This window comes from Dermacentor silvarum, chromosome 1, assembly GCF_013339745.2.
Source record: "Dermacentor silvarum isolate Dsil-2018 chromosome 1, BIME_Dsil_1.4, whole genome shotgun sequence".
Taxonomy (NCBI): Eukaryota; Metazoa; Arthropoda; class Arachnida; order Ixodida; family Ixodidae; genus Dermacentor; species Dermacentor silvarum.
In genome coordinates this window covers 170558692-170630780 of record NC_051154.1, presented here as the reverse complement: position 1 = coordinate 170630780, position 72089 = coordinate 170558692, and positions in this window count along the sequence as shown.

Here is a 72089-nt window from a genome sequence, read left to right as displayed (position 1 = left end):
AATAATTATATAATTATTCGTTGTTTTTTCCATGACTTCCATTTTTACAATGAGAAATATTATTACATAGCCTTTACGCCGCGCGTAAATTTCGCAAAAATTTGTTGTGCAGGCTAAAACCACGGCTGAAGAAAATTGGTGAGGTGAAGTGTTATCGGGAGATCCAAACTGACAAATGAAACCCCATCTTTGGTTTTGATGCAATGCACCTCATCAGAATATGGTACTGCTTTAATTACTTTTTTTTAATTTTTTTGCAGAAAAAAGTTGTTCGAGTGCTCCAGTGTTGCCAGATGATCGCACAACAAACCGCCAAACGGCTGCAGGGAATAACCCAAACGTAGCCAAAGCCACTGATATTCGATGTTATCTCGGAAAAAATATAATTACCTATAAAATTCCAGCTATATACGAAGCCCAAAATTTCCCTCAAACTAGCAAGATTTCCCTTATTCCCACATAGACCTGAAAATTACACTAATCTGGGAAATTCCCCTTAAGTTGGCAGCTTTGCGTGGAGCTCGCAAGCGGAGAGCAAAGTAACCTTTCTCCCAAACACTCTCTTTTCAACAGAAGCCTGCTCCTCACTCTTTTCTGGATGCTTTATTTCGTAATATAGCAGATTCCCATACGCGGCTGCTATTGGCCAATAGCTGACGTCAATCAAGAAGGGTGTTTGGATCAGTGCACTTCTTTCTATACTATTACTGTGTATATTTAATGACTCACACTTTAATAAACAGGCTGAAGCAAGCGAAAATCTGCTTTCGAATTTAGATAATTACGTACTTCCTGAAGAAGCGGGCTATCGTCTGCTCACCTGCTCACGCTCGGCCATGGCCGTCCACGTAGGAATTAAACTTTGGCCACCCTGCTTATCTGTGTCGATATATACGTCGGGTATCGCTAATTTCTACTAGTTTTGAACACTCGACCAGCCTCAAACCGCGCGAAACCTAAGGTAAGACCACACGCACGCTTGCTAGCGCGCTCACTCCTGGCCGCTCCTGGTTAGACGCCTTGGCAGACTTCGCTTCGTATATTTATAGCGCTTCTCAATGCGCAAGTTAGATGGGGCTACTACCCGTCGGTTAAGCTGGTGCAGGAGAAAGCCGGTCCGCGCCACGTAGCACGACCAGAGTGGAGCATAGTGGAGTGGAGCACGCACTGAAGCCCTGTCGTGCATAAAGCAAACGCTGCGCATACGCACTACAGTTACATGTAGCTGCGGTCTGCTACGTAGCGTATGTAGATACAGCGGCCGCCGTGGGGTGCCGCGACGACTCCGCTGGCTGAGCGCACTGCGGCTCGCTGAGGACAACCGGGTCTTACAGTTTCGCGCGTTGTAGGCGTCAAAATCGGAAGTAGTGGCGTCTACGTTAACATCCACAATCAAATTTGAACTGCGCGCCACGACGACGTTCAGTAGGCGGAGCGTTGTGGGCAGCCCCGCTCTGCCGTAGCCTTCGCAGTGCTCATCATTGAAGAAGGAGTGGAAGCACCGCGAAGGTGGTGTTTGATTGCCAATAACTCCGCTTCTGAAGAATGCATTGAAGTACTTTCGCAAAGTATTTCTCAAATAGCTTATTTTAGCTTCAAATGCATTTCTCCACTTCGATTAAACGTGGTTCAGGGCCTCTTTAGTCTATTCATAAAAGTACAATATGAACCAAGTCACCCAGCAAAGAGTAACCTTATGTTATGCGTTTATGTAAGTATAAATAGGAAATGCAGGCGAGCCTATGTCAAAACTTTGCGCGCGTCTGTGCGCGCGTCGGGCGCCGCGTGCACATGCCACGGGTGGCAAAAGACGAAGAAGCTGAGCAGCCAGGCTCGCACCCACGGGCTCACGCGTAGCTCGCGCATTCCATCGGCACCGGGCATCGGCTCAGAAGGCGGTTCGAGGTTTGACGTCGCTGCTCGGCGCCAGTCCTCACCGCAGCCAAGTACCAGCGGCCAGCCGCCGCCGCCACCCTGCCACCGCCGACGTAGCCAGAGGACATAGACGGTGCGCCTCTCCTGGCCACTGTCGAGGGAGCATGTCTCGCTGCAGCTCGTCCATCATGGTGGAGCGAGTTCCCGGCGCGTTCCCGGCGTTCCCGGCGCATTCCCCGTCGCCGAGCATGTGCATCGTGAGTAGTGCCGAGCCGCGGCCTTCCTCGCCGACCACGTGCATCGGGAGCGAGGGCGCCATCCCCCAGCATGTGCATCGTGAAAGAGCCTCGGGCACCAGGCTTCTGCGTCGGAAGCGGCAAGCGCTTCTCGTATCCCACCGCCGTCTATGTGGTGAGCGAGGGCTATCAGCATCGAGGGCCATCAGCACGTATGCATCGTGACGACGTCCCCGCCACCTAGCTTGGCCGCGGATGCCCGACGTGTGCATTGTGACGGGCCCCCCTCGCCCAGCGTGTGCCTCGTCACCGAGGCGCGCAGGTCGCCTTCCTCGACACGGGTGGAGGTCATCGAGACACCCAAGAGGTCGTCGTCGACCATCATCATCCGGGAGAAGACGCTGCGGCCTGCACACCGCCGGCCCCCCGCGCCAGTGGGCTGCCTCGGGATCGCGACTCGTCGCAGAGCGCACTTGCCGGCAAGTGAAACCTACGGGTGGTTGCGCAGTTCCAGACTTCATGCAACTGCATCCAGTCCAGCTATGGAAAGTGGGCACCTACCTTGATGGCAGAGTGCGACGTGGCGCGCGCATCTAGACGGGGCACACGAAGGAACCGAGGCGGCTGCCGCCAAAATTTCCTTATCCACTGTGAGGTGTGGCGTAAGGAGAAAAGCCACCCATGCGATTCTCCGCAAGACCGTTTAATGAGCGCTGTGTTGCGCGACCGGTCCTGTCATTGGGCCGACTACTGAAACATTTTAAAAACTGTTGTTGCTTCGAAGCTCAAGAGATTGAGAATGTGAAAAACAGTACATGCTTGTCTGTACTAACTTTGGAACGCCAGGAAGCCTACAGATGCCTTGCAACAGAGGCCAGTGACAGACTTAAGCTGAGTTGAGGTGGCTGCGAAACATTTAACGAAGACTCTGCGTGCTTATGCATGTACTACGTGCGGAGATAGAGAAATAAACATTTTCTAGAATGTGTGCGCGCCAGCCTTCATTCAGTCTACATTATATTGCATCATGCACGCCACCGCCCTGCAATATGTTCGTGTGAAATACGCCAGTAGCCCCCGCATCCTCACACCTTTCGCCTTGAACCGTAATTCAGAGGGAAGTGCCCTGCACACCATAACGTAGTCCGCTATCCCGTTTCATTTGCTGCCGTTGTAAAACAGCCCTCTCTCTGGTAATGATTTACATTCGTTTTGTGAAGGCGTCATCTTCGTTAAGGAAAGCCGTTCCAGAGTTGCCGTGCGTTGAACAGCGCGCAGCGATGCCGACCAGCTACGCGCCGATCAAACATCGAGTTGCAAAGCTGGGCGCGACTACGCTTGCGCACTGTCTGTCTCTCTCGCAGGCTGCGCCTTGGCGCCGCCAGGTAGTCATGGCTGCCCGCCGGGGGCGGAAGCAGGCAGGCGAGCGCGGAACGAGTGGCAGTGACAGCTCCTCCTGATTGACGCCAGGAGGCCGCGCTGACCTCCGACCTACGGCGCCGACAGCGCGCTGACGCCACGCCGGAAGAACACGCTCGAATTGGGCGGCTTCCTCCCGCACCGCCTATGGGTGACGTGCGCCGCAAGCCACCGGTCACGCGCACTGGGTATAGCACTTGCTTTGCCGGGAAGCAGCGACTCCGTAATAGTGAACCCGTCGAGCTGGCGGTTTTGTTTGTCGCTCCTATATGCTTGCGTATATTCAAAGCGCTTTCGCAGTGCGCGCTTCATCGTGAAAAGATGAGAGGTTCAAATGAACTTACATCTCCTTTTGTAGACTCGCTACTAGTCAAAAATGCTTTAACGCCATTTCTCACGTCCCTCAACACACACGCATACCGTTGCATCACTCAAAGAGTATGCAGTGTACGAATTATATGATGAAGTTCAAGTGTATGCACGTATAGATAGCCCTGAAGGAAGGGACAGAGACATAAGTTTGGAGCTCTATTACCTCAACATGGAATGGTAAATTACTGATACCTAATTACCTCCTAAAGTAAATTACATTGCGAAGCGGTAAAGACTATAGGTCTTGACCACTTCGCAGTGAGGACGCGCCAACCCGCACAATGTCGTCGTCGTCGTCATCATCATCATCATCATCATCATCATCATCATCATCATCTTTTGTCGCTGCAGGACGAAGGCCTGTCCCAGCGATCTCAAATTACGTACCTCTATCTTGCACTTGTTGACCCCATCTTGCCCGCCAATTTCCTAATTTCATCACACCGCCCAATTCTCTGCCGTCCTGTACTGCACTTCCCTTCTCTTGGTGCCCATGCTGTAACTCCAATAAACCGCCTGTTATCCGCCCTACGCCTTACATAGCCTGCCCAGCTCCATGTTTCCCTCTTAATGTGAGCTATAGAGTATTACCTACGCCCGTTTGCTCTCTAATCCACACCTCTTTAATCCGGTCTCTTAACGTAGCGCCTAACATCTTTCGTTCCATCTTTCGTTCCATGGTTCGTTGCGCTAACCTTAACTTTTTCTCAAGCTTCTTAGTTAATCTCCATGTTTCTGCTGATCCACCGTGGATGCTTAGCGGCTACGACGTTGCGCTGCTAAGCACGAGGACGCGGGATCAAATATCGGCCATGGCGGCTGGACTTCGATATGGGAGAAATGCAAAAACGCTCGTGTACTGTGCAGTATGGGTGCGCGGTAAAGAACACCAGGCTGTCAAAATTAATTCGGTGTTCCACCGCTACGGCGCGCCTCATAATTAGATCATGGTTTTGGTACTGAAAACCCCAGAATTCAATTCAATTCAAGCTTCAGCTTCATATGTTAGTACTGGTAGAATGCAATGATTGTACACTTTTCTCTTCAAGAATAGCGGTAAACTGCCGGTCATGGTTTGGAAATGCCAACCATATGCGCTCCAATCCACTTTTAGTCGTGTAAATTTCCTTCTCATGATCAAATTCCCAGAGCTGTAAGTAATTGGCTTAGATACATGCACGATCTTTCGCAGATTCAAGAGGCTGACTGCTAATTATGAATTATCTTTCTCTTGCCAGGCTATTCAACGCTACATTTGACTTCTACATAGTAATCTTCAACGCTACTCTTACACTATGTCGGCTACAAGGTCGTCAAGCACTTGCTGGAATGCGGCCCGGGCCTTCTCAGCATCTCACTGCTCACGCTGGCTAGGAGCTTTGGTGTAATGCAGCTCTCTTCAATATTGCAATGACGCCGGCATCCGCCTTCCCGCCTAATGCGCCATTCCTATATATACCACCTCGTAGTAGATATAATTCTGTTATATGACACTGCGACATATTATCCGAATCTGTCGTATCATAACTATGCGCGAACGCTATACTGAGTGAGTGATCTTGTGCTCACTTTATATACGCTTCACAAGTTTTCAACCTTAAACGTCTGAATATTACTGACCTGCCACAGTATGAATGAAACTTTATTTAACACTATTCGAGAATGTTGACATTGTCCCATCAAAAATTGTGTAGACCACTTTTAAAGCACTTCGGAGCTCGTTCATTGGCTCTCTTTGTTAGGCAAGCTATCTTTGTATAAACTATTTGCTCTTACAGCCCAGCGAACTTATCACCACATGCGCCAAGTCCTCCGCAGGAAACCCTTAAAAAAGCTGCTCCACCCATTCGTACGTAGCGAAATGGCTACTCACATTTATTGTCATTGATGATGTTAGCCGGGCTAATTTGTTGCTATAGGACTGCATAACATGTCACCAGCACGAATTGGAACTGGGCAGAATGAGTGACACGGACATCACAAACTCTGGTGACAGCAATTGTGGTTTCTATGTCTACTCGATCCTCGTGTCTATAGTTCACATTTCCGCTGGTGACATGTTTCGCAATCCCGTAGTTTGTGCGCTCTGAATCTTGAACACCCTTGCAGAATGTGTCCAGGCGGTCGACGTTAGGCGGTGTAGTGAAAAAGAAAAAAAAAAATAGCACCGAAAATCATGCACGTCCTTCGCTGATCGCTATAATACTTCTTCGTTATCTTTTTTCTTGTTTCTTTTATTTATTTTTTGTCACTGTCAAAATGTCAGAGCTGTGATTTCTGCTCCCAAAGAATACCGCACACCGCTGCTGGTGCGAGAGTGAGAAAAAAAATCGCAATAAACACATTCTGAGCACCGAGCTATTCTGTTAGTGTTCTTAAACGCTTTTGACTTTGTGCTCGTGCGCAGGGCAAGCGACGTTGCAAGTAATGTTACTGTGAGAACGAATGGCGCCAGCAGTGTTGGTTTATGGCGGAATAAGAAGCGCGGGCAAAATGCATGGCCGGTGCCGTGGTGAGAGCGACGAGTGGGGCCATAAAAGCGCAGCTGCACAGCCAGTTCCCGGAAGCGCCCGTTTCCATTCTGACGCCGGAGGCAATTAGGGAACGCAGCTGGGAAGACGGTCGACCTAGCTGGGAAAGACATGCTGAAGCGAAGGCGCGTCGTCAACGTCGCCGTGCGCCTGTGGAGGCCAACGGAGAATGAAGACGAACGCGTCTATCATACTTTGTTATGACAACTCGACGAGCATTTCGTTCTATTCACTGAGGATGTGTAGGTGACAGGGACGACAGTGTCAGCAGAGAAACGTAACCACATCGCCAAGTGCATGAGCACGAGCAGCAGAAAAAGTGTGCATGCCGCGAGGATTGACCTCAGTAATGGTTTTCAGCGCGATGTATATGCATGACATCTTGCGTCCCAAAGCTGCAAAGTGCATGGCCTATGTAAGGCGCTGTGGAAGTTTCCGGAACAATTTCCACCTTATAAGTTACCTTAACGTGCATTTAAATAGAAGTTCACTATCGCTACTGCATTCCGCTACAATGTAGAAATGCGGCTGCCATTGCCACGGCCGGGCATAAAAACTAGTTACTACGCTACCGGGGCAGGTGTATGCGCAATGTAGCCGCTTGCATCAAAGGAGCTTTCGCCAACGAGAGTTGCAACGAATTTACCAACACTTGTCTTCACAGCTTGGGTCCATGACTGCAACTCCGTCGTCCTTACTATACGTGCTGAAGAAACACTTCTGTGCCGCCTGTGGCTCGGCCTGCCCTTGACAGATACCTGGTCCCTTCACATTGGAAGGACTGACAGCCCTGCTTGCGCCAACTGCGGCTGTGAGAGGAAGATCAGGCCTCTTCTCTGTGACTGTCGCTGCCACAGTGTGGCCAGGAAGACCGTCTATAGACTACGCTCGACAAACTCGACGATCGCCCCTCGTCGGAAGAGAGAACACTCGGACACTGGTACAGACCGCGTTCAACAAAGAACACTTTAAAAGCGTAGCTCCGCCACTTGCAGATATTCGGACTGTGTGACAGACCCGATAAGAGTTGTTGCGCGCTGCATACACCGCGCGTAGATGCAAGTCTCTCTGCGGGGCCCCCTAACGCAACCACTCGTTTTTCACCTCGGCATTATTTATTATTGTCCGGAGCCCTGCACAATGTAAAAGCGACGTGGATTACATTTGAGAATGTCAGTGTAATGATTAGCTCAATATACCGCTTTATCACCGGCTGCCTTTGGTTCATTGAAAGAGTGTCCGATATGTACTCAGCCTATGTATAGCAAGTCTGCTCTAAACGGCCGATTTCTGTAGCGGTCGGCACAAGCTTCGTGAGCCGAGTGTAGCAGAGTGTGAGCACGAAGCGTGTTGCGCACGATGGCCCAGCGGCGGCGACGTCCATCGGCCGCGCTGTGCGGGAGACGCGGCCGGACGCGCGCGGAACAATGCGGCCGCCCCGTGCCCGGTGCGCAACCAGAGAACAAAGACGCCGGAGACGAAGAGCGGCAAGAGCGGCAGCAGGCGAGCCGCGGGCGCGTTATGGATGACAGGATATATACGCCGACATCGGCGGCAACTTTTTGTGACAGGGCACCGCCGAGATGTCAGAGAGATATTCGGACCCTGTGTTTTGAGTGACGTCGAGCATTAGTCGACGCCGCCCGGCAGGCAGCGGGAGAAGCCCGCGCGCGAGCGCTCCCGTCGAGACTCCGGAACGGCGAAAGAAAAAACGGCGCTTTTTTGAAAAATCATATTGCATCCGGCGTACACTAGACGGTGGCGGCGTCGCCGAGAAGAGTCCTTTACGGCGCCGCCATCGATCATGACTCGGCTGGCTTAACGCTATGAACGCGGCGGCGGAGCAATGAGAAGGAAAGAAGGAAAACGCGCCAACAAACTCGACGGCGAAAAGAATCGCGCGCGGCAGCCTCGTTCTGCGGGGCGCTGCATTATACGAACCCGCATTTATCTCCCGGCTCGACGGTAGGAATATCATTTTTCATCGGCTGCGATAAAAAGCAACAAACAGCCGCGCGGCAGGAGCGCCAGTTTGAAAAACGAGTTCTCCTCTTTTGAACCTCGGCGAGGCAGCATCTTTATAGATGACCGCGCGCCGCGCGGAGGTTATGGATGCCGCCGCGCACCGCCGGAGCCTCGCGCGCACGCACTAACGCACGAGGTGCCGTGCGCGCGAGTCGACAAAACTGCTAACAAGGTGCGACAATGGAGCGCACACGGTCGCCGAGATCGCGCCGTTGTGCAACAAGGCTTCGGTGTCCGGAGAGCGCGGTCGGCGAACGGGGCGCGGGCACCGTATATGTATATAGACCGTCCAGCGTGCGTAGTATATACACACGCACGTATAGAGACACTTTTGAGAACAGTTCTTCGCGTGAGCGGAGAGAAAGCAGAGAGCGTCTTATTGGTGCACTGATTGTGCGATCTATGAGCTTTGCAAGAGAACCGAACAGAGTGGGCTCTGCGCTCTCTTGCACTAGCTGCTACTACGGAACGCCTATCATGCTTTCCATACCTTTCCTAGCTGCAGTACCCACAGGAATATTTGGAGAGAGGGATGTACTCGAAAGAAATATCAAGGAAGGAACCATAGCTGTGAGAAAGGTCTGCCATTGTGTGGCTTCCGAGCCTTTTAAGATTTATTTGCTGCTAGCTAGTTTGCTGCTATACTAAAAGCAGTATGTGCATTACTGAAGTCCCTGAAGTCCACAAACCTCTATGAGCTGCTATAGAAGGAGAGATAGAGAAAGAAAAGAAAGGAGAAGACAGGGATGTTAATCAGAACAGAAAATCCGGTGTGCTACCCTGCACCGGAAAAAGGGGGAGAGGGATTTGAAAAATAAGAAGAAAGTAGAGAGAGAGAGTAGATGTGTCGATGTGCACCTGCAGATGAAGCAATGTGCTCAGTGTTTTCGTTCTTTGTTTTCATCCCTTAACCCCCTTCCCCGTGCATAGCGTATCGAACCGGACGGACGTCTGGTTGGCATCCCTGCATTACCTTTCCCCTTTTCTATCTCTGCTCTCTCTCTCTCTCTCTCTCTCTCTCTAGTTAGTTAGCCTGATTTTCACTATGCGATGACATGCTGCGGATATTTGTTTCACCGGTATAGACATGGTATAGTTACGGAACAAAAGCAGTTCTAACAGTTGTGCTGAGCATTGTCGCTTCTGTCGACACTGCCGTCACATGGCGTCACTCATGACCACGTATACACACGAGTCCGTTAAAGAAAAGCCCACCTGGCATCAGCATGAAAGTAGGTGAACGCAATGTTTGGTTAGCGTTTTTAGGGCTCATCGACATAAATCAAGTATGCAAGCTGTGCGACCAGACGGGGATCAAGACTGCGCTCATCTGTCCATTTTCTTTCTTTGTGTCCAGTCTTGTCGCGGAGTTTGTACCAATGCATTCGTACCAACTCGCCCAGCTATCAACCTCATTTATGTACAAAAATGCAAAGGTTGAATACTCGGGCTGTTGGCAAGGTGATTCAGATGCGCGTAATTAGCGTTGACTTCAGCTCCATTTCAGGCGCTTGACGGGCAGGTCTCTGGGAGACATAACCATGAAACACTTCTTTGTGAAAAAGAAGATCCATTTTGAAACTGCGCATTACGGCAACGAAGGCAAGAAAGTCAGCCAGTGGAACAATTAAGTGTCAGGTGCAAGAAAAGAGTGAGAAGCAAGCGGAGAACGTGTAGCAAAATTTTGTAGTATGTAACAGTGACGGCATTAAAACCAGCAGCCTGCTTGAACCTACAGAGCTCTAGCCGTTCTTTTTATGTTCTTGCCTCACAGGATCATATACGTGGAAGCGTTCTTGTAACGCTATAGATATAGAGGAAGTCGTTGTGATTTGTATGAAGCGCTCATGCATTTTTTTTTTTTTTTTGTCTTCGGCATAGTAATCTTCAACGCTACTCTTACACTATGTCGGCTATAAGGTCGTCAATCACTTGCTGCAATGCGGCCCTTTTCAGCATTTCACTGCTCACACTGGCTAGGAGCTTTAGTGTAATGCTGTTCTCGTCAATATTGCAACGACGCCCGCTAATGCGCCATTCCTATATACCACCTCGTAGTAGATATAATTCTGTTATGACACTGCGACATATTATCCGAATCTCCCGTATCATAACTATAAAAAAGAAAAAAAAAAGAAAGGAACAAGTAGTCCAATATTATGGAAAAAATTTATTATTTGTGTGTCATCACTATATATATATATATATATATATATATATATATATCGCGCATGATCCGCTTATTATCATTTACCGAAGGAAATTGCAGGTTGACAGGGCGATGCGCGACTGCGATGGTCCCATCACAATGGGCTTTTTTCATAGTTATTGCTGTGCTCCCCGGACAGTTAATTCGGAAAGTGATAAGCTATGCAACCGAAGCTGGCAGCGAAATGTAAATTATGCAATGAAGGATGCTTATCCAGATTCTGATGTTAAGAAAATCAAGTTTTGCCGCGACCGTCCTTTGTCCCTCTCTTACTGTGAAGTGCTCAGGGGCGACTTTCAAAGAACCCGCGCCGGCAGGCAAATTGAGTTAGTGAATTGAAAGTTTGCAAATGATGAGCATGTGTAAGTGCTGGTGAGTTCCATTGGTATATGACAGCGCGACAGACGAAACACAGAGAACAGAAAACAACAGGAGGAGCGCTGTGGTTTTCTTTTCTCTGCGTTCGCGCTGTCATCGGTATCATACCAAGTAGCCCAACTTCCCACCTTGCTGCTGGTGAGTCTCTGAAGCTGCGTCTGGTAAAATCCTGGAGCATGTAGTTGGCCGGACAAAATTTCGAGGATCCTTCTAAACAATGAGAGCCTGAAGAACGCAAACACATGCTTATGCAATATACAGCGAAGAAAAATAAAAGACTGTAGATTGCATCTGTTTGCGCCCTACAGGCTCTCATTATAAGATGTATCAACTCGCCCAGCAACAAGTTTTGCTCGACTTCTAAACAAGGGTGGATGCACTGAACTGAATGTAATCTTCTGCGTTAGTGTATATATGCACCCCTTCTTCCTGTCCTCGTCATCATCGTCCATCAATATTTTTTGTCGCCTTTCCTTTTTCTCTTGTGCAGAGTAGCAGGCCAGAGCATGCTCGATCAGGCCGACCTCTCTGCCTTTCCAATAAATTATCTCTCTCTCTCTCGGTAGAGTGAAAGCCATGTGCAGCGTTTCATAACAAAACTCGGCTTTCTGATTTTCATTTTTCACCATTGCGGTTCGACAAATAGCAGCCATACCGTGCGCATCGGCAAAGCCAATCAAACATGGGATCAACTCACATCTCGTTGCACTCGGGCGCGTGGGCCTTCATTTAACAATTAGCACACTCAACAGAGCACTTCACAACCTCTTGCTTCGGAGCAGCCAGAATTCGATTAGGAGTGGGTTAGAGGAGAAATTGTAGCGCAGAAAGAGAAATCGCGAGTTTTCTCCCTCGGTAGAGGATAGACGCCCCTGATGCAACTGGCTCCGTCCAAACTGCCAATTAAAGTCTGCTAAGAGACACTGTTATGTTATTCGTCCGCATGTACGAAGGAGTGCCTGGGCGCGGACAGCGCTCAGGGTGTGTGCATTTGTAAGCCCCATATTTCGGGGAAATAGTAAACGCTCGACTGGCCACCAAGGCAGAGGAACTTTACGGCCGTCTTCGGGCAAGGTTGGTGGCACACTGAAGCCGGGTGGCTTCAAAGGAAGGGCTAGGAGACCGCCCTCCCGCTCCCACGTAGATAAATACGCGCATGCCTCATGAAGCAAGCGTCTCTCTCGAGCCGTGTACCAGCGGCAGTGGAACAAAGCGCCGAGGACGGGACACATAAGCGGCTGAAGAAGGGAGCGGAGGCGGCATAAAAGCAGCAACGACGGCTCCACCGCTGTGCTCGCACGCGATGCGCGCGCGGCGCTGCCGCAGATGGAGCCGTACGAGGAACGGTCCGAGTTGTCGTCTTTTGTACGCAATTTACCGTCGCCCGCGATAGCCCCCGTCTCGCCGCTCTTTCTCAGCGTTATGCAGCATCGCCGCCCGGCCTTGTGTGTATATATATATACACCCCACATTTTATATTTACAGCCGATAAACCGACCGGCGGCGGGGTGAGAAGCATGGCGCGCGCGCGCGTAAACTAGGCAAGCCACTGTGAAACGACCGTACAGAATGGCGGAACGGTCAAGAAAATCCAGCAGGCTGGCTTATTTATAAGGCCCGGCCCTCGCTCCCTTCGCTCTACTGGGCTAGGAGGGGGTAGGCGGTCCTCCTCACTTTTGTATGACGAATGAATATATACGAGCAGCTTAAGGCGGACGTGTGTTTCTCGCACTGCCGTTTCGTGCCTTGTATCTCTTCTCTTTTCCGCTAGGCTGGTTCCCTCCAGGCTCCGTCCGACCTGTACCTCCTCCCTGGGAGCACGCACGAGCTTAAGCGCCCTCCTCCTCGTTCGCGGAGGCCTGTAAATTTTGTGGGACGATACGCGGGGGCCCGCAGGGCCACCGATGTTTTTTCTTTTCTTTCTGAGGGGCGCCGAGTGCGTTTTGAGTTACAAATGAGCCCGCTCCTGTCGTGCTCCGGGAACCGGGCACCCGTAAAATGTGGTCGCCCCGTCTGCGCACTTTGGGGCCAACTTACGACGCGTTTTCCGGCTCCGCAGCAGCGCGTTGCCGCGTCGCCAACTTCCGACGTCGTTGTCGCCCACCCGTTACCAAGGGCGGCTTTCTGGGAAGTTTATCCGCACTCGGGAGGACGTCGCTCACCCCCTCGCCCTATCGGGCATCTTCCAACCCGCACGCTCCACTAGAACTATAATTCGCGTGGCGTCGCTTCCGTACAGCGAGCTGACGTTTGGTACACCGTTGGCGGTCTTATCGCAAAAATCAGAGCCCCTGGAGGTGCGCCTACGTGCCCGAGCCTTCTGTGTGAGTCGTGAAGCGCAATAACCATACTTCACCTTACCTTCCTTGCCCTCTTTCGGCGCAACTTATATTGGTGCTAATCAGGAATGGCGAGGGCAGAAGCTGCATGGAACGTCATTTCGTACAAAGCTCCCGTGGTGATAAAAAGCGGTTGTCCGGGCGTTGTGGCGTGTGATATAAACTCGCGATAAAAAGGAACTATATGAGAAACGCAAGAATGGCTTCCAGTTTCCTATACTCCATGAAGAATGAACTAGCTACTACTCTCTTGGTGCTGTTTGTTATTCGGTATTGTCGGTAAAACAAATACCACTGGAACTAATGCATGAGCCTGAATTGCCTATTTTAGGAGATTAATCGGCATAGACTTAATGTACGAATATGCCTTCTCGTGGCTTCAAAGCTATACGCTGAGCAGTTAGCTTTCCTGGTACGGAAAGTTATTTGCTTAATTGGTAAATGCGCCATATTTAGATTAAGTTTTCAACAAACTGTTAAGTGCTGTGTAAGTACAAAGATGGCACAGTGCGGGAGATTGCGGAAGCATTCCTCATGCACAAGTCAAGTAACGAGTGTGTCGCGAGACCATCTATTGCACTGAACAGCCCAGGGGCGCTATAACGTATATTGATTTCAAATTGTTTTGATTCCAATGTTTGCAATCAGCCTCCACGACTGGTCAAAACATTTTCGGGTCCCAACTTCGCCTGTCTGTCACGCGACGTCAAGAAAACCGCGATAGCTCCCCATTTGATATAACGTGTACACACTGATTATGCACCATTAAACCGCACAAAAGAAAAATAATCATTCTTGACTCGATGGGCTACCCAGCAAGCCTGCGAGGCGGCGAAGAGGCAAGACCTCGATGTCCCCACGTGGGAGGCCTAGGCCCAGCCAATTAAACTGCTGGTTTAAATAAAAGTTTGTTCCTCCTCCTCCTTCCTGATTCGACGCCCTTTCACCATTCATCATCATCATCATCAGCCTATATTTATGTCCACCTTTTCACCATTAGCCCTCTGCTATTGGTCCAATGTTTTCTGGCTACGCCCACTTCGCCTGTCTGTCACGCGACGTCACAAAACCGCGAAAACTCACCACGTCAAAGTGACGTGTACGCGAAAAAAATGCATTAATATGCCGAACAAAACTGAAGATTTTTCTGAATAGCCACAGACTGCCCCGTTCCGAAAGGAATAGAAGATGGCTGCCCGCCGATCACTCAGGCCCTCGCTACTCGCACCTGCCGGTGAGCATGTATTTATTTGCGCATGATAAACCTTTTTGCGTGGCAGTGAAACGTTATCGAGCCCTTTCGGCATGCATACGACATCGCTCTGCCAACTCTTGATTGCTGAGGATCCGTTTTAGCGGCATTCTTATCCTTCCGTTGCACGCCGCCGCGATTTTCGACCAGCCACCGCAAGCTAAGTAAGGCGAAGCGGACCAATCGGAGAAGCCGGCACCACCTTCTTCATGCGGTTATCTATTTTCACTGTGCTGGCGCGGCCCCATCGGAACCCTCTCCACTTGAGCGTGCTCCTCGCCTCTTGTCAGCCAATTAGATAAGAAAAACCACTGAGTGTAGACAATGTTATTGGTTTTGAAAGCGAGCAAAGTGGACCTCCTATAAACGAGGAGAGTGTTTGATTGGGTTGTTCAGACAACGTCACCGCCCGATGCTTGCGTCGGTGGTTACGTCAATTTGACGTCAGGAGTTTGGAATCAAAACAGCTTGGAATCATTTTACGTTATAGCGCCCCAGAAGTGGTTACTTTGATGCACATCTGTAGTTCTTCGGCGCCTTTTTGTCATGTGTAACCCAGTGGTATGTATGACTAGGGCACGAATTCAAGAGTAACCAAAGGGTAGCAGCAATTATGGTGGAGGCTTACGAGAACTAAAGGAAAGCAGGGATGTGGTCTCAGCCTGGTGAAATTGTTTGCACAAATGTTCTTTTAACATAAATAAGTGATTCTTAGGCGACGTGGACGCTTACTGGTTAACCTCTCGGCCTTTATATATTCTATCTCCTCTCTCTTAGCACGTGTTGAAGACATCTCCGCAAGTGGGCTTGTCCTTATCAAGACAAATACACTAGACGAATATCAGTCTCCTTGTGGAAACTCCACCATCGGACTGACGCTTTACGTTGACATAATGGCGTAACTGATTCTTTTTCATAAATATATCTTTTAAGTACAAGAATATGGCATGAGTTTAAGGACCAGGAATGACGACTGAAATTACGGGCCTTTAACTCGACTTTGCAATACCGCTAAGCATTCGATATGCGCATGAATAATATTCCTCGAATGATGCAGTAATCAATACGGAAGATTATTTACAAAATATGTTTGCAAGAGCAATTGAAGCGCTTCCCTATTTATGGCGCGTGGGGCACTAAGGGCGATTGGCCAAGCAAGGGCCAATTTGCCTTCTTCGTCGGGGCGACCGTGCGCATCGTTGGTCAGCGCTGCAATTGCTCTTGTAAATATAGCTTCAGAATAAATACTGCTCCATTCGCGTAACATTTTGCTGCAGGTACGGGGTAGTACCAAATACGGGTAGTGCCAAGCCAAAATTGACAACCTTGAAGGCATGTCCGATGAGCGAAAACGGTGACGACGGAGTTTGGCACACTGACATAGCGCGTCAGATGGACATCAGCAATTGATGTGACGACGTAGTCACCATCAGGTACGAGGGCAGATGACAGCAACTCGACGAACCTTTATGCTTTAGGAGGAAGGCGGTAGCACTTGGGTCGCTAGGAGCTCGCCAGAAATATCCGGAAGAAGAAGAAGTTCGAGACAGAAAGCACCAGCGAAACTGTTTATCAGAGTGGAACGCGTCGTGAGAAAGTCAAGTCCAAGGATGAAATCGTAGGTATAATTGTTGAAGACGGCAAAGAGGACTGGAACGTGGTGGCCGGAGATGCTTACACGGACAGTACACATCCCAGAGACGGCAACCAAGCGGCCATAGGCACCGCGTACGGCGCGTGTGGTGGCAGGCGTCAGAACCTTCTAGAGCCGACGACCGAAACCGGTGCTTATAATAGATACCTGGGCTCCATTATCAATCAATACACTCATAGGAACCTCTTCGGTGTGAATTAGGAAATCTGGGGATCTTTAATGCGCACGTTAACGGTCCCAAGGCGGACAAAATAAATCTGGAGCCCCCCTATATACTATATACGGCGTGCCTCATAAACAGATCGGGGCTTTGGCACGTATAGAACTCAGAATTTAATTTTTTACAGTTTATCATTTAAAGTGTTCATATCCTCAGTAGTTTCTTCGGGAAACAAGTGAAAAATAATTATACAGAATTTATAGATCCGCGAGATCCCACGACTGCACGTTTGCGGACGTCGCCAACAAGTATGGTTTACTGAGAGTGATAGCGAAAGCGCATCGCAAAAATTGAGTTCGAATCAAGTGCAGCTTGGACATCAAGTGAAGTCAGTTTTATTTACTGTGTTACCTAAAATATTTAATGAAATATTTAATAAAATATTAAAAGATAATTCAAATGCAGACATGTTCCTTATGGTCGGTTATTTATGGTACGTTAAGAGACCGGAAGAGAGTGGTGTGGAGTCAGGGAGCAAGCAGGAATAGCGGATATTCTAGTTGACAATATGAGGGAGAAAAATGGAGCTGGACAGACCATGTAATGCGTAGGATGGATAACCGGTGGACTATTAGAGTTAAAGGATGGTTACCAAGAGAAGGGAAGCGTAGTCAAGAACGGCAGAAAACTAGGTGTGGTGTTGAAGTTAGGAAATTTTGCAGACGCAAGTTGTAATCAGCTAGCGCAAGACAGGGGTAATTGGAGATCGCAGGGAGAGGCCTTCGTCCTGCAGTGGATATAAATATAGGCTGATGATGATGATGATGATCCAAGCACATTAGATCTACCTGCTCCGCTTTAATAGGGGCGGCGGGAATGCTCGTCGTCGGACGACGCTTGGGGGCACATACAGGTTACAGGAACACTAAACGCTGGCGACGCTGAGACAGGCGTCCTGAAAAGACAAGAGAATGGAAACACGCGGCACTCATCGAGGGAGCTGGAAAGGGAAATGACGAGAGATGCTGTCCTTAATGAAAAGTCGGAGTTTTTTGCCTGGTTCATATGGCCCGGCATGGTACTACTCCCTATGCTGGATGAAAAAATTCAAGGGCACTTAGGTATCTCTACATGGATGAATGCGAGCGCATTGCGACGGCCTCGTTCACGTACTCGCGTGGACGTCCAAAGTAGCCGGGCGCAGGTTCTGATTGAGAAATCGAAGGTTCGTCCATCGGAACCCACGACAGAACTCACCGAAATCACCGCACCAACTGGCAGCGCCGCGACGCGCGGCGCTTTATATAGTCCGGCCACCAGCGCGGTCTGTCTCTGTGACCACGTCACTTTAATTGCGATAGCAATTATATGGACACACCAGGCGCATTTCTGCCGTCGCCGTCGCCGTGAGGTTCCGTACAAAGTCTAAAGGCGATAAAATCTAAAATCGTCGCCGCCTGCCGTATGTTGTAGTACGTGCGAGTGAAAGCGTGCGAGGGGGAGCCTGCAATCGCGACTTAATGTCACACACGCAAGGGAGGAAAGCGGGAAGGAAGCGCGCCGTCTTCCGTCACGCGCAACGCTCCGGGAGGAGGGTAGGGAAGGGGTGGGGCGGGGAGGGGGGGCGTTCTACTTCGGCCGCTGTATTTTAAAAGCCATCTGCGTCGGGGACACCGTCCGTCATGCGCTGTGTTTTCGCGGCTTAACGGGGCCGTCTCCGACTATTCCGAACAAAGTTGTTTTGTTCGGCATATTAATACATCTTTAACGCCTTCACTTCACTTTCACGTAGTGAGCGTTCGCGGTTTTGTGACGTCGCGTGACAGAAAGGCGAAGCGGGCGCAGCCCGAAAACTTTTGACCTATACCGGAGGGCTAATGGCGAGAAAGCTGTGGAATCAGAAATATTTCTTTGTTCGGTCTAATCATGCAAATAAGTGCGCACATGTCAGATCAGATGGAGAGTTTTCGCGTTTTTTGTGACGTCGCGTGCAGACAGTGTAGCCCGAAAAATGTTTGACCAATGTGGTGGGTTGATTGGAGAAATCGAATATAAACAATTTGGAATAGCTTCACGTTGTAGCACCCCAGATTGCGTTGCTTGTACAGCGTTAAGCTTGCGTACGTCAGTCTCCAAGGTATCGGTACAAGGATGATTACAATCGTACAGCGTTCACCGGTACTGAGTTATGCGCCAAAGAGCCTACATCAGTTGACCTGACTATTAAGGCTTAAGCAAATGAACTATTAAGCCTAGCCACCTTCCTTTACACACTGATGTGAAAAACAGGCTTTTCTTCACACGCCGGTCGTATACCTCGTAGCTTTAGAGGTTAGACTCAACGACGTACTTCGACGTATCCTGGTAATAGTTGTGACCGCTTAAACTCAGCGCTAGGTTTGTTTCAATACGTCATTCTCATTCGGTATCAATACCTCATTCGGTATCTAGTTCGTCCTCTACGCATATATATATATATATATATATATATATATATATATATCCCTCTGTGTATACACGCACGAGCGCGTTTGTTAGTGCAACCTCAGTGGAACTGGCGACATCACAGCGCTTGTGGCGGACGTTCAACCCCCTTTACAGGTGACAGCCTGTATGTACATGGTATATGCCACATAAATCAAATGCTGTTCCTGCGCGCGTGCGTATCTTTACAAGTTGTTAAAGATCCTTAGTCAAAGCTGGCTTCCCCTCACCGACATCCGCAGTGGGGAGAAGCACCCTTCCTTCGTTGCTTTTTTTTTCACAGGCCTCTATATTGGAAGTATTTATATGTGCATGTAGGGGGCAATAGCTGCGGTTACAATGCCAAATGTAAGCATCGTCACCCATACGTGAATCATCGTGAAGCATCGTCACCCAACTTGACCTGTCCTAAGTTTTGAGACCGGCGCTCACCGATCGCACATTCAAGACATCGGACACCTAGATGCGCTAAAGGGTATAAATACCTTGCGACACAGCTTGCTAACCGAATGCTGATGCTCGCAGATTTCACTAACACGGCAGTCATGGAACCTACGGTTTGCGAAGGCAGTGGGGAAAGAAGGCACAGGTTAAAAGCTTAAGCGTAATTCCATTGCAGGTATCACCAATGAACTACAGAACTTTTTTACGGCGGTATGTTTTAAACATTAAACAATGCCCTACCGTCGAAAAGAATATAATACATCATATATTACTTTAATATATTAAAGGGCTCCTGGTGTCCTGGCATTACCAAGAAATTCCACACTGTTTGCTTTTCTTCCAGGTTTGTTTTAATAAAGATGGCCACTATAGCACGTAAATTATAACCACTCCGTAAAGAACATCAGTTTGCCAGAATTTCTCTTTCTGTGAAATACATCACTTTGTCGATCCTTGTTGGGCACAAGAATTAGCGATCGATTCAGAAGTTAAACCTCACCATTCCATTAATGATATCCTCCACAAGCAACAGATATGTTGCGTATGCCGATGTTTACTTCTGCTTCGGTAATTTCATGCGACAAGGTAACGGCGGGAGCCACTGTTCAGGCACGAGGATTTGCTTTATATTTCTCAATAAAAATCGTAATAACCGTTCGTACTGACAGTCTGTAGCACCACCACCTCCACGACCAGCGCAGAACACTTTTTGTTTCATTTCTGCCCCTTTCCTCGTACCACGCTCTACCGAACCTGAAAATCTCTTCTGCAGGGCTGTCTATTCGACCACTGAAATTCAAGGAAATGAACTTGAATCATTTTATTTCCTAAAACGCGCTTAATCGTAGAGTAGAACACGAAAACCGTGAAGCTATCAGACTAATTTATTGCTTTGCTAGGTGGAATCCTTCTACGTGTTTCCACATCCTCCGGTACGTGCGAAACACTACACATGATTCCGTGTTCGCAGGTGGGCGTCATTCGGGCACTCAAATTGGTTCGCATCCGCAGCTAATAAATGAATCGGAGTGGTTCTGCAGAATAAGTCGATTTCTTGCGAAAAGTCCGTTTAGAAAAATAGTTCCATATGGTCCCTGGGACAAATACACCAGACATTGAAAAGCAGCACCTACAACTAGACCGCAGCTGTGGCCTAGTATATAGAGCGCCGCCCGCCGCGGCTGCGGGAGGTGGGGGGTTCGATTCCCTCCGCTGCCGGGCACCCGCTGGTTCAAATGGGTACAAGTGTACCCCGGCCTGGCGTTCGGCTTCCTTCAAGGGTTATACGCTGGGGAAAGGAGCCTGTGCCCTAAATTCCCGTCGGAACTCTCGTGAGCACAAAAAAAGGGATGTTTGGGCCGCTCTCACGGCGGCCATTTCCCATGTTGCGCCCCAAATGCACCTAATGAGGTGGGGATGCCTTTGGGTTGGAGACAAACACCCCCCCCCCCCTTTTTTTTTTTCTACATGAGGAACGCCGACAATAGGAAGGAAAAACACAGACTTGCGCAAAGACTGAGCGAATTGCGATTCTTCGTGTCAGTTTGTGTTTTTTGTTCTAGTCGGTGTTCCTCGTGTTCCCGTTAGCGTGTGCTATACACAGAACAATGAATGTACACCAACTAGGTACAACTCGTTGCTCTGTTAAATACGTACAGCGTCGACCAAGGTAAAAGTGTATTCAATATAAAATACATTTAATTCAATTTAAAACGTGCTTGCATGTTTTCATCAATACGTATCCAGGAACTAGACACCCTGTTTCGGTAAACTTTTACGCGGCATCAGGAGTGTCGCGCGGGGAGAATGAAGAATATAATGGTGACAACTGAACGATTCCCTCGCCCCTTGTGTCGGAGACACAATTGTCTCCGCTGATTATCTCACATCACCGGAGCAAGAGCACGCGTACGCCCCTCCTTCTTACGCCCTTCACCCATCTTGTTATTAGTGTAACTTCTGGCCACGTCAGTTTGGCATGGGTAGTCAGGCTAGAATTGGTTCTAGTTCTAGCCACTCTAACATGCGTATCTCACATGCCCTCAAAAATGTATAAGTTGGCACTTCTTATAAATATGTATACACAACGGTTAACGCGCTTTCTAAAATGCTGTATGAGAAAAAGAGAAAAAAACTTTCCCTTATTGAATAAGTTTTGAAAAAGTCCGCTGCCACTCAGGGGACACATCCAGCGGACTTTTAGCAATTTTCGCCCGGCAATATTAAGAAAAGCCGGGTGCAAATGATCGTCCCCTCATCTTAAAGACAAATAAAAGAGTAACTCAAAATCTGGTCAAACTCGTAAACTGTTATTTGAAAACTGTATACTTTATTTGTTTGGCGGGAAAATTCGTGGGTCCGCAAGATTCATATGAGGACCGAATTACCAGCGAATCTGTTTAGGCTGCATACATGGGCTACATACATTATGAAATCATACATTTTTTTTTTCATACGACACACACTGCGCCGACACAAGCGCCGCCGCGGTCACCGTACCTCCAATGCATCTGCCGCAACCACTCGGCACATCCGACGCGCGTGACGCTATTGAACCTTTTCGCGGAGCAGTTTGTTTTAGAAAAACGAGATGGCGCTCACGACGGCGCGCCATACTTCTCCTCAGCGACCGCGCACGAATACGAAACCATTAGCGCTTCTACCTTGCTTCTGTGCAATCAGCTGTCGGAAATGCAACTGAGTTTTCGCTAACGCACTGTACTCCAATCATGCTAGATTGAATCATGTGGATTGAAGACGTGTGCAATAGTTTGCTGCAAAAATAGTGACTGGCATGTTGAGGAATAGAATGAATCTGCGTGGCCAAGTTCGCGGACCGCTGCTGCAACTGACCGAATGTGTTACCGGCACTTCGTGATGTACGTACGGCTTTCCTCGAGGATACAGAAATTTGCTCACCCGCCAGCCTTGTATCGCTAACCTTCAAAGAAAGGGCTTCATCCCCAGAACGTCGGCAAGAGTGAGTACCACTCGTTAAACAATGACGAAGCGAGTAGCGCTACTTCCTGTCATAGTAAGTTTCGCGCACGTTATCTATGCACATCTGTCCCAAATGGCAGGAAAACTCACGCCCACTCTATCGCCGACGTATCAAGAATAAGTGAATGGGCGCACACTTGAATATATGCGCACTGTATACGCACAATAATGACGGACTACACCGATGGCGCACGAATGGTCGAAGCTGAATGTTTCGTGACGGTCCACAAGAGTAAGCGAGTTACTAGCTGTAATATATATTTGCTACAAGTTACCCAATGTACAAAACAGCTACGTTTCAAGCCTTGTGCGCAGCAAGAACAAATATATAGGAACTGAGCACACCTGCGAGCGATTAGGCAGAAAATAATCAGATAGTGGCCGCACCGAGGAACTTCACTGAGTGAGAAGTGACAAGCCACTGCTTTAAAATATTTGCCGAATAAAGAACAAAGAGCAAAACACACTAATCCTGACTGAATTCATAATCGGAAAGCTTGGTTAGCTTGGAATGCATATTTAGCCCCGCTTTTAGAACAAGCATCATATACGCTGCTTGCGCCTTTTGGACATAGCTTAATTAATCAGCTCCGAAAGCGCTTTTGCATGTTCTCTGAAGCTGTGATCCAAGCTTTGTGTCGTCCACCTAGTCACCGTCTTGTCTACGATACCTCCGAAAACAGATGTTTTCTAAGCCGCGCCGGCGTCATACACTTCCATTGTAAACTAGGAGGCAACGGAGGCAGTTGAGGCAAGGAATGAACGCGTCACCACGTGATCAACATGGCAGTGCCCACGGGATCGCCGCGAAAAGGGTCAATAACCACAGAAGCGCAGGCCACGTGGACAGGAGCCGTCGCCGCACTCTTTCCCCCTTCCCCCTACCCGTCTCCCTGGCTGCAACGCCGTCGCCACACTCTTTCCCTCTCTCCCATACCCGTCTCCGTTCCAGCAGCGCCGGCACCTCCGACGCGCGTGACGTTATAACCACAGATGCGCAGGCCACGTGCACAGTAGCCGTCGCCGCACTCTTTCCTCCTCTCCCCCTACCCGTCTGCCTTGCTGCAACGCCGTCGCCACACTCTTTCCCTCTCTCCCATACCCGTCTCCATTCCAGCAGCGCCGGCACCTCCGACGCGTGTGACGTTATAACCACAGATGCGCAGGCCACGTGCACACTAGCCGTCGCCGCACTCTTTCCCCCTTCCCCCTACCCGTCTCCCTGGCTGCAACGCCGTCGCCACACTCTTTCCCCTCTCCCTTCACCCCGGTAACGCGCGCGACGTTATAACCGCAGAAGCGCAAGCCATGTGCACAATCCTGTCTGATCATATCGCCGCCGTTCTTGTCCATGCACCGTGATACGGACGTAAGCCGCCCAGGGTATCCCCCCCCCCCCTCCACCCCGTGAACGCACGCGGGGGGTGTATACGGGGTCCAGAGGTAAACAGCTTCGGCTGTGAAATGGTTGATTACTAGCGGAGAAAATAAAGGCGAAGCTTCCACTCCTTGAATTTCACACCGAAGCCAGCGCCGTATGTCAGTGATCACTTCACCGATTCAAATTTGTCTTTCATTTTTGGGGCGGTTTGGCGCAGGAAAAGTTAGCGAAATTTGCCAGGTTGAGTATTTTGTTCCTTTAGAATGCAATGTAGTCCTTGGTTACTGATAAGCAATTGAGCCGAACAGAGTAGACGCTTCCACAACTCATGACGTCACGGCGAGCTTGTGCGGGAACTTCAATTGAGTATCCCCACCCGTCTTTGGTTTCTGCGGCTTTTCTGTCTTACTAAGCCTGTTCTCAAGGTAATAATTTCCACTTTCTTATCATCGTCATCGTATTTATGTTCACTGTAGCACGAAGGCCTCTCCCAGCGATCACCCGGTCCCCTGTCGATTACCCCTGTCGTGCAACTGCTGATGCCTTCGTCATGACCATTGCGTTCTTATACCAGTAATGTAATGTACTCATATAGATGAACTTAATATTCATTACACTTCAGCGTCCCTTTGAATACGGCTCTGTAACTTCGCCGAGCCACCACCGCAACAGAGCGATTCCTCAGGTTTTTATGGTAGCGGACTCGTTGCTATTGTTTCGGTAACACCCGGGCCACTAACTATTGTTTTTATTTTTATCCTCCGACATTGGCTCGCAAGAGGTCATGCTGCCGTTACCGCCGGGACATGCATAACTAGGCACGATGGATGACTAAGAAATGAAAAGAATCGAAGCAACATTATCCTTACAAATGACGGCCCTTGTCTTGGCTTACTGTCCTGCGTTCTGCAAGACAGCTGTAATTTCGCAACGGTTTAAACCACCTGACAAGCGCCGAACACCGCCATGTTCGATCTCAATATGGTATTCTGAAAATACTCGCACGCGCGTGTGTGTGTGTGTGTGTGTGCGTGCGTGCGTGTGCGTGTGCGTGTGCGTGTGTGTGTGTGTGTGTGTGTGTGTGTGTGTGTGTGTGTGTGTGTGTGTGTGTGTGTGTGTGTGTGTGTGTGTGTGTGTGTGTGTGTGTGTGTGTGTGTGTGTGTGTGTGTGTGTGTGTGAAAGAGAGAGAGAGAGATGTACAGGGGAGAAGTAAATCGAGGCGGACGTCAGGCTGTCATACACTCCATTTCGCCGACGCGACCACACTGCTGGTGCAAAAGCCGCGGAAGAAAGTGACGAGCGACTCGTAGGTTAGACGGACATGCGTGCATGCAGAGTTCGTACGCGCGACACGAAAGGTGCGTGCTGCGGACCGGCTTCGACATGGTTTCTGCGTGCGGCGGGCGGCCGATCTTAGGTGGACTTTGGAAAAAAAGAGCGAGCGGGGGCCCCGAGAGCAGGCATCATCAGCTGTCCCGGAATAGTCGGGTAGGGGCGAAGGCGTTCCTGCCTCCCATGGAGGCGGCGCTCATGCCCAGACAATCGAGGGGCCCTTTTCTAAAGACAGGACCCGAAATTACGCACGCCCTCGCGGCGGAGCGACCAAGCACCGGCCAGATTACAGGTTTCTGTGAAATTGAACCTTTTGTGCGCGTTTCAATGCCAGTCGTTCCTGACAAGCGTTCGACGCCCTCCGCACAGCGGCGGCGGGAAACGCGAAATCGTCGGCCCTGGCTCCGTGGACGGCATCGCCGCAGACACAGGGGGAGGCCTGTCAGTGTTGTCACGAGGAAATCGGCGGCGGCGTACAACATGTGCGCGCCGCCGTGTGCTCGCGAGAGAAAGCGGCGCAACAGCGGGAAAAGCCGACATGCAGGCATACGTCGGCCAACTCTCTCCTGAGTCGACTAACTCAGCACGACCCGTATGAATCTGAATGTGCCCGAGTGAATCTCACCATATGTGAGTTTGAGTAAGTCAGAGTTAGTCCGAGCATGTACCCTTTTAACCGGCTAGTTCGCTCCGTATAAACAGATGGCGCTTGCTCCGCGGCTAGCCATTTGTTGCCTCAAAACCCGATGCGTCGCCTCCGGGCCGGTTCGATTCCAGGTCGCGACGGGCGCGTTCCGACTCGGGTGGAATGCAAAAACGCTGCTGTACTTACATTTAGAGAGAGAGAGAGAGAGAGAGATTTTAATGGCAGAAAGGTGGAGAGGTCGGCCTGAGTGAAGTGCCTCTAGCCTGCTACTCCACGCTGGGGAAGGGGTTTGGGGGCATAACAGAGATAGGATGTGAAGACGAAGGAGGATGGTGGAATGGTGAACACGATGATGAGGGCTGCACAGCATACTTTTTCTGTGCTACGCGTACGTGCACACTTCCCAGAACAGCACAGTCACCTTCGCGGGCAGAGGTAGAGGCTACTACAACGTAGCTAGGAGACTGTCTATAGCTTGCATAATTTTTGCAGCTGTTAGCGCCACTGGCGTATTTAAACCAGTCAGTAGCAGCTGCAGGGCGTCGATAATTTGACGCAGCATCGCTTTGATGACAGAGTCCAACGGTGATTTTTCAGTGCATTGTCCTTGCTCGCGCTGACAGTCTAAGGCCCGTGTACGCTGCGGCAAGCATGGCCATATATCCGATTCCGAGCTTGCGAGGCTCACTTGAAGCAATGGTTCGGAGAGATCGATCGAGGCCGATTGAACTACCTTCTGCTGGACATGCGGAATTGGAGCCAAGGAGCTCTCATTTGCACCTACAGCTTGCCCACGTCGACGACGCGATCGTCTCCTCCGGTGTTTCACTGACGCTGCTGCGTCTTTGTGGGACATACTTGTCTTGCTCATTTGATTCAGTATTTTTATGTCCTTTTTCTGTTTAGGGCAATCCTTGAAATTGGCCTCGTGGGGTCCACCGCAATTCAAGCACTTCACTTCTTTTACTGTGCATGAAGATATGTCATGGCTGCCGCCACAGCAGAGGCATGCCGCCTGGCCTGTGCAGACAGCGCTGACATGCCCTAGCTTTAGGCACTTGTGACACTGCATTGGTCGGGGCACATAAGGACGCACCGGGTGCCTCATATAGCCCAGCTTGACATGATCAGGTAGCGTGTGTCCCTCGAAAAGAAGCTTGACGCTCGTCGAGCGACCGAAGCGATGAAAGTAGAGGACCTTCACTGTTGAAGACAGAAGTCTTTGGAACTCTTCGTCGCTGATGTCAATCACGACATCGGAAATAACACCTGCCCTAGTTTGACCACTGTGCACAATGAACGACCGCACTTCTATGTGTCCTAGTATGCGCATGGTTTTCAATTTTTCTAGGGCGGTTTGCGTCGCTACTTCCACTGTGACTACGTTTTTTTCCGGTGTTGAAACGCACTTCGTTAATTCCCTTCGGAGCCACATTACCAAGGTAGGTGTTGATTACCTGTCTGTGCACGGAATTTAAATTCTTAGACACATCGAGAAGTACAAAAGCAATCCTGTAAGTCGGTGTAGGCGGTATGGTGGGGCGCTGCTCACTCACATCCTCGGTTGTAATGCGGTATTTCCTATTCAGTCGCTTGCCCTCCACGACGGTGTAGTCGTTGTCGGAGTCCATAGGGTCACTGTTGGAGAGACAGGAACCGGACATCTCCATGTCGACGTGACGAGCCTTACACTATATCACTCGGGGACAGAGTGCGAAGAGGCATGCTCGACGCAAGCGATGACGTGCCGGCTGTCATCGCTTCAGATGGTTTCTCGTCCAAGAAGCCCAATTAAGCCTGCACTATGACAAAACTATGTCATAGTTTTGTCAGGCAAAAAGCTACGCTCGCTCAGTTCACTTCGTACTTACATTTAGAAGCGCCTTAAAGTGCGCCAGATGGTCAAAATTATTCCGGAGCCCCAGCACCTAACGTGTCCCTCATAACCCACTGTGCAGTTTGGGGACGCTAAACCTGTCATTTTTTTTTAGAAATCTATGAAACATGCTGCGCGCGTACACGCTTGAGTAAGCTGATTCATATTTAGTGGATCAAAAACAGTCGCATTCTCGCGTGAATCTCTGTACTAAAAGTTGACCAGATAGCACTGTTCTGTGTTCGCAATGAAGACGCATCAAAAAAAGGTGTACCATTCATTAATGACATTCTCCTAACTCTGCCTTGCTGTAGCTACTGCCCTCACAGGCTTTCTTCGTCGTTGCTTCTTTGCGCCATAACCCCGGAAGGAAATGACGAACTGTCATCCAACTCAAACAAAGGTTTTACTCTAATGAAACAATTTTGCAATTATTTTTGATCAAAAGGAGTGCTCAGAAAAGTATGATGTCATAAAACAGCAAATTTAATAGACACTCGCTCGTGTTTCAATCTTTTTTTTTCTGGTCTCCGTTAACGACCAGCTCCATTCACGGAAGCTCACTGAGACTCACTGTCACGTATTTGATATATGAGTGCACTCATTAGGGATAATGCCAGCCAGTGAGTGGTGTACATGTGTTACGTGAGGATGCTAGAAGCTGAACCTTTCGTCCCGTGCCACAACATAAACGAATGAAGAACAATATTACGCCTTTTCTGTAAGCTACTGCAGGAATTCAAAAGACGAACGTTTTAGGCTCGGAGCACGGCATAAATAAATTTAGCGCAATTGACACATTCAAGAGTGATTACTTAGAAAGTAAATGATGGCAATGACATCGCACCAAGAAACGTTACTGAACCAAACACATCACAATTTGTGGCATTGGCAATAAATTAAACAAAAAAAAACGATGAGCGAATGACAGGGATCCTGGTTTAATATAGCGGCTGAAAGTACGTAACACTATTTCTTGGAAAACAATTTCTAACCCCGCATTTTCTAGTACGTACACCATACGGCAGTGATCGTAGCATTTGTACAAAGAGTAATCAGCTCAGGAGGATCGATATGAGACAGTTGAATGTTTTCTGAAGCTTTCACCAAAGTTTCGTGTCGTTCACGCAGTCATTGATGGTCACAGCGGCTTGCTGCGCCACACCGGCGTCGCGTTCTGCCTTTGTAAAAACAGAGGCAGAGGAGGATTGGCTGAGGCAAACAATGGATGCGTCACCACGTGATTAAACATAGCAGCACCCACAGAAGCGTGGTGAAAAGGGTTTATAGGCATGAGTCAGAGTATGAATCAGTCCCATTGAATCGGAAATTGTACGAGTCTAGGTGGAGTTCTCGTACACCTAGATCACATTTGATTTCATGTGTTGGTTTGTTCACGAAACATGTGAGGATGACTCCAAATCATCTCGTGTATACATCTGAAATGTGCATTTAAGAGCGGCGACGGTTCAGACCAGTGATCCTATAGGTGAGGACATGAAATTTTGCAAATGTAAGGAGTCAGGACACACAGTGAATTGTGCAAGCGTATCATTGTGAACTATGGACTTCATTATGTATTTCTACTACAGATGCTAGCACTGAGTATAAATTGCAGTGAACACTTAACTAAAAAAGCGTAATGTCACGCATCCTAGGGCACACATGAGAGAGTTCACTTGATGACCGCGAGCACTCGTAGTGACAGCGTTGGCGTGATAAGGAGCTCCGGCTGCTGGGAACGCGCGTGCTTGGGCACTATAACATAAAATGATTCCAAACTGTTTTGATTCCAATTTCTGCAATCAGCCTCCACGATTGGTCAAAACATTTTTGGGCCACTCCCAACTTCGCCTGTCTGTCACGCGACGTCAAGAAAACCGCGATAGCTACCCATCTGATATAACGTGTACACTGATTACGCATGATTAAAGCGGACAAAAGAACAATAATCATTCCTAATCATTCCTAGGGCGCTGTAACGTAAAATGATTCCAAACTGTTTTGATTCCAAACTCCTGACGTCAAATTTACGTAACCACCGACGCAAGCATCGGGCGGTGACCCGCAGCGTTGTCTGAACAACCCAATCAACCACTCTCCTCGTTTATAGGAGGTCACCTTTGTTCGCTTTCAAAACCAATAACATTGTCTACACTCAGCGGTTTTTCTTATCTAATTGGCTGACACGAGGCGAGGAGCACGCTCTAGTGGAGAGGGTTTCGATGGGGCCGCGCCAGCACAGTGAAAATAGATAACCGCACGAAGAGGGTGGTGCCGGCTTCTCCGATTGGTCCGCTTCGCCTTACTTAGATTGCGGTGGCTGGTCGAAAATCGCGGCGGCGTGCAACGGAAGGATAAGAATACCGCTAAAACGGATCCTCAGCAAGGAAGAGTTGGCAGAGCGATGTCGTATGCATGCCGAAAGAGCTCGATAACGTGTTACTGCCACGCGAAGAGGTTTATCATGCGCAAATAAATACATGCTCACCGGCAGGTGCGAGTAGCGAGGGCCTGAGCGATCGGCGGGCAGCCATCTTCTATTCCTTTCGGAACGGGGCAGTCTGTGGCTATTCAGAAAAAAATTCAGTTTTGTTCGGCATATTAATGCATTTTTTTCGCGTACACTTCACTTTGACGGGAAGTGTTTTCGCGGTTTTGTGAGGTCGCGTGACAGACAGGCGAAGTGGGCGTAGCCAGAAAACATTGAAACAATAGCAGAGGGCTAATGGTGAAAAGCGAAGAGCTCACGGCCTTGATAGGTGCCGCCTACTGTTTCTTACGAAGCCGGTGTCACGTGTATCGTTACAGACAGAAGCCATGTTCCGGTCCCGCCTGCAGCCTAGCTGGTATCGAGTGCGAAGCACGGCCAAGGGTAAACGCGAACTATACCGGGTGTTTCTACGAAGACATTAAGAGAGAAATAAAAGGAAGGCAGGGATGTTAACCAGTATAGAGTCCGGTTGGCTACCCTACATTGGGGGAAGGGAGAAGGGGACAAAGAAAGACATTAAGTAGGTATTTCAAAAAAATAGCCGTTCCGAAATAAAATGACGGTTTCTTCGGAGACACGGCATCAGCGGGGCCGACCACGGGGTGACGGGTCATACGTAGTAACTAGTCGCAAATTAACAAAAGTGCATTAATGAACTTTCAAACGTTTAGTTTTCAGCGGACTGATCGTAACTGAGAAACTGAAGCGAGCTCTCCGCACAAGCCAGATCAACTTTTGGATCTGGAAAAATGCGATTACCCGAGGGAACTGTGGCGCGACAAATTTCGGCTGTCAGAGGGCACGAAACCGAAACTGTGAGTTTGCAGCGAGCGCAAAGCCGCGCCCCTCAAGCCGACGTTGTGCTTACGTCACCCAGCAGCAGACGCGCCAGCAATTGAACAGTGCTGTGTTAAACTTTCATTTCGTCTAGCCAGAACGCTCTGTTTAAGAACTGCGCTTGGATGAACCCCTCGCGTATAGAAAAAATAAAGCCTAGAATATATATGTATATCTGGAGGGCCACGTGAGGGCTTCGATTTCAGTCACCTTTTCTTCTGCACAAGAAAGTCTCACACTGTGACTATTTTGAAGGATTGATAGAGTGCGAAAAAAATCACTTCCGGCAACTACAGGCCTCGCGCGCATTCGCTCACACTAAACTGGTTAACAGAAAAAGAATGCCTCCACAATCGTGCAGTCTCCGTTCCACTGACTTTCAGCCTGTTCCGTCATGCGGGCTCATGACGGCTCTGTTGCGTGACCCTCAAGATCCGACTGTTGCCAAGAGGGGCTGACGAACGCATACCTTGCGTGCAAGGGACTGCTCCACGGAGGCGCGCGACGGGCCGCGGGTCCCTCTTTCCGGAGCAGACTTCCTTTTGTTTCAGCGATGAGCAGCTGTGGCGGTAACCACGGCTGCCGAATTCGTGCCACGGCTTGTTCCATGCAGCCTTCATGTAAACAGACCTCCTGTACAGAGCTAGATGTACCCGCGGCAGACGTTGCGACGATGTGTTTACTTCACTACTGCGGCTCCATTAGCGTGTTGCGCTATTTAATGAGTGGTTTCATTTTTTCCGACTAACGTGGACGCAGATATGGCATACTATGCGAATCTGTTTTGCGTGTAAGCAGGATATGTTTGAGCAATTTTGTCGAGTTCAATAGAGCCTAAAGTGGATACCTTGACATTGGTTAAGGCGTCATGCGTACAACAGCAGTGTGACTCGAGCGTCGTGCGAACGCTACACGCAACGTTCGAATGTGCGAATGTTTGTTTAATGGACAGTAAAAACCGAAGGCGCCAAGTGCGACATCTAAATGTTTACTGCGAAATATATGAAACTGAGGAATGTGTTAATCTAGCACCACTAACTTATTCATGCGGGGCAACATGGCTGTTATTGCAAGAGAAAATAAAGAACTAAGAATATTAACTCAGTCCCGACAGATTGGTAGTATGCAATGCAACGACACTTCAGCCTTCTCTGACCCAGACCTGCAGAGTAACGTCCGAACGCAAAGTTTTCAGAAAAACTTTATAGAAAAAGCGTTGTAGAAGCGTCATAGGAAGGTACACTAACCAATACAAGCGCGGTTAAGCGAAACAACGTCTCACTACTTTAGCGATGTGTTACAGAGGCGAGCTCTTCCGCGATGCACCAAACTTTTGGCGCAGAGCGCAGAGACGGCGTGCGCGCAGTTGCAGGGATTGGGCGGGGTCTTGCGGGGCGCGCATCCGAAAAGGACACTTGGCGTGACTCGGCGGTTGGGGCTGCGGCAGGATCTAGGAGGATTTTTTTCCCCCAATGTGAGACCCATGCGCTGCTTTTCCGAATCACGCCTGGTGTCCTGGTTGATGATTAATCGAGGCCCGCCATGCGAGCGTACGCGTAGCGCTAATGAATTCCTGCGGCCAAAGCGGGCATGTGGGTCGGCCACCTCTTTGCGCACTATACGCCAGTCCGCTCTAACACGCACGGCCACTGAAAGATCGGGGCACCCGGCGAAACTTGGCAGCGCGCTCTCGCTGCCTGCTGCGCATATTCCGTGCATGCAGGGCCCGCATCGCGGCTTTTGCAGCTGCGTGCGTGGCAGGCATCGAGTTTTGTGGCACAGAGAACTGTGGCACGGAGCGTGGACATGGCGGTGGCCTTGCAAACACGTTTCTCATCGTGTGCACGTGACAATAGCGAAGCGAGAAATAGAAATCCTTCTCCCATATATAAGTTGGGAAAGGCAAAATAACGCCGGACAGACTTATACGGAGACGCTTCATGCCAGATCATCACAATATGTTGCCAGAGCACGCTATACGAACAGATAAACTAGAAAGTACATGAAGGGGAACACATAATTTGAAACGTGTGCTGGAGTTTTGTCACCTTTTGATAAATGACATTGGGACATATAACAACTGGTAGTGTAGGGTCTGGTAGTCTGGTAAATCACTGGATTGCGAGAAATCTGAAGAGGAGTAACACGACCACCTTCTGGTGAATGAAACGGTGTGACTAAATGGGGTGATGTCGCAGAGCGAAGGGCAGATGTAAAACCCAGCAGCCATGCGTTAGCTATAAAGGCACAGTGAGACCATGTTACTTTTGTTTTTTAATAAGGCAGCAATCTTGGTTACTGCATACCGTTGTATACCCAAAAACGTTCTTACGCTGAACCCAAAACGTTGAGAACCAGCGCCCATTCATCCATGGCCCGACATCAATGAGATGAGGACGCGTGCACGGTTTTGGGACCTGCGAATACGGAGCCAGGGCCCGTATGCACAGAAACGTTCTTGCGCTAAAACTGTTCGTTAGGGCAGATGCCATCCAATGGTGATAGCCGGATGAATTACTATAGCGAAGGCATGCCGGTTAATGGCAAATAATACTTACGAACGGAAAGCTTTGTGAATTTGACGGTAGGTTCGCAGTACTGATCAGAACTAATTACTTGCTATGTCGCTAAGAAAGTGGACCAGATGGAAGGCAGTGTTTGTCGACCGCCATACCCGACCTCTTGAAATATTGACAAAGCCTGACTGAAAGCCCGCATGTGGAGTTTGCCCGGGGTGCATTCTACACCAATGACATCTTTTCCGGACCGTCATTACGCCGTGACTGAGGAAAATACCTGGTGCGCATCCGGTGGTTGCTAGCTTGCTTGACTGTGTATGTCTGCGATCAGCCTGTAAGAGTTATCTCGTTCATGCGTGTACGCGTTTGACTAGAGGGCCCTCACCAGGTTTGGGCTCGCAAACAAACAAACGCGGTGCGTAAGTCGCACGCTGACGATTGTTTCTGCGATGTATTACAGTGATGTACGCCCCGAAAACAGCCGAAAATTTCAAACAAAAGCTCACGTGCCCCTTTTTTCGAAGGAACCACTTTCCTGGCTAGCAGCGACGATGTCATGGGCATTCGCCTCCGCGTCATCATCCTCCGGAAGCAGTCGTCAAACCAGCCATTCCATGTTTCCTCAGGGAGCTGAGCGCACTTATCGTCCCAAGCACTCAGAAAGCCCTCCTCGTCGGAAGATATTTTTCCTTTCAGCCAGTCCTTTACATGAGCGAACAATGCGATGTTACCAGGAGTAGGATCTCGGCTGTTCGGAGGATGTTACACCCCCTTCAGACTAGTACTTGCCAAATAATCCACGCAAGCCTTAGAGCGGTATGCAGGTTCATTGTAGCAGTACAGAAGCCACTAAATTGTCTAGCCTTAAGCGTACGCAGATGTTTTTGAATTCATCGGCAGTCTGGGCGGGCATTCTTCGGTATACCACTTCACTGTAATGGAAGCAAATAAATCTCAACCTCAACTGTGACTGTCTTCTGTGCGTTGTTACGATTCCCTTAGACATGCGATGCCCGGACCACGTGTAGTAAATTCCGATTCACGTTGAGCGGCCATGCTCGGACCACGTGCAAACGCATGGTAATCGGCGTGCCTAACGATCTCGCTCGTCAACATGAATAGACGTGTCCATCGCAAAGGTCAGAGACGAAACCTGTCGTGCCGCCCTGCAACCATTCCTCCCCCGCTGAGGACGTTCACACCGCTACGGTCACCCTATGATGTCTACTTCGTCTGGTTTGTCCCATGTCCTGCAGTGGGGGAGAGGAAAGGGGGAGAGTGCCCGCATGGTGGAGTGTATAGACCTTTTCACAAACCGACGTTTGAGCAGCGCCATTGGCCGACACGAGCGACGTCTAGCGTCGTCGCCATTTTGGACTGTGCTTTGCGAGAGCAGGCCGGCCGCACTTCGGTTGTGTGATCTTCGCCGCGCATTATTTCGATTGTTTTCTTCCGCTTCGCTTGTCTTGTGCCGCTTGACTTGTTGCATGTTTCACGTGCTCGCGTGAGCGCTCAGTGTAGTGTGCCATGGCAACAGCAAGCCCAGCCAGTGGATGTGGTGTTTCTTCGTCGGTAGCGGCGGCAGCCGCGTCTGCTTCGTCGAGACCGGGCGTGCTAATCAGCGGTATATTTAATTGTTATTGCTGGGCACATGTGACCGTATCATCGATTGAATCTGATCACCATTATGTTTCGCGATTGAGGGTTGCCTCATTTAGCGAAAGCAGGCGCGTACGTAGCTGTCGGGCAATGCTTATAGAACCAGGCGCCGGCAGCCCGACGACGCGTGTCAGTGGATATGCGGTGGTTACTCCATACGCTTCCGACGCAACTGAACAGCTCAATCATGCAAAATTTATTGGATCTGGTGCGGTGAAGGGTGCTTATAACCAAATGTCAAAGCATAAAGTGTGGCGATCGAGCAGCGCGGTACCTGCAGCGAACCGACGCGCGGCAGTGATCACAGATGCCAGCGCGACTGATACAGCCCAGGTGCTAGATTTTTATTTTTAGTATTTATTTATTTATTTATTTATTTATTTATACATACTGTCAATCCCAATAGGGATTATAACAGGACTTGTTATAAAGATATATTTGTTTACATATATTTTACGTTTGTTTACCTGGGATGGCTTTTCTTTCGAATATCTGACTTTGGAACAAGCTTCGCTCACGGTGAACCTTAACGTAGACCGTGCGCGAAGTTTGTATTGAAGATATCGCGTACGGCAAGAATTGTTAGTGTGCGCTATCTCTGAAGCGAAATAAGCCAATAATATTGCAGCGTTAGGGCCAACTCTGTTCTTTCTCTTGTTTCCCTTACACCGTCTCACTGTGCTATGTTCATAATAAAGTAATGTCGAGTCTTAACAATTGTCGAATAAATACATATGCATATGACTGTAAACCACTACTGACCGTGAGTGAAAAGCGCTTAGTGGTCAGCGAAGCAGTCTCTGCACGCACGTAAGTATTTCACTTGATCGACTGTGCGAATTTTTTTCGTTACTGTTATTCTTGCAAGCATGATGCTATTGTTCGCGTACCCATGCGAACACCGTTTTTTTTTTTTTACGTTCTTACTTGCGCGGGCTCATTTAGCGCGTTACTACGCCACACACAGTTAGCGCATTACGGTTCCCGAACTCTAACACTGGCGCTAGGCCGCACTGATGAGGTTGACACGTTCGTTTTTGCATTCTCTTGCTGCCCAAGCAGATAGACAACGCTCAAAGATGGGTGAGCTCAATGCAGCACCACACTGTTGAAGTTAATTACCTTTATGGGCAGGGCCGCGTAGGGTGCGTGTGAACGCAGAGACAATGTTTTGGTGGACACAGGGTCTGCATACACCTTCCATAGGACACGATTTTTCCAGATCGTTACGAAGTGTATTTACCGACTAGTTCTCTCGCAGAGTACTCCAATTTGTCTTAAACCGGTGTCACACGGCCACTTTTGATAGCGATCGAGACCGATCTGGATCGGAATGTTCGACCGAGATTGGCTCCCTTCCGCAGATTGAGCAAAGAATCCAATCGCGACCAAGAAATTCGACCCATATTGGGCTCGATCACGATCAAAAGTGCGCCGTGTGACCCCCGTATTAGGCACTGGAATGAAGTCGTGTTTGAAAGAATAACAAATGTAGCCTCTGCCACTACATACGAGAAAATATTGCATCGAAGAGCTGACAATTCTCGCAACCTGTTGGGAATTGTGCCGAAAAGAGTTTACCAAAATGCGTTATTTTACTGATGTGTGCATTGGTTCACATTAGACTGAAATGCCAAGTCCTCAGGTGAAGCAGGAAACCGGCGAAGCGTCAACATACCACATCGCGGCAGTGGTCTCGCGGTGTGCTGTGTTGTGGACACACTTAGTCTCTAAAATTGTTATTTTCCGCTGGTTGTTTGTGCACCCATAAACTGCACAGTGCTGGCCTGTAGTCTTTTGATGAGTACATATGCCATTATTTACGAGCGTAAGTCATTCGTGACAAAAATAAACGGAAACATCAAAGGAAAGCTACCACTCCGCAATGCAAGCGCAAGGCAAGCTCACAGTCCAGACCGAACAGGCAACACTGACACATACTCTCCACGCCAGACCGTCGGGAGCGCCCTCGTGAAAACGTCATCCATAGCCACCGCGCTCTGGCAACGCTGTGCGCCGGCATCCGGCGCCCTTAGGAAACTTCCGGTATAGCCGTTCCTTTTGCTCGTTTTTGCTGGTATTTGTTTGCTCGCGCGCTCGTCCTGCGCATATTATGCGTTATTTTTCGGGTATATCGATATAAGTGCGACTTGTGGCATTCAGTGCGTTGCGTGACGGTGAGTAGCTCTTGGACCATCGACTATTTTCATTACGTTTACTCGTCAACGGTGTTTTTTCAAATCTGGGAGCCTACCAAGAGCTCCCAGATTTGCTCTGCTCACTTGATCCAAGGTACGTGACTACGTGGAGTAGCCGGACTGCTATAATGTTAGAACCCACATATTAGAATATTCTGTTAGAATCCACCTAGTGGACTGTCCATTTCGGTTGTCGCGATGGGCTCCAGCTACTAAGTGGTTCATTTGGGAAAGGAAAGGTTGGCGCCGAGCGAGAAGGAGACTGGCTGGCTCCTTCTCGCTCGTGCTGCTGGAGCCAATCGCAACAGCCGAAGTGGACAGTCCACGAGGTCGACTCTTGCAGAATACCCCTGCAAGTTTCATCAACTCTTATTATGCTTTTGACATCGCGAGCTGTTATATTTCGGAATTTACCCGCCGTGGTTGCTCAGTGGCTATGGTGTTGGGCTGCTGAGCACGGGGTCACGGGATCGATTCCCGGCCACGGCGGCCGCATTTCGATGGGGGCTAATGCGAAAACACCCGTGTACTTATATTTAGGTGCACGTTAAGGAACCCCAGGTGGTCCAAATTTCCGGAGTTCCCCACTACGGCGTGCCTCATAATCAGATCGTGGTTTTGGCACGTAAAACCCCACAATTTTTTTATTTTTTTTGGAACTTCGCGAGTATATCTCACGGCCCCATGAAGCACATCACGCCATCTTTTGGGCACTTAAATGACCGGCCTTTTACTGAGTCTTTGGGCCGTGGCCTCGTGCGTCTGTTATGTGCAAGGCCATAAAGGTGCTGCTGCGTTTTTTTAAATGTATCATCCTGTATGACCGCCTGTGACTAACTCAGCGATGAACGCTTGTATGTGTAACAGTGCAAATTGTGTACTTATTTCTTCCTTCTCCTCTTTCAATCCCCTTTCCCCCTTCACCAGTGCAGGGTAGCCTACCGGGCTCAGCCTGGTTGACCTCCCTCCCTTTCCCTTATGACTTCTCTCTTTCTCTACTCTTTCGTGAAGACATGATTCACCTAAAGGGCACATTTTTTTTTTTTTTCCACTTGAAGGTGTTCATGGCGAATAGAATTATTTGCCTAGTGCGGGAATATTCAACGTTTTCTTTATTTGGCGATAGTTTTCTTTATTTGGCGAGCATCTTCCGCACTGCGGCGATGTTCTCTTTGAAAGACAAAGCTGAGCGCCCTGACCTTGGGCATCTTCCACGTTGAAATTTCCGCGCTGAAACTCCCGTTACCACCTGAATATTGTCGTGCGGTAAGAACAATCATCACCCGGGCGAGTGCAGAAACGATCCCTTCCAGGCAAATTGGCTCACATTCGAATCATGTGTAATGTTGTAGCGCGAAATTGTCCGGTATTCCTCGCTTTCGAGCATGACAGCATTGCGAGAGCTTCGCACTTCCACAGCTCAGAAGAAACTAAAGCACAGGGTTTGAACTGCCAGCATTAATATACGTTAGAACATGACTCGACAAGTGTGAACTTTCAAGGACGTGCGACCGCTGACTGCGTCGTATTGCCAAACTTTCCTTGTGACCTTCGTATTACTCCCTGGTTACATATAGGTCCAAAACAAGGCATATCTTACGGGGTCAGCAATGGTCGAACAAAGGAAGTCCCTGGAGCCAATGTTTCGACAAAGGCACTTTGTTGTCCTGACGAAGACAAGTGCCATAACTGTACAGTCGATTATGAGTGACGGATTCATTTTTCACCAACCGGGCTTTTTTTTTTTTTTTTCACGTGCACACAAAGCATGATACACAAGAATTCCCGCATTCTATCCCCGCTCCCTCATCAGCGGCCGCCGCGACTGGGGAAACAAATTAGTCTAATCAATGGCACCAGATATATCTCTTGTTTGACCACTGTTGAGTTCTTATGATAAATAGCCAGGCATGTCGTCACATGGAATGTGCAGTAAAAAAGCTGAGGCCCTTAGATAAGAAAGTATTTTCGTAACCCATCTTTTTTTTTCTCTCTCTCTCTCTTTGGTCTGCAATTCTCGCTTTGTAACCTGCTAAGCATAATAGTGCAAGGTAAAAAGTTATTTTCACAATTTTACAATTTTGCTAAGCAGATTATGTCTGCGTTGAATATTAACATAAAAGAAAAGACTGTTTGCCATGGCCATAAAGTTTTCTGCTAAGTTTCAATATTCTCAGTTGAAAGTCTTTTGATAAATAAATTGCTAAATTAACACTAATATATGCGCTATGCGGCACACTTGTCATTTTTTTTTTTTTTTTTGCTTGAGAAAGTTACGCCCGCTGATTGGGGTAATGAAACTAGCAAGATGTCTGGTTCAAATTTACTTTTTTTTTTCTTGCGCCAGAAAAAGACGTTGCGCTCAGAGAACAAATAGGTTTACTTAATTATTCAGTTTTGCTATAGTCGGCCAAATTTCAGAAACCGCAAAATTCATTGCAGAAGGCCATTGACTGCCACAACAATGCGCGCCCGTGTGTGTGTGTGTGTGTGTGTGTGTGTGTGTGTGTGTGTGTGTGTGTGTGTGTGTGTGTGTGTGTGTGTGTGTGTGTGTGTGTGTGCGTGTGTGTGCGTGTGCGTGTGTGTGTGTGTGTGTGTGTGTGTGTGTGTGTGTGTGTGTGTGTGTGTGTGTGTGTGTGTGTGTGTGTGTGTGTGTCGCACCCCGTCTCGCACCTTGTGATAACAAAGTCGCCAGCAAAGCCTACAGAATGCATCCTGTTCGTGTTCTCGAGGTCGGCAGGGAAAGCCAAGCCTACCAAAAGTTGTTTGTAATCCGCAAGCCCACCACTAGCAATACCGTCCATGTGTAACTTTCATTTAACTCTTATGGTGAAAATAGAGAGAGGGAAAAGTCGAGCGTTTCATCTACCGTCAAGAGGGGCAACGTTATCTCCGACCGCGAATGTCAAGGTTGCACCAAAGGAGGGAAGGCACTCCATGCTGACTCCTCGCGCCCACTGCCGCTGTTGTGAGGTCAGCGCACCAGAAGGCCGATGCAGCAGAGTCCTTTCACGCTTGCATAGGTGGTTGCAACAGCTACGGCCATTCAAGCGAAGCTGAATCCAACGGCTAGCGATTCTCCAGAGGATTCCCGTCGCTTCAGTAGAGACTGTTTATTCTTCTTAATCTCGGCTCGCTCCGCTGGCGCCTCCAAATCGCCGGCGGTTGGACGTCAAACAGCTCCAGGATAGAAAATCGTGAAAGCCCGACAACTAGCCTCCCCCCTCTAGCGCCCCCTAACATCCGACTGTATGTCGGCAGGAAAGAAAAGGCCCCGTTCCGCTCCGAAACGCCGTCAGAGAAGCGGCGGCCGCCGCCACACTAAACGTGGCAGGTCGTCGTCGCCGCGAACAACGCATCGATCATGCTCCCATCGCGGTTTTCAATCGCGGCTCTCCTCACTAACCCCCATTTCCATTCATTCTTCTCGTGGCTTGTCCGTCAAAATTACAGTTTTCAATCACGGCGGCCGTCGTGTGTGCGTGCGCCGTTCGGCCCGTGGGCGGCCGCCCCCTTCGTTGCCGGCGCGCTCGGCCGCGCGCGGCGCCGGCTGCTCTCGCAGGAAGCCATGTGCGCGCGCCGTCGCCGAGCTGCTGAAAGGAAGCGGCGCGCCCGATTGCAACGGCGGCCTCGGAAAAGAGCAGGCCTGCCCGCTCAAAAGCCTAGCCGACATGTTGACTCGGCGTTCCTTTTCCTCTGCTTCGGCACTCTTCCTCCCAGCGCTTATCGAGAGCTGCGGGCCCCGTGGGGGAGCGTGTCCCCCCTCCCTCGCAAACAACAAGCGTCGACACACAAGAGTCAGTGGCACCTGGCCGCGACGCCACAATGGGGGGCCCCCAGCGTGACGGCTGCCAGTAGGGGGAGGGGGGCCGTCAATTGCCTCCTCCTACGCCGCCCATTCCCACCGCCTCTCGCCTACAGCGCTTTGATGGAGTCCGCTGCAGGAAACGACACAGCCGACGGACCCGAGAGCCACTGCAACGTGGCGATGCTTATGTGCTGGTCCATCATCTGAAGACGGCCACTGACGGCGCTTGCATTACGTCAGACGCCAATGACATTCCGGGAAAGTGACGCTCTCGCATGAGGCCCTGTCTCGCGGTTAATACCCTCCGAGCGTCCAGCGCTAGAGAACTCCGCCGTTCGACACAACGCAAGAGAACAAATACGCGAGTGCCCGGAAAGTGTCTTTATGACCGGCCGGGCTTTTGGTGCCGTTCGCGAGGTGGAACAGTGGCGGTGAATAAACTACTTGTTACATGCTTCATTCAAGGATTGCGCACCCGATTGCTTGACTTGCACGCCGTCTTAAGCTCCCGAAAATTATTGGTACCTTATAAACGTAAGGGTTAAAAATGATGTACTGCAGTATTCGCACGGCCCTATTGAACTGCAGTACTCAGTTCTTGGCTACACGCTCAAGCTGCAAAGAAATCAGATTTATTTTTTATTATTTGTTTTCGAAACAGGTGTGGCTTCTTGAATAAAACCTTGACGGGGACCAACATCTACCCTATAATCATGACACCGCATGCACTTGTAGTAAGCGTTAAAATATCGGATTCTGTTTATGAGCTCCGAAGTTCTCAGTAGCGTCAGCAGCGTTCAAACCATGGCGGTCAGGACATCTTTCCAGATCATGCCAATCGGTTTCGGTGCTTGGAGTACGGAAAAGTATGATCTTCGTAAAGTATGTTTTCGGGGGAACCTGCACGACGTTGTGGCTCAGCGCCCGGCCACTGAGCTTCTTGTGGCAAGTTCAGGAGCCGAAGTCACGAAGCTTTGAGTTCGTATGTGATCTTTGCCATCAACCGGCCGCTTTCACCAATGATATGTCATGAATAAGGGTTGGCTGGAATTTGCTCTTACGGACTCTTCTAGCGTAAGATCTTTTTGCGTATACGGGCCTAGAACATTTGACAAGTTCGACATACGGAAGCAGAAGGAATAGAAAGGAAAAAGAACATCGGCCGGCTTAAGGAGTCTAGGGGGCTATTGTTGCGGCACCATAGTTGCGCGCTACTAATACTGCCTCTTGTAGGGGGTAGCCAATCGTGTGTAGTTTCAGTTAACCTCCCAGCTTTTCTGTGTTCCTCTTTTTTCTCTATGTAATTACCACTACTTCTTTTCTTCTTTTCTTTTGTGGTTTTATCACGTACAACCCCAGATTTTTTTTTCTTTGTCGCTTGGGGTTTGCACGTAGCACTTGGTGTTATAACGTGTTAGTGTTTGTTTGTTTTGATTTATTTTATTTCGAATAAACATTTTTTTAGGTGGATTATCTGGAGGTGGACATCACTTGCACGACAAGTCGCTATGTGCAGGGAACTAAATTGAAAGATGCACCAATTACCTGCTAATCGGTCTACTTAAGACACATGTTCGAATTGCAAAACTGAAGCCGAGCAGTAGTGAAGTCATGTCTGCTATCAGAAAACACTGGACAAGCACCGCTTGCAAGACGTCCGTCCCCAACATTTGCGAAAATATGCATCAGCGTTTGAGTTCGGATCATCCCGAACTCTTTCACGCACGTTTTCGGGAAACTGTTAACTGGAACGGCAGTGTATTTTGTAGCACATTTTAAGGTCCTTGAAAGCACTTAACCACTTCGTATGCATCTACCACCTTTCAGTAAACGGTCATTCACCGCACTATTCAGGCGGCCTTCCGCTATATTCAGCTTCAATTGCCTAGCGTTTGCTTCATGTTTGCCGAGCGCCTCGTCTGCATCTAACTGACTGTTCTTTACTTTGCCTTTGCTCAGTCCCGATGTAGGAAAGTATAGAGAAATGCGTCGCAAATGGCAAACTTGACAAAAATAAGTAACAAAAAGGGGTGCGGGGGGTGAGGCAGTTAGAAGATAGGGGGAAGCTAATCAAGCTTTCAGGCGTAGGAACCTGACTGTCGAGGAAAATAAGATGCGCCGCTCATTTCCTTACAAATATTCGTACGCTCGTTTCTCTCCTCGTGGTTCATGGTGTCTACGTGAGAGAGCGCTTCAGTCGTACACAGGCGCCGCGAATGCCGCGAATCGGTCATCAAACAAAGTGATACGCCAAATATAGACGACCCAATGTTTCCTAACGCAGTATACACGCGTGTCCGCCGACGAGACAAGCATACACCGTTTTGCGATTCCTTCCAGAAAGCTTCTGACAGTAGACGGGGAAAAAAACATGAAGAACAGCTACGAGGACCTATTCGAAGGCTCGCGAGTCGTTCCATCGAGCAAGGCATTTCGCCAGTTTCGCTGCGTGTGTACATATATGCGCGCGAAGCGGCACGAGCCCCTCAAGAAGTTCACAGCGGGCTCGCTATTCTGCATAGAGCTAGCTTGATTACAGGGAGAAACGGCTGCAAGAACGATATGAGGAAGTGTCTCCAAAGGGGCACCCGCCACACAACTATAGGCGCCACTCTCTCCAAGTTTCTAAACCCACCCTCGGGCGGCGTTCCGCGGGGCTAACTGTGCCGGAACAAATGGACAAGACGCAGTAATCGACACGCGACGGTGCGACCACACACTGACGCTGTGCAGCCGGTATGCCGCAAGCGCTGGCCGCTTTCGCTCCGCACGCACGATAGGAGAGGAGGACGCCAGCGCTAGCTCCGTGTGCACGCAGTTGTAACAACGCCCCTCAGTCAACCACTCACGCACGATCGGCTTGGCACGCACTTCGTTTCCGCGAGGGGCCTAGAAAAAAAAAAAAAATCTCGTCGCGCCGCCGTTCCCTCTTCCCTACCCTCCTCTGCGCGTCCACTTCAAAAGGGACCTGCCGACTTACAATTACACGAGCGGGACCCATTGTCCCACCGAGAGACCCTGACAACCAGCGATCACTCCACTTGAATGACCGCGCGTCAAGCGAACAGCCGCAGACAAGCACACACAAAACAGTCACGCAGCCGAAAAGGCTGCACCGCGGACCGCGTCGGAGAAAGCGCTCGCCACCGCGCTGCTGACACCCTCCTAGGTTCCCCCAATTTGAATTTTTCAACGCTCCGGCCAGCGGGAGAGAACCAGCTCGCGGTGATAACATCAACTCCATAAAGGCACGGCCATCATGTATAGCATCCGTCAATCACAAAACAAGCCGACCGCAGCATGCCCGCGGGCCCTGGTTACATTCTATGCGTCGCCTGCAGCCTCTTCCCCGCGACCTCTTCCTACTCCACCTTGCCCGCTCTTCAGCGGCGCTCTTGAACTGTGGTTTCCGGTACAGTGTAATCGCCCGACGAGCGGGCGCAAACGCTCCACAGAGCCGGCGACAGACAGACGCGTCCTGTGAGTGCGCGCGCATCCTCCAGCCCAAGAGAGGGACAGAGGAGGGATGGTGCCCGCGGGCAGATGTGCGCTGCGGCGGCGTCCATAAATTTCCCATAACGTGACTTCCTTTTCAGAGCTCGTTCTGGTCCGTCCGACGTGCCTGACAGAGACGGCCGCAAGCGCGCTTTGGCTGTCCGCCGCGAGCGCTCACGAGTTGATTGGCGTTTTCAATGGGTCACTCATGACGCCTCGCGTGTGATGCCCGCTCCGTCCTGCTTTGCCGCCGTATAAACTATCCATTCGGGCCTCCCCCCCCCCCCCCCCCCCGTTCTAATTTTTCTTTTCTTTATTTGTCGCTTTCTCTTCGACCGACGTTGACTGGGCGCTGTCGCTTGCGGCTGCAACCACATGCGTGCGCTGAGGGCCCTGACCGCTGGTCCGCGATTCCTTCAATGAATGCGGAGAAACTGAAAAGTACGCCGCGAAGCACGACACAACGGCGTGCGCATTGTTCCCGCTCGGCTTGAAAAGCGCTCTTGCTGACCTCCGAAAGATCCCAGTCGTACGAAGCGTCTCGATTTTGTGGGCAAAAAATACCAGTTTGGGGCATTTTTTTAGATATTTTATTCAAAACTTTAAGGTTATCCGTAGCTGGATTGTTGACTATTCCTGCAGTCTTGTGTACAACTAATTGGCCAGACTGTTTTAGCATGCAATAACCACGAAATATTATTTAAAAGATTATCTGTATGTTGCAAAAAATTGCATTTGTGTAACATTTACAGCCGTAAATTCCGCATTGAGGTTCTCCATCTAAAAATCTGAAAGCTTGCCTGTTTCATAGAGGGTCACTTCACAATTTGTTGGTGAAAGCTAAATTTGAATAATTTTAGTTTTAGGTGATAAAAATGTTTTGAAGTTTGACTCCTATTCATACGGCGCCGTTGAGCAGCTGTACATCCTAAGTGCAATACACCCCTCGGGGCGGCAGAAAACATTGTGTACTAACGGCGTTTTTTTCGGGAGTGCGTTGCAGAAGTGCTTGAAATTGCCGTTCCTCCATTTAACTCGTGCGTCGATGAATAGGAACTAAGTCTGTCAGGATTTGAAAAGTCATCCTTTAAAAAGCAAACAATAAAAATAGCTGCTGGAGTGAAAAGTTACTATCAAGCAAGGAGAGGCCATTGTCATTATCGATTATGCAGGAAATTGAGACTTCAATGTTCAGGATGTTCCCCAGTCGTTTCATTCTATGAACGAATGGGCCACCATTCATTCAATAGTCGTATACTTCAGTTTGGATGAAAGAAACGATGACATCTTTCTTAAATCACCTGTCACCGATACAGACTGCCTAGAACACGTCACGTGATCTGTGTACGTCAGTGTTACGAGCTGAATATCTCAAGATTTTCAAATAACGGGTTCTCAGAATTCAAAAACTGCGGTACTTTTCTATTGAGTTCAATCCCAATACAAAAATCGCAAGAATTTTACAAACGTCTGCTACCACGAACATGACTACGGTATCTTTGCAGGATATAAATTTTTAACACTTCGCATGATAATCGTGCTTTCAATGGCATTGGCGAAACTGTCAAGCGTTTAGTGGATAGAACAAGCCTTCAAAATACTTACAGTGGCCACAACACGACCCAATACCAGCTCTTCGAATGTGCGAAAGAAAAAAGCGAGGAAATCATGGTTTTGTGCGTACTGAAATACTTTGTGGAAGAAGAAGGAGAAAATAAACTAATGTAATGTGTTTAAGAGCTGTATCCCCAGTCACAGGTACAAGATAATTACATCAGTTTCATCCATCTCCACTATCCGTGATCAGTGCAGGGCTGACTTCCTATTCATCGACACAGGAGTTCCTATTCATCGACCAACGGCGACGCAGCAGTCTTACGCGCTTCTGCAACGTTCTCTGGGAAAAATGCGGTCAGCTGTAAAGTTTCCATGCACCCAAAGGCGTGTATTGCAGTGAAAATGCACTGCTGGTCAACGGCACCGTTTGGAGTATACAGGGACCAAAATTCAAAATATGTCTTTCTCGCCTAAAATAAAAATTACTCCAATTAAACTTTCGAAAACAAATTTTTAGTTGTCCTTCTGTGGAACACACAACCTTTTATATTTTTAGGTGGACCACCTGAATGCGAAATCTGCAACTGAAAACGTGACATAAATGCAATTTTCGCAACTTTTGGATAAATTTTTTCTGATATATTTCGTGGTCGTTGCATACCAAAACATTTAGCTAATAATTTGGGCACAATACTGCCAGGAATAGTTAACAAAATAACCATACATAACTGTAAATTTCGCATAAGAAATCTCAAAACTGCCCCAGATTGCGCTTTTTGCCCACGTTATTAATATGTATTAAAATAAAGTCGGGGCCTACGACTTCACTCATTACGATTTACCCATAAGGTAAAGAATCCCGACCAGATGACAGACAGGGGCCCTCTGACTATAAAGAAGGGAGCTTCTTATTTGTTACTCACACCACGACTTCACATATACGCAAGTATTTCCCAGCATAAATTTTAATGTTTTAGATAGATCAGTTGATTTTCGAGAACAATAAGACTTCCTTTGACGCCTTGCAGCCCCAGCGATATCTTTCTTCATATATAAGTAATTAAATTACATAAAATATACAAATTTGCAACTGTGGAAACTATTCAATTTCGAATAGTAAAAAAGCTTTCAGAGAACTAGCATAAGTTAGTCATTCTAAAGCTCAGTTTTATTTTAATTTTTAATCGACAGACTCTCATTCATTGACGCCGAGTATCAGTTTTCATGTTCAGATGCTAACGGCGCGGATCGTGTTAATAATGCTGCCTTTTCTTGCACTTCGGGAAAAGAGAAGTTCCACAAGCTTTCTGTTTGGTGGCAATGAAATTCGCTTTTTCCTTGTTGAATAGTTCTTCACATATAAGATTTCTGTTCTACTTCAAAATATTGAGTCGGAGTTCCGTGGGAAGCGTTCAAATGTACGTAGTTTCTCTGACAGGACGTGTATTAGCGAAATCAAATATCCACTCCTGGTCCATCGATTCCGTATGCATAGCCTACCGGGGGTGACGCATTCCCCAAGCACTGCGACATAGAGCACTGCACCGGCCCGGCCCGACCCGAAATCCCGGGCCGGGCTGATTGAAGCGTTTTTTTTTTTTTTTTTTTTTTTTTTTTTTTTTTTTTTTTTTTTTTTTCAGCGGGTTCGGGCATGAGGCCGCGGGCGCGGGCTGGACTCAGGCTTGAAGCCACGGGCCTGGGCCGGACTCGGGCCCGCTCACTGAATGGCCTAAGTCGGGCCTTCGAGCGCACGGGAACGTTGTGCATTGTATGCTTGAAGGGATTCTGTACCAAGCTGAAGTGAAATGTGCAAAAAGCTGGCTCTGAGTATACCTAAGCAAAGAAAATGGGAAAGCAGATGAAGCTCATTTGTTTTTCTTTTTCGCAAAAACGAGCATTGTTTCCGCGTAAGAAAAAACAAGTTATGGAAAAAATAAAACCGCTCTTCAAACCATTTCCCTGTTACCGCTTTTGCGATTGCACTATTACCACTCGATACTATTATATTATTCTAGCGCTAACGGAAGGGATAGTCCCTTTTTACTTGTACATATATTTTATGCTGTATGCTTGTGAATTCACCTATTTATATTTATTCGTATGCTAAATGACCTCATTGCACCAAATCGTACGATCAAGGTAAATTAAATACATGAGCACCAGCGGAAAAATAACAGCACAGGCAATGGACCAGATCACTGATGTTCCCATGGGAGAAACAAAGATTTCGATATTTTATTGCTTATGCACTGCAGCTGATTAGACCTCGAGAAAGTGAGGTTGCCACATGCGGTACAATCTGGAAGTTAAAAAAAAAAATTTTTTTTTTTTTCACATAATGCCGCGTTTGGTCATGCACGCGCGGAGGGGGGCGGGGGGGGGGGGGGTATGTGCCATTGCGCTTGGACCCTTTCTGCACAAACACCAGGATCGACCCACATTCTTGCACATGCATAAGAGATAAATGAGATGCGAAAGGCAGGGAGGTTAACCGGAAGATAGATATCCAGTTTGCTACCCCGCACTTCGGAAGGGGGACACAAAGGTAAAAAAAAATGCACACACATAGAAAGAGAGGGAGATAAAAAAAAACAATAAAAAAACACGCGCATGAAAAATGCACAGAAGCCTAGCCATACACAGCTTCGCTGTAACTTGGCACACGCAGACATTCCGTTTGCATGTTTTAGTATTTCTCTAAACTTTAATTCGTCTATTGAAGCAACAGATTAAGCAAATAACTGATGTTGCCTCGGATAATTCTCGAAGTCACGTGTCACTATGAGCAACGTCACAGCACTGCCATGTACCTAGGCGCACTTGCGCGATATACGTCGACTTTCCGGCTTGGAGCGCGGCGCCCGCAAGAAGGCCAAACTGCGTTTGGTTTGAAATGAAAGCTCTCTCCGCGGCGCCTAGAGATGTAATACGTAGCAGACAGGATCGTTGGCGCGCATTGTATGCGCTGCGCTTGTCAGCTCAAAATGACCAGACCTGGTGAGGGGGCTCTTTAAGGGAGAGAAAAGAGGGGGTAAAGTGACTGTTTTACAGATGCAGCCAATTACCGGTTTCTAAAAATTTGCTTAAGAAAGTCCCGAACTTGCCACTACAGAGGCGCAACGAAGACGAGGTAAATTGCGTTCCAGTAGACGCATTAACATATCAAGTTATTATTAACATGTCACATCTGCAACATAATTCTGGGGTTTTATCTACCAAAACAACGATATGCATATGAGGAACGCCATAGTGGAGGGCTCCGAATTAATTTTATCCACTTGGGTTTCCTTAAAGTGTACGGTACACGAGCACTTTTGTATTCCGCTCCCATCGGAATGCGGCCGCCGCTGCCGGGCTCGAACCCGCGACCTCTAGCTCAGCAGCGCAACGCGATACACACTGGGGTACCGCGGAGGGTCAGACAGCTCGCAGGATAAAACATGTAGTTCCGTGGGTGCCGCAGAAAATGTCTCTGCCTCACTCTCCTGCGCAGTAGAACTACGTACGTGAGTACTTTGTTTTGTTGCCTTGTGCGCTATACAGGAGTCATCCTCATGGCACTGCAGCACGTCAACATGAATCGCGACCTCCTTAGAATTTTATATATTGATTAGCCCAAATATGGTTGCTCCGGCTGGGTGAAGTTGCTGCAAAATTTGTGATGCGACTGTGGGTACAGCTAGCCATGCATTGTTTCAGACGCTTCTTAACAGCATATGTTTCGCGCAGTGGAAATTGTGGATGCAAATCTTGGTATGCAAATTCCCGTAACTGATTTTTTTTTTTTTTTTTGTGATGGGGCGCGCCATCTTAGAGCGAGATGTGAGTGAGCTTCGGTGAGATGTGGACTGTCTGGACCAGGGTTGATAAAGCGCGAAATACATGCGCGTAAAAACCACCCAAACCGTCGTCCAACTTGTGTACCAACCCCACCATCCATGTTTCCAACAAGTTTCCAACGCGATGTAATAGTCGGAGCAGCCATAATTTCGACGCGTCCTCCAGCAAATCGCATGATTTTGACGCAAGTGCTTGTCAAGTCTAATAAGCGAAATCATTCTTAGCTTCTATTCTAAAGAAGCATGTATTAAAGATGTCTCTATATGTCACTCACATGCAAGGCGTAGCATTTTGATGCCACAGAGAGAGCCAAAAATGTATGCCCTCAGACGCGAGGTAACCTCTGCATCTCCTAACAAGGTAGCCAAGAATGAGATGGGTAGTATTCGGGCTCGGACATGCTGTTATACACCGGAACCGAGTTCATAAAGCTCTTCATTCGTAAGTGCTCTTTGCCATTGGCTGGCCGCCTTTGCTAATATGTCCAGCACCAGGCGTGGCTGGAATTTCCTCTTGGGAACAATTCTATAGCGTTAGGGATTTTTGTGAATACGGGCCCAGGAACCCAATTCACAAAGGTTTTCGTTCGTAAATTATCTTTGCCATTGACCGGGAGCCTTCGCTAATATTATGTCTAGCGTCATGATTGGCTGGATTTTGGTCTTACGACCGATTCAAGCGTAAGAGCGTTTACGTGAATCGAGGCCCAGGTGCATGCATACATTGGCCAGTTTCACTATTCCGGGAAAGTCATGTATTTCCAAATTCGAAATTTCAGCTGTGGATATGCCACCAGTATATCGGTCAATAGGTGACCTTCACAGTGGCACTCCAACAGAAAATCTGTACAGACGACAGCCTAGCGAAAATGTTACTACCGCTGGGCCACTGACACGACACTCACTTTAAGTGGGAAGCTAACGTGTGTCAAAACCACACGATCCGTCGAACGACGCGTCGTAAAAATGGATGCACAGACTGTTTGAAACTGTTTGAATAAGATGTTTGAAACCTGTTCGAAATGTTCTACACGCGGTTGTTGGCACCTCGTAATAAGGACCGGATGGATTTTAGGCTCACGAGTTTTGGAATTTGAGCTTCAAAACTCTGCGCCATTCCGGCTGCATGCATTTCAAGTAATTCACCGGGCATTCACTGCCCAGATGGAAACATTAAGACATTATTTCTTATTGGACTAGTTGTTGTAGGTACTCCGTTATATCTCGAGCTCCGAAACAAAAAAAAAAAAATGATGAGAGCACAACAGACAAAAGATAAGTGTACGGGACAAGCACTATGGGACCGTGGCCTTAAGCTTGGTGCGCCTGGGTGCGGCGTCGGATTTTGCTCGCTCCTTCGCTCGCCGCTGTCAACTGCTCGATGCACTCGCCGTCCTCGCGACTATCGAGCAGGAATGCGCACGGGGCGGCGCGCTATGCAGATGCGGCGGCGGCCTCGGCCGACCGAGTGTGACGCTGATGGAGCCGGACGGACGCCCACAGCCGGGGCGCCCAAGAGTATGTCGCCCCGGAGGGATGACGTCCCGCGCCCAGAAATGCTGTCAGGGCTGATGGGCTAAAGTGGTCCCGCGTCTGTCGTGCCGACGTCGCGCCGCCGGCGAACGAGCCGCGCGGCTCTGACAGCAGCCGGCCGACGAGGAAAAGAAGTACGCCGGCTGGGCGCGCTTTTTGATGCCCCGTGGTGTCGTTCGGGGGCCGCGCGTGTCGGCGCGCGACCTTCCTCGAGGCGGGGGGCCGAGGGGGGAGGTCGAGAAGGTGGAAAGCAGTAGGCAGCCGAAATCAGCTCTTAGCATGCAAATTCTTGCTTCTTCAAATTCCGGCACGCCGCGACGTGTGACCCTCGCTCTTCGCCTCTCGTTCGAGCCACTTACCGTTGCCTGACGTAAAGAGTACACGCGGCAAAGTTTATTCAACAAGCCATGACGTCCTGCTGCGTAACTTGGGCTCTAAACCGCGTTGTCTTCTGCCACGTTTCCATGTTGTTTCTCTCGATCCTTCCGTGTCGGCTTTCCTTGTAGAATAAGCGAGTGAAAATGGGATACGTATATCGAAGAGAAGCTATATATGTCTTCTCAATAAAAACGGCGCAAGAATCAATGGCCAAGTGGCATAGATAGCGGAGAAAAAGGGGACGAAATAATAACTTCGACATCGCCGCCAACTCAAATCACAATTGTTCCTTGTGGCGCGAGCATATTGCTTTCGTTAACGGGACCCACATTTCCGCCCAGAACAGGTGCCAGTCGTTACAAGCCATCGTGAGCACAGCGTCTTCACTCCGCTCTTTGACGTCCACCAAGTGACTGGCCGCGTCTCGAGAATCACCCGGCCGTTCCAAGACGACGAAGGCGACCAAAGAAAGGTGACCCTGGCTTCTGCGAATGAAAACGGGGCTGACTGACAGGACGACATCAAACGGTCGACCCGCCGCCGCCTCTCGAGCCCACGATTCCGATACCACGAAGCTGGCGAACGGGCGGCAGAAATCGCCGCCGCCTGTCTGTCGAAGCGCGCTTCTGCGCTCTCAATCAGTGCACGAGCAGGAAAAAAATGAATCTTAAGAACGTCTTTGGCCGCCGTTGCGGATGGCCTCGCCATCAATCCTCGTCGCCGCCGCGGGAGAGGGCGAGCGCGTGCACCGACGAGCCTCCCCAATTCGCCCAGCAACGCTGACCCGCGAGCGATGGCCAGCTGCCAACGTGAGAAACGAGCGAAACCGTCCAAATCACATCAGCGGCGGCCATCTCTTTCGTGCCGCCTCGGCGACCGAACGCAGCTCTGACTGTCGGCTTCTTTTGCGCGGCGTGTCTCCCGCTCGGTACGACGCGCGCGCGAGTGTGGCGTGCAGGGGCAAATGCTCTCGGCGAATTCCCGTTACTGCCATCGAGCCATGACCGCCTTGTGTTGGTTGTCAACGCCGTCGTGGAGCCGTGCCTTTTGTAAGCACCGGCCTGGCCTGTTCGGTCCTGGTTTCGGTGCTGCTACAATTCACGGGCCTCACTTGTCAATTGCGAGCGCGAATACGGAAGCCTCTATTTCAATGCCTATACGCCGTGTCAGGAGGAGGGAAAACAAGAATGAAAGGCAGAGAGGTTAACCAGATTAAGTTTCCGAGAGAGAGAGAGAGAGAGAGAAATGAGATTGGAAAGGCAGGAAGGTTAACCGGAAGGTAGATATCCAGTTTGCTACCCTGCACTGGGGAAGGGGTAAGGGGAGACAGAAAGATAAAGAAAAATGCACACACATAGAAAGAGAGGGAGACGTGGGTTTGATGCAAGAGTGTTGAAGAAAAGAAAATCGGAGATGAAAATTTGTGATTCAAGTTCGGATAATTTTACGCCGGTGATCAAATTGTTCTCTTTTACTACATCATCGCCACGCGCATTAACCCTTCAACCCCCAAATTAATTTTGGAAAAACGTACCAAATTTCCAAGATTTAGTTTATGTAGTCTTATTTTTATATGTCGTTCTGATTACGAGCATATGTTATTTTTTTGGCTTCTGATTAGAATTAACCCCAAAAAAATAAATAAAGAAAAGCTGCTCTTCGGGGCAGCTCTCCTTCAACGCTGACGTAATTCGTCTTTGGCACCTGCAGTAGCGGAACGTCGGGTGAAACGAGTCTGATTCGTCATTCGCGATATTGGTACAATCTCCAATGACGAGTACAGCTCGGGATTGGGGTGAAAGATTTAATCAGGGTATCGTCATAAAATGGTGCAAAACTTGATTTTTATTGAACCGTTATAAACTGCAATGAACCGGTTTAAACTGCTTCGAAGCGTTCCGGACCAGTACCAGGACCGAACCGAAATATGTGAATTGTAACCTCGAACCGAGTTGAAAATAGTTCTGGTTTGACACCCTGGTGGCAAGACCAGGAAACTGTAAGAAAATTAAGCATACGGCTTTCAGTATACCCCGGATAATCAGAGAGAGAGAGAGAGAGCTTTTTTTTTTTTTTTCGGCTCGCACTATATATGACCAATGTCATCCTACTCTACATAGGGAGTGAGTAGAACATTTAAATATTCCAAAGTAGAGTGCAAAAAAGAAAAAAAAAGTTATTACAAAAATATACCAATGAGCCTGACAATATATTTGCAGACAGGTGAAAAATTCAAGGGCCAGATTCACAAAGCTTTTCTTTCGTAAGTTCGCTTTGCCATTGGCTGACCGCCATCGCTAATATGTCTGGCATCCGGATTGGCTAAAATTGTTTCTTACGAAAAATTCTAGCGTAAGAAGTTTTTGTGAATTCGAGCCCTGGCCTTTATGCACGAAGCGAACTTTGGCTTAATCTTTCCGCGACGGCTAATTTGTAAAAGGTAATGAAGCAATGAATCCAAGGCCCGCCGCTGCATCGAAGGGTAGGGCATAGGATCTAATATGCTGTGTAACGTCAACGGAGCGTGACAAACTATGTAAATTTAGCGCTCAAGGCAGAACTCGTCGTAATACGCGGGTGTTCCACGATGTTTAAGCTGCTACGGTTATCACGGTAAGGATCAGATCAGGGGTTCGCCCTATGCGACACAGATAACTGTCCACGAATGCCACGTTGAGTCGAAATCGACGGTATAGCGTCTCTGACTGACGAGGAAGTAGCCGTGAAATTCTCGATCTTACTCTCGGGTCAACCGATCGCAGAACTTCTCCTGGTGAAGCAGCAGACCCCAGAGGCGATCCCATTCTTCATAGGCTTGACCCCCATCTGCGGTGGCATTCGCAAATGCTCTTAACGTGGGCTAAACGTCTACATTCTCTGACGAACTAGTACGACTAAGGGCCTAGAAAAGTTTGATTCTGGAGCCTACATTCGCTTCTATCATCATGTTCATTGAAATTGTTTATTTAAACAAAATTCAAATACCAAGCGTATTCCTTACTGCGCGTAGAAAGCAGACGTTTGTTGTTTAAAGTAGCTACGAGCTAATTATGGTATTCCGGAAGGTATATCACTGATATACCTTCCGCAGGAAAGAAATATCAAGAAATGTTATCTATATATGTATTGAAAGTTAAGTAATATTTCCGTACAAAGGTTTAAAAGCAACCTCTTGTGGTTTACACTCACTATAATTATAAGCATCATGAAGGCTCGGCGACTATGTGGCGTAGTCAAATTAAAACAATAAGCACTAACAAAATAAAAAATTAAATTACGTATATTAACATTCGGAAAGCACAATGGGCTATATGAAGGCCGCTGCCGTGCAGGATGCAGAGGAAGCTTTAGCTCGGGGCCAACTCTGGTTTCCCTTTTCAGACACATTTAAAACGCAGAAATGCTTTCCTGAGACAACCGCCAGACCAATCTGAATGAAATTTGTTGCATTTCAAAGAGAAATTTAAGTTCTAGTAACTATAGCAAACAGAATCTTTATTTAAGACTTCGAATTGATTACAAAAAATTGCCGAGAATTGGTATGTTGAAAAACAGAATAGATGCACAAAGCTTACAAATCCGTAACTCCGCACCAAAAACAGTTATCGAAATGTTGTAAACTGAATATGTTAGAGCATATCTAAAGCGGTTACAATGTTTACGATGATTTCGCAGAGGTCCTACTCATAATTTAGTGTTGTGTATCAGAGTGGTGTATAAAACATCTATTTTCTTCGCTTTAGATGTATTATTGGATGCAGTTTATAGAATTATGATATATTTTTTATTGCCGAGTTATAAACATGGTGCTTCAGTCTATTTTACCTTTTTTGCAATTTTTGAGATAAAGAAAATGGCGGCATCCACTTCCTACAGTCACTAGATAATAACTTTTCCTCTTAAATGCAACAAACGCGGTGGGTGCAGTGGTTGCCGAGAAAAACGACTTCTCTGTCCACATGTATTTAGATATCAGTTCCCGAGTTAAAGCTTCATCTTACGGACTAATTTTGACCACCTAGGGTTCTTCAACGTGCACCTATAAAGCGGTACACAAGAATTTTTGCATTCTTTTGCACCCATGATTCTCATTTTTCGGGCACTGTAGACCAGCGTGGTCCGGTACACCTCTCGCACGGATGGAGGAAGTCGGAAGGATCATTAGCTGGTGAGCCAGACTTCCACGTGACTGAGTGCTCCGCTCTCCCCTTGGGCAAACGACTCGATCCGCGGGCCCCTGCGCCGCGGCCCAGCAAGCCCGGCGACAGCGCATAGGTCACACGCCAGACTAGGCACAGGTCAGCGCGCCCAGCGTGCCCGCCGGTGGGCTCCCGCTGCTGTCCGTGTACACGCGGCAGCGTCTCGAGCGAGCGTCCCTGTAGCTGCGCCGGGCTGCCGGGGCCACTCGAGGGCGCACCGGAAGCTGTTCAGCGCCGATCGAGCGGGCAAAGCACCACCACCTCGCACGATTTGCGTTCGCACCCCTCTCCAGCCAGGGAGCGGCGCCGCGCATGGAACTGGTCCGCGGTAGCGCGCGATCGCTAGTGAGAGCTTCTCGACGCCGGCGCGCCGTAGCTGCGCGTTCGCCGACGGGTCAAGAGCAGTCAATCACTCGCGCGCGCTGCTGGCTCGCCTTTGTAGCGTGGCTCGCTCGCGCGCGCCGCAGGCTTGACATGTGTTTGCGCACGCTCTCTCGCGAGGGCGGCACGGAGCTGCCGCTCCTCTTCAACCTCTCGCTCTTCTTTCCTCTCGGAGGGCCACTCTGGCATGACAAGTTGGCGACGAGAAGAAGGGCCTCGGGCGACGGGGCCATGCCCCCTCTCCGTACTCGCCAAACAATGGGCTGGCCCCGCTGGGCCCGCTCAATCTGCGCGCGACGCCCCCTCCTCCTGTCGTTGCCTCTGCTGCTGCTGATGATGATGCATGTACGTTGCTGTCAGGTTACAACGACGCACGTGCGCATCCGGAGCGCATCGTTAGAGGGGTTTGTAATGGCCACTCCGTATACCCTGTATGGGGCTCCAGCGAGCGCAGCATACTTGAAGCAAATGGTTATCGGCAGAGAGGCTGTTCGGTGTGACTTGCATATGTCCTATACTGAGATTGTAGTACGTTGATGAGATGCAAGCTAGAGCCAGCCCTCGAATGCATCGATGGGACGTGTGGCAGCGCGGGGCAAGCAAACAGTGTTTTTGAAGGCTGCAAACAATTATGGGTACTGATGCAAATATAGAAATTTAGAAGAAGACATTATAAGGAAGAATGAAAACAGGAAAGTCTGTCTTTGAAGCTCAACTAGAATGGTCTAGCGTCAATTCGATTATAGAAGGGTAACTCGATTTAAACGCAGGGACTCCATCCTCAAGGCAATAGCATCCTCTACAAAAGCAAGTTTCCAATAGTCTGGTACACACCCTACGTCTGTCCGTCAAAGGTATGCCAAAATGCATCATCATCACCATCATCATCATCAGCCTATATTTATGTCCACTGCAGGAAGAAGGCCTCTCCCTGCGATCCCCAATTACCCCTGTCTAGCACTAGCTGATTCCAACTTGCGCCTGCGAATTTCCTAACTTCATCACTCCACCTAGTTTTCTAGCTGCCATCCTGGACTGCGCTTCCCTTCTCTTGGTATCCATTCTGTAACTCTAATGCCCCACCGGTTATCCATCCTACCCATTACATGGCCTGCCCAGCTCCACTTTTTCCGCTTAATGTCAACTAGAATATCGGCTTTCTCCATTTGTTCGCTGATCCACACCGCTCTCTTCCTATCTCTTAAAGTTAGACCTGCATATTGCATAGTGGAATCTAATGAAGTAGGCTAGGTGGCATTGCTCCTGACACCTGCCAAAATACAGCAGGTAACAATTTCCATATGGCGGATTTTCTCATATTGGAACATATGCCATCGTCGGACCTAGCTGCTGAGATTGTAGGGAAGCAATCTATGGCTCATGAAGTGCCTTCAGGAAACATACTGGGTGTTTCACTTAACTTGGGCCACAGTTTAAAAATATGCAGATACTACGTAGCTGGACAGAACCAAGGCAATGCTGTTTGCTGTCGCTTGGAGATATTAGGATTATTTTTTTGCATTCCGCCTAATTATATAATTAGTCATAATTGATTAATCAACTCCTCAAATATAATTATTATATGAAAAGTGTCAATGTGAAAATTGTGGAGCAACATGACACGCTCCCGATACAGCTTTCTGTTGCTGAATACTTGCTGCAAAAAAGTGTTTTTTCGAGCGTAAAAGGAGCGCGCGAATACACATAAAATTGCCGCGCGACTGGCCGCTCGAGGCACTTAGCGTGTATTCGCGGGTATCGTTCACGCTCGGAAAAGTACTTTTATGTAGCACGTATTGAGCAACGGAAAGCTGTATCGGGAGCTATTCGTGTTGCTCCACAATTTTCTCATTGGCACGATTCATCTAAATATAATATTTGAGAAGTTGATTAATTAATTACGACTAATTATCTAATTAGGCGGAATGCAAAAAATACTCTCAGTATCTCCAAGCGACGACAAACATTACCTTGGTTCTATCCAGCTACGTAGCATTTGCATCTTTTTAAAGTTTGGCCCAAGTTAACGAAAACAACCTGTATATTGCATAGTGGAATCTAATGAAGTAGGCTATAGGTGGCATTGCTCCTGACACCCACGGTGCAAAAAAGTTCTTAAAATGAGCGGCGTCCGCTAATGGAGCGTAAGGTTTTCTGTATTTGGCTATTCCTAGCAGCTGTTTTGATGGCTAATTCATATTTACAAGCTTCCCCAATGTTTATTATGGTTTTCAACATGTCTGAAGTATATCATTGTTAATAAATCTTTTTTTTTTCGCTGTTATCGTTGCGGATCTCCGAAATTACGCATGCTCATGCTAACATTTGGAATCTTCCTCAGATGGATTAGATGGCCACCACTGGAATCGCTGGCACTGCAAATCGTTCTTGCATCGAAAGCGGGATCACGTGACATCGCTTCACCTCGGCTAGAGGGTGCGCAGCGATTTTATCCCGCGATTTAGGAGGTTTATTTTATTTCGATTGTTCATAAACGTTGCCCTTATCTTTGAATTGTACTGACTGTCGTATTTTTACAAGAAAAGGTTGCTCGGATCCTTCTGCACTCTTTATAATACGCTCCTCCCAAAACATATCCAGCCAAGACCGGGATTTGTTCTTGTTTTGGTCGGATTGTTCATTTAGACTGCAGCGACAAGACATGGTCTATATAAGAGTAAACTGGTCAGAAACATTTTCGAGAAACTTGATGGGTTAGATGTCACTTCTCGGAGTCCCGTTCTCAGTAAGTAAACTTGTTGTCAAAGTTTATCAGCGTTCAAGGCACGATCCGGTTACAGTTAGTGATAACGTTTGCCATATAGTGAGAAAAAAGAAAGTAGTTCACTCGTTTTCTTCTTAATTTTGTTTTTCATCCGCAGCGTAAATAAAGGCCACCCTAACAAGATACAAGCATAAGAGAAAATTAATTAAAGGTTACAATACAAACCAAAAATATTACTACTCTCGACTTTACTTTATTTATTTATTTATTTATTTATTTATTTATTTATTATTTATTTATTTATTTATTTATTTATTTATTTATTTATTTATTTATTTATTGAATACTTCTCTTTGGGCATTTTCTACGCTAAAACCAGAAACTTGCAGCAAGATATCTCCTGTGTTATCGTGCACTGGGGCGCATATGCGCCCCAGTGCACGATGCGAATGAGACACGACTACGCGCGCCTTATGCAGGCTAATAAAGGCGCGCGTTGATCGCGAAGGCTCTGCATTGTACAGGTTATAAAACTTAAGCAGCTACAGACATTTATCGATCAAAAATATTGCTGGTAAGTTGAACGATGAAAATACTTGCAGCATCATCAAGTTATGCAGATAATGAAGCCGTATTTCCTGGACGTAGACGGCCAATGACAACGATCTGACTGATCCGAGCGATGCGATACAGGCGCGTGCGCCCGTTGTCCGTGAGAAAGTAAAAAAAAATTTTTTGTAATGAATAAAACGTACAGAGATAAATTCGGAACACCTACGACAAGATCCCTTCACATGTTCAAACCAACTAAATGCTGTGGATTTACGAGACATGATACTTTGCCACGCGCATGCATGATTGGTGCATTAGTCGCGCGTCTCTCTCATGACGGATTCGACAGTTTCACTCTTGCGAACGAACCTTGTTTTATACATGTATATGCGAGCTCTAAAATTTGCCACTGGGAGGGATTTAACGACCGTTGAGCTTCTGTAGAAGCTACCACGTTTTCTATTTCTGCGGTAGTGCGTAGAGCAATATATGGCCCACATCGGCGCGGAGAAACATGCCCGTATACTCTCATGCAGCGTATAAAACGTTCAAATCAAAACAAAGTCAAGCGCTCTTGCGTAAATTTGCTCTCGCAGCAGACCGAAATTCCGCGGCAGTACGCCGAAAAACGAAGCACGCGTTGGCGCTGAAGCAGATGATCCGGCACGTCATCCAGCTTTGCGTCATTCAGGCGCTGACGGCAGGCAGCTCCACTAGTATGTCCATACCCCCAATAACCATTTTCTTGCCGAATAACTCGCACGCAGGACAGCACTACCATCTTTACTAACCTTACAGGTGTCCTCGCTGCTGGCCTTGTTTTCTACGGAATTACTCAGTGATAAAACAAATTTTTGATACCTATAAATACCCGCATTGCAACAAATATACGTCGCCAATAGCCCAATTATTTAATGAAACAAACATTTCTATGCTTACTTTCCTACTTTCCTATAAGGTTCGGGGTTTGGCGAATGTGCTTGGTTGGTCATTGGCCGAGTAAAGTGCAGTTTACTGTTGCAGTGTCTCCAAGATCGATCCGCTCTATAGTCGGCTTGCCCACCCTGGATAGTGTCATAGCAAAGGAGGCCCATCCTGGAGACAGTATATAGTGCGCGGTCACCTTGGTCACGTGGTGGGGCTCTCCGCCTCTTGCCGTCTTCAGTGGCAGGCATACAATCGATCGCTATAGTGCAAACCACTGTGCAGAATACAGGTAATCAGTTGAATGGCATTTATTTAACCGCTTCACGGAAGTTTCGCTTCTCAGATTCCAACCTGCGGGTTGAATCTGCTTACGTTTTTATTTTATTTATGCAACATTGAACCGCATGCTTTGCATCGGTTTGGTGACAAGGACGTTAAAAATGTATATTTGTTTCAGTGAGGTAAGCTTGCCGCAAATAGAAATCTAGTTCTTGACTTCATTGCTATAAGCAAGAACTCGGCGGAAGAAGGGCGGTAATTGATCGTCTTGCTCGGTCACAGCCAAATAAAGTCTTCTTCGTGTGCTCTGTTATTTTATACCTTGCTATTTTCAAATCGCAGTGTGGTTATACTGATGCTTTCTAAAACATTAACGAACACGATAATTTGTTGAGTAGTGTGAATGTAAGATCTCAAATTAAATCGCCGCGCACAGGAACGGAAACGATATGTTGCAAATCAAATAATAAAATTTCATCCGGAACCTTTTGGCACTCTTTTTTCTTGTGCCACCGAGGGCTGTGAAAGACTGCTAGTCAATATTCGGATATTTAATGTCCCCGGCGAGAAGCATCGGGGACTTTGCCATTTGCTTTGGATGTTACATTTAACACGTTACATTTAACGTGTTACAAGCCTTCATTGGTAAGCTGATGGTCATAACCTGGAGTGCCTGCAATATGTGTCCTGAATTATGTTTTATTCATGTGGAGTTTGCATTCTCATGATTCTGGTCTCCTGAAACATACTTCTGTACGACTTCTAGAAGCTACCAACCATAAACTTCTGCTCCCTTGCTTCTCAGTAACGTTATAATTTATCATGTTCTTTGACTTTCGTAATATACCTATCGCGAACTTTTCGCTGTAAGCGGCGAATACTTGGGGCCCTATAACGTAAAACAATTCCAATCTGTCTTTATTCCAATCTCCTGACATCAAATTTACGTAACCGCCGACGCAAGCATCGGGCGGCGACCCGCAGCGTTGTCTGAACAGCCCACTCAAACGCTCTCCTCGTTTATAGGAGGTCACCTTTGTTCGCTTTCGAAACGAATAACAATTCCTACGCTGAACGGTTTTTCTTATCTAACTGGCTGACCACAAGCTCAGGTGGAGAAGGTATCGATGAGGCCGAGCCAGCGCAATGAAAATAGATAACCGCATGAAGAGGGTGGTGCCGGCTTCTCCGATTGGTCCGCTTCGCCTTACTTAGCTTGCGGTGGCTGGTCGAAAATCGCGGCGGCGTGCAACGGAAGGTTAAAAATGCCGCTAAAACGGATCCTTAACAAGGAAGAGTTGGCAGAACGATGTCGTATACGTGCCGAAAGGACTCGATAACGTTTTACTGCCCCGCAAAAAGGTTTATTATACCCCTGACACACGGGCACTCTAAAGTCCTTTAGGTAAGGGGACATCTACCGGAAAGGCGTTCAAGCGCAGTGACACACGACAAAGGAGTATCTCCCTCCCGTCAAAGTTCCTTTGCGGGAAAGAAGATCGGGCATCTACTTTTCGAGCGGAAAGGTGTACTCTCGCATACAGCGTGCACAACTCATCAATAGAAGAAAACCGGTTACATAACTACGGTGCCCCGTAAGTATTTTTTTTTTTTACCTTGGAAAATGTTCCAATTTTTAGTCGTAGTGCGATTTGTCGAACAGTGAAAATTTACTCTAGCTATACTCTCAAACGCTCGCACTACGTCGCTAGCACCGCCATGTTGAATTCTCAATACGCGCATTATCATCAAAAATGGGAAAAAATGTTTTTAGGTTCTACAATCACTAATCACTACAATCAATACAATCACTACAATCAATACAATTACATGGGCAGCTTTTTGTAAATGTTTTCTCTCTTGCTGCTTTAACAAACAACGCTTTTTTTTTTTCGCGTTCATCTGAGGAACCACCTAAAGAAGTTAGTGCGATGCAATGTGTCATTTACGCTACTCCTTTCTGCAAAGAGTCCTTCGGAGTAACAAAAAAGGTTTCCTGCAAAGGACTTCACTTTTGCCCGTGTGTCAGGGGTATTATACGCAAATAAATCCATGCTCACCGGCAGGTGCGAGTAGCGAGTGGCTGAGCGATCGGCGGGTAGCCATCTTTTCTTTCGCAACGGGGCAGTGGCCGGTATTTTGTAGCGATGCCTCATGCTTTGTTCTATAATATTCTTATCATACACCGCTCATGGCCGGCTGATTCCATTGATAAGGTTAGCGGACCGTCGCTCTGACCACTGACCAAGCGTGAAAAGGCATTAGCATCGGGAAGGCATCGCTGCAAAATACCGGCCAGTCTCTGGCTATTCAGAAAATTTTTTCAGTTTTGTTCGGCATATTAATGCACCTTTAACGCGTGCACGTTACTTTCACGGGGTGAGTTTTCGCGTTTTTGTGACGTCGCGTGACAGACAGGCGAAGTGGGCGCAGCCCGAAAACTTTTGATCAATAGCACAGGGCTAATGGCGAAAAGGCGTCGAATCAGGAATAATTATTTTCCTTTTGTTCGGTTTAATTATGCATAATCAGCGTGTACCCGTCATATCAGATGGGGAGTTATCGCGGTGTTCGTGACGTCTCATGACAGACAGGCGAAGTTGGGGGTGGCCCGAAAATGTTTTCACCAATCGTAAAGGGCTGATTGCAGAATAGAAATAGAAAAGTTTGAAATAGCTTTACGTTATAGCGCCCTTGGTGTGTCTTATCGGTGTCAGGATTTGTTTAAATGTGCCCGGAACAAGATTGCTGGTAGCTCTACTGAATCAAATGCCTTTTCATAATCTATGAAAACCATATAGAGAGGTTGATTGTACTCCGCAGATTTCTCGATTACCTGATTGATGACATGGATATGATCCATTGTAGAATATCCCTTCCTGAAGCCAGCCTGTTCTCTTGGTTGGCTGAAGTCAAGTGTTGCCCTGATTATATTGGAAGTTATCTAGGTGAATATTTTATATAATACTGAAAGCAAGCTAATGGGTCTGTAATTCTTCAATTCTTTAACGTCTCCCTTCTTATGGGTTAGTATAATGTTGGCGTTCTTCCAGCTCTCTGGTACACTTGAAGTTGAGAAGCACTGCGTATAAAGGGCCGCAAGCTATTTAGGCATGATATCTCCTCCATCTTTGATTAAATCTACTGTTATTCTATCTTCTCCGGCAGCTTTTCCCCTGGTCATGTCTTTCAAGGCCCTTCTAACTTCATCGGTAGTTATAGAAGGAGCCTCTGTATCCGGTTCATCACTATTTCGAATGAAAGTAGCTTGGCTGTTTTGGGCACTGTACAGGTCAGTATAGAATTCTTCCGCTGCTTTTACTATGTCATCGAAATTGCTGATGATATTACCATGCTTATCTTTCAGTGCATACATCTTGCCTTGTCCTATGCCAAGCTTACTGATTTCAGAGTTCTGTTCTGTGTGTGTGTGTGTGTGTGTGTGTGTGCGTGTGTGTGTGATTTTCTTTTCTTTCCTTTTTTTTTCCCTTTTTTTCCTCGCATCCCTTTGCCCCTCCCCCGGTACAGAGTAGCCAACCGGAGATAATCTCTGGTTAACCTCCCTGTCTTTACTTTACCTTTCTTCTCTCTCTCTCTCTGCAACCACGAATAAGGCTGACTGGTTTCCCCATCATGCGTACTCTTGCAGGTGGTGCACTCGGACGGTACCGAGGGCGATAGGTGCGGATAACATGAAAGCATGTAATGACTAAGAACATAAATTCACTATATGTGTACTGTAAAATAGCGCCAAGGAGATGCAAACGGCTCTAACTAATGTTCAATAACTCCATCGAAAAAGCGCAGTATTATTCGAGTGAACTTCCAACATGGCGGTCGCACAAGCCTCAAGCACGGCCTGAGCCAATGCGAAATCTCGCAAAAGCCCCCCCCCCCCCCCCCCCCCCCCCCCCCCCCCCCCCCCCCCCCCCTCCCTTTCAAGGCAGTGCTGATGCGGGCTCAAGTTCTCGAACGCTGCTGCGCAGCTGCTGCATGTGCGCGTGGATGCCGCGGTTTCTTTATTGGGCCGCCCGGCTCACTGGCCTTCCTTGTCGGAGATGTCGTTCGGGTGTCATGCCATCGGGCGGCTGTCTTTGTTGTGCCTCGCCGTAACCCGACACCCTGCCTCGAGCCAGGCTGTGCGTGGACAAGCCTCTCCGGGGGACGAAAGAGCCTCGACCGCGATTCCAAACCGGTAGCGGCCGTGCATGGCAGGTGGCAGACGAGCGGGAGGCGATATCTGCAGGTAACGAGCTAGGCTGTGCTAAGACAAGGTCTTTCATTACCAGCCCCTGACAGTGACGGGCTCCTTAAGACGCCTCTGCGGGGGCTTTGCTATATATGTGCCGCACTTGCTCCCAGAAATGATGACATCGCGGGCGATATTTCCCTCATGCGCAGGCTGCGGCCATAGACATCGCCAGCTGTCACCGCATAAAGAGATCCGCGGCAGAACACGCCACGGCGCGTTATATGCGACCGGCGAAGATGCTACACTCGTCTGTTTACAGCACGGAGAAGGAGTGGGGGGGACGCGTTCGAAGAAATAAAACGTGCGGCGTTATTCGCCAGGTAGAACTTACTGCACCCGTCTGCGCCGGCTGTCAAGCTTCCCGCCAAGGTATGTGCGGGTCGCCATCGACGAAATAAAAACGCGCGACAGCCCTCGCACCGACGAAGTCAGTTATTCGCCACCATTATGCGCGATCGAGAGCCGCTAACGTTTCTAGTGGGTGTATGACAGTTTGTATACACTGAGTTCAGGTCTTTTCGTGTTTATATTATACCACCTACTCGTTTCAGTCGACAGCACCGTTTTAGTGAAAATAAAAATAAAGCGATACGCGCTATCGATGGCACGCAAAGACTGAACTACACTATAGACTGAACGCACGGAGACGCTCCCACAGTGGCTCCAGAAGCGAGGTAAAGAACGAAAGTGTTGAGTTAGGTTAGCCGGTTGTTTCTTAACGAGGAAACAGAACATGACCGCAGTTGGGATGCGGAGTATGGAGGAAGAAACGCTCGCGTGTGCCGCGCTTCTTTCTTGTTTCCGGGGCCCTTACGCTTACGTAACATGAACTTATATGATGTTGGACAGTGCGAGAAATGGCAATATGGCACAAAAAAACAACAAAAGAAGGAAAATAGTTGTACTCGCGTGCTCACCACTCTGCAACGGGCCACTACTCGGGCTTCATTATCGACGTACGACGCCAAGGTCCGACGAACTTGGCCCTGGAGAAATGTATTTTTCCTGAAGTTGCTTTAAGCCGTGCGAAGATGAAGAGGTTCATCGTCAAAAATAAATAAATAAATAAAATAATAAAAATAAAATAAAACACTGACGTTTTGACGTGGTTTGCTTTTCTGTGCATCTGGAGTGCAAGCGGAGCTCTCGGCCACTGACCGCCATTTAATCGAAGAAGTAAGCGTTGGTGATTGTAACGCCCAGCTGCAAGTGTCACGTTATATGTTGGATCACATTGTCGGGAAAGGCAGGTATGCAGAATTCACAGTTGAATACATGGGTCAGTATAACGTATAGTAGACGGTGGCGAAAATGGCGTATTCTATATCCCCTCAAAGCCATGTCGCGCAGGAGTGCTCAAGTGTCAGGGCGAGCCCATCCACTATATAAAAGAATTGAAGTCGATTCGGCTCCTTCGCCGGCTGTGTCGTTTCTGACGACGACGCTGCTGTGACCCCCTCCGTTAACCATTGAAATGCTATATGTGTCTTATCTTAACCGCATGCATGGTGGTGGCTTTCGGTTGTCTTCAACAGCGGTTTTTCGTTCGACATGCGATGCACGGCTGATATACGGGACTTTGTACGGCCACCTTTGAGAGGGAGATTATGAGTGCATCTGTGAGGCAATGAGAGGGAACATTTGTTCTCAAGGAATGATTACTCGCGATGTGGAGACTGGAACATAACATATCATTATGGATAATGTATAGCTTTCCCCTTAAACATTTCGTCTCGTGGAACACTGTTCGCTATAGGATGCTGAACCACTATAGCTTCTTGAACACGAATTTGAGTCCTATTGTTTGCGGGGGATAAGTAACCGGTTTACGAGCTGTTGATGAACATAATCCCTACCATGGAAGAAAACAAGTTTCGACTTTGGCGAGGCTATAGTGTAAAACTCTGCTTTTTACAGGTTTAGAATGACGGAATGACCCCTACGTTGTGGTGGATCTGGCTTGAATAGTATCGAGCCAGTTAGAACCACCTTGCGTACATGTGTATGCAGACAGAATATACCATTCGTTGGAGCTACGGGTGCTGAACTACTTGATTCGTGGCGGGCATCGGCCAGGACGGTCTTCTTACAACCCCTGGAGCGGAGCGGCGCACTTCTGGTTAACATACTCCGTTAGAGCGCGAAAAGATGTAGACGGAGACAAGAACACCTTTCGAATAAAGCACGCAGCGGTGAGTCAGCGCTGCGGGGCCGGAGACAAGAACACAAGACGAGAACACAAGCGTAGACGTAGTAGAACACAAGACGAGCGCTGACTCACCGCTGCGTGCTGTTTTCGAAAGGTATTCTTGTCTCCGTCTACGAGTTCTCGCGCTCCTACGAAATACCCTACCAACTCCGCCAAGCTATCCATCTTGCTACATTGCACTTCTGGCTGCCGATGAAAACACAGAGCAGACAATGATCTGGCTGACGGCATGATAGAAACCGTACGGAAGAGAGAAACAGAGCGGCGAACAGCGTCTGTGTTCTGCCCGCTGGTATAGTCTAGAGCCGAAGAAAAATGTTGAGTATATTCCCTTAGCTCCAATGATGAAGATAAAAATGTATGCATCAAGCACATAATGTAGAGTAAAGACAGGCACAGGCGATGGTAGTTGATAGTTACTCATAGAACTGCACAGAAATATTTCAAGCGTGATAGTTAGATTAAAATATACGCTAAGCCACTAGCATTTACGCAAGCAAACAAATTCGGCTCCTCCTTCCCAGTTGTGGATCCAAGGGGCCCGAGCTCTCGACACCTGCCCCAGGAGTTTAATATACAGCGCAACCATCGACAACACACGCCGCCTGCCATAACCCGCGGCGGGCGGTGAAATGTATGGTTGCGGGTGACTCAAAACAAATGACATTCTCATCGCCCTTAATATCACTGCAGCCAACCATTAAGGAGTGCTTTCTGCCACATGGACGGAGTGCCCTCAGGCTCCGCCGTGACACCGCACAAAGCGCGTAGCCATACGAGCCCGGTCGTTTAATCGCGCCGCGGCGACGAGCGCCCACGAAGTGACCAGCGCACGCGGCTAGTCGCGCCGGCGGCAACCGCGCCAAGCTCTGGACGCGCGAGCGCTCGATGATCGGCCGGTAGGGAGAAACAGTTCGCGCGGCCCTTTCCAAGCGCGGGCCGTGGCAGCGGCCGATAATGGCAGCCGTCGATGCATGACTGGCCCACATCGAAGACAGCCGGCGGTCGTTAATCACGCGCCCCTATCGGCTTCTGGCATCTGATTCCGGCTCCCCTCGGCAGACCCGCGCGCCCTCCTCCTCGACGGCCATTAGACACACGCACGCACACGGCTGGCTATACATTGTATACCCCTGTCGAGACGTGCTGTCCCGCACTGAGCAGGCCGCGGCATGGCAGCGTGGAGGCGACGGGTTAAAGGAGGGATCACTTTGTACTTGCGGGGGAGAAGGAACGCGCAGAGGATTGCATACGGGCGGCCGTTTTTGTGAAAAATTGAGCGGCTTTAACGAATCTGAGCTGATGCCAGGTCCGATATTAGACGCGCGGCTTGTACTACGTACCCACTATACACGCTCTCGCGTGTACGTGCCGCGCGCGATCGGCCGCACTCGCGCGGCTCTTTGCGCGGACGGATCATTTATCCCCGTCCTTACTTCGCGCAGAGGCTCCCCCATTGTTCTCGTGGTTCACATTAAGTATACGTGTCCCGGCGTAAAAGCGTTTCTCCTCCTTCTAGACAAATTTCTTGAGATCGCTTGTTGAGCGAAAGGGGTCATTACTTTACACAGCAGCATAAATGAGCCCGCTGACAGCCCTTCTTTCGGTGAATCGACTATCACATTTCATCTCCAGAGAGAAAGGAAGCATGGGAGACGCATGCAGAATGAAGTGCGCTCGCAGCTGTCGCAAAGCAGCCCATACATACAAGGTAACGGAAGGCTCGCAGGCTTATATGGAGCTGTGACGTCGCGCATGAAAGCTGAGAACTCACACCTTTCAATGGGGGCGATGGCTACGCCGAGCGCAGTGATATATATATATATATATATATATATATATATATATATATATATATATATATATATATATATCCAAACAAATATTTTCAATGGTACCGTTGGTCATCCTAGATGTTGCCTTTCATACACTCTTTAGCTATCTATCCATCTTCAGCAGCTGCCATTCTTCAAATGATAAGTTGTGTTGACCGCGCTGCTACTCGTCGGTGGCAGGGACCGCTGCGTCCGCACATGCTGGTATACCATCGCAATAGACCAGCTGTCTCATCACTCTGCAGTCACATCACCACGCAGTCTTCAAAAAGTAGACATTGCATGCCATTAATGCAAGCTTGGAACGGCATCAATCGTAGTTTGAAAGAAAGAGCTGAGAAATAGTCTTGCTACCAAACTAACAGCTGCGTTGAACATGTCAATCGTCGCTCTTGGGTAACTCATATTCTTGGAAATGTCTCGCAAACTACAGCGGGCGAAAGGACCATAACTGAACCAACTAGCCCAACAATACGTTTTGGTCGTAAAGGAACGTCCCCGTCATAACTGTGCCCGAGACGGCTGATCGTATGTACTGGTGCTGGTTAACACGGGTTATAAGGCTACCATCTCAGAGAACGACACTCTGTCGCCCACGTCAGCTTATGCGTTTAAAAGACAGCGAAATAACAAACGAGTCACGCCATGTACGCGGCAAACCCGCCTGACAGCAGTAAAGACGCCGGCAGGCTCTATCCGCGGGCTCATCGCGCATCAGCGTAAATGAACACCCATCGGCGCGCGCGCGCATAAAAGGCGCCCCGCGAAGGCGGTGGCAGACGGGGGAATGTGCCATCCATCTTTCCCGCCCGTGAGAGACAGTGGGAGGAGTCGCGGCCGCGAGACCCCGTGTGCGACCGACCCCAGTGCCGCGCTCAAAGCTGCGAACGCGGCAGGAGCAACAGCCGCAGCAGCACGCACGCACACAAAGCGGCCGCATTGTTGGCGACAAAAAAACGTGCAGTCGGGACACAAGAGGGAGAGACAGGGCGCCGCGTAATTTATGGCGTGTTTGGTGTCGTTTGCTCAGCGCCTGTCCGGCGCCCACAATGCGAGACGCGTAAAGTGCGCGTCGCCGCGCCACAAATCCTGCTCGAAATGCAGCCATGCCCGCCGCGCGCTCTCGCTGGCCGCGCGCTTCTTCACGTGGCGTCGTGCGTGCGTCTGTGCGCGTTCTGTGTCCGGCTGCGGCCCCGGGTTCTCGGGGAGGACTTGAGACGCGAGAACCGTTTACACACCGGCGGAGGCGGCTGCCCGTTCTCGCTGTCGACCCCCCTCCATTCTCTATTATGCCGCTTTAAAAGGGAAGGTGAGCGCATAAATCACCCTTTAGATGATGACCCTGCTGATGGACGATGTTCTTCGCGCTGTGGGAGTGAGAATGCGCCGGGGAAGTTGTTCCTCTGTCCTCCTGCCAATTGCTGGAGGGCTCTGTCGGGGCCGACGGGTGCCGCGCACAAAGGGGCCGTGTTCCTGTACGCTGAAGGGAGCGCGCTGCGCGGCGTAATGGATGGCCCCCGAGTAGAAACAGCTGCCCCCTCTTGGCGTGAGGGGCGTCGGCGCGCCGAGTGCTGGGACCGATGATGTGGGGAGGGGGCACGACTGCGCGATGCGGAAGGAATCGCCTTCACGGCGCATTGGTAGACTTGGCTGAGTCGCCTGCTCCGCGACATTGGCTGCGGTCGGCATTATGGCGGCAGACTCACGTCCCATTGTCGCGCTCTGCGCGTTCTCCTGATTACGGGCCTTGTTGAAGAGCCTGGCTGCATTGTGTCATTGTTAGTCGCGCAAGTAAAATCGGACGAAGGCTGTTTGGGGCCCGTAAGAAATACGGAATGCGTACCCGGACAAAACCAGAGCTGTCCATTACAGTTTTCTATTTCCACATGATGCAGTTGATAGCCATTGATAAGCGAGCACTGAAAACAGCTTAGACATCGCTTAGTTACGTCGCCGGAGTTTGGTAGCGTAACGGACATGAAGTTTCGAAGATTACCCTATAACTTCTCGATGCAAGGGACCCCACCTCACTCGTCATGTTAAGCTTTACACGCTTTTCTGGCGTCTGAATTTCATGCGTCACCAAATAAACTTTTTTTTTCTTCTCTCTGTCTCTTTTGTTGTTGTTCCGGCACCAGTTTTGATGACGAAAAATCCAAAACGCATTGGTTCGGAAATAAAACCGAGCATATTTTTCTTTTCGTGCTTGCCTGGCATTCCGAACTGCAAATGCCTATTCTCTTTATATACTTGACAGGAAAACCATTCTGTTCGATGTTCTTCAGGTGTAGTAAGCGCATTTTACGACAGGATATTCGTTCGCACTAAATAAAGACGCTTAAGACGCGTTCACACTGGGAACATTTTGCTGCATGAGGGCAGGCTAAATCCGCATCGGTGATATTAAGATGCGTTCACACTGGGAGCTTTCTGTCGTGCGAGTATAAGCGGAATACCCGTCGGCGACAAAATGGGCGCGTTCAGATTGGAGCTGTCGTCGGGAGCGACAGTGTTCACTGCCTCCAGCCAGCTTTCACGAGGTGCGCTGTGCACGCACTGAAGCTTGCCGGCTTAGTTCTAGCAAGTTAGTTCCGAATGCATGGTTAGTGCAACAGTATCTGGTACACGCGGATCCAAAAACACGAAATGCACTGCACACAGAACAAACTAAGACATTGTATTACGTGGGCAAATACTATGACAAGCTTCCATAAAAATCGGGAATCACACTCGTATCTCCTTTGGTTTCGTGCTCATTTCCCATTGAAAACACTTGCACTGTAAGTACAACGGGATGTTA